We start from the raw sequence: 72,089 nt of genomic DNA on the forward strand, positions 1-72,089 counted from the left end.
AAAGAGGATTTTTATGCCCCCCTACTTTTAACTGTGTGGAAATTAGACATCTAATTTCATGCTTTATGGTCAAAGGAGACCAGCATCACTAGAGCATAGTTTATCCCATCTGTCTCTGACATATGTCTTTGGATGGGACAGATACCCTTTTGTAAGTGCTGTGTCTGCTCATTAATTATCCAGGGAGCCTCCAGGAGTAATTTAGACTAGAGGTATCACTTTTACAAGGTACAGCTAGGTGAGATGGATGGAACTCTAGCTTCAGTGATCAAGACACAGTTCCATGTGCAAGCTTTCTATTAGTATCAAGGTTTCTAGGAGTCCTTCTGTGCCAACCAAGAGGGTGCACATTATGGGTGTTCAGCCACTTTGGGTGCCAACAGGCAGGAATAGAAAAGACAGCTAATAAAACTATTCTGAAAGATAATCAATAAAAGGCACTCTAGAGGGTCAGATAAAGCTGAGCAAAGGGAAAAATTTTCATAGAGTAGAATGCTATTCAGATTTCTAAAACTGCCACATTACAGTGAGACTTCAAGAGTTTTGTCTTATATAATTTTGTAGTTTATGGAACTATAGATACATTATATTAGCATTGCTCTCAATAAACTCATGAACATTTTTGCCATTAGGACATTTCCATTTTTTTTTCTCCTGGAGACAAAAGTATGCATGGGCAAAAAGGTCATATTTTCTGATGAGGAGAGTGAAAATAAAAGCCCACCAATATTTCATAAAATTTCATAAGGAAGCTTCTTGATATTTCTTTCTTGACTCAGAATGACCTTGCTGTACTTCAGGAAATCTATTTGGACTATAAAGAAGAGTGTTTGGAATATTATTTCCGAATGTCTGACCATTTTTTTCCAAGTCCATTATTTGACAATTCTAAGCTGAAACTTAGGAATATATGTTTAATGAGAAATCTACACTGACCTCTCATCCCTGCCCAGGATTCAGAAAGCAATTGTGAAAGTGTCAGACAATTTCCTGCAAGGGGGAATATCCAATTTTAGGAAAGAGTGTCTTAGTATGTTAGAGCATGCTTTAGAATCACTCATCATGATGAAGGCCTCCTTACAATGCAGGGGAAGGCAGTCCCCACACAGAGGAATTATGTGAGACAATTGCTGCCTCCCTTGTGATTTAGACATAGGATCCAGGGGAAAACCTGTCTGCTCCAGGTCACACCAGAAATGTGTGGCATACCTGGAGCAACACACTGTTGCTTCAACTGAGAGATCAATCTTTGGGCTATTTTGAGTGTAACTAACAGTAGAAATTAAATACTTAAATACTACTATTATGTTTTAAGTTGCTTGTTGTGTTTGTTTGCACAACCAGAAGTGGCTGCTTATAACAAGGTCCAGTCCCTTGGAGGGATCCTTGGAGTTTCTCCTTGCTGGGAGAAACTTCTGAACTCAGGGTTAAATGCAGGATGTCAGATGAGGTAATTTCTAGATGCTTTCCTTCACCTGATAGCAAATCTATAGATACATGCTTTCAGAAAGCTCAGGTTCATTTCTGGTGGTTCCCTGATTACAAATAGTTTCCTGCTGATAACTTTGATGCTGACTCAGGGTACCAGAGGGATTTTTACCACTTCTGGTAGAGACATATACCTCTGTACATGTAAATGTTTGCATATGAATGATATAGTTAGGTTATGGTTATATAAAGATAACTACATACATATGTATAGGTATTTAACAAGCATACTTTTCAAGTTCTATAATAGCCTAAGAAAGATCCCTGGCTAGATTTTTTTCCATTAAAAAAAAGTGGTGCTTGGCAGTGCTGGGTGTGGGAAACCACATCTTAGCTCGAAATCCAAGATGCTGACCTGACACCATTAGGGCATAGCTTGTGCTTGGTTCCTGGCTGCTTTCACATGCAGATTTTAACTCTCTCCCTCCTGACATCATGCTGGAACATAATCTGTTTACTCAAGGCCAGGAGTCTCCTTCCTGACTCACATTGTTACAGCTGGGTAAAGCTCTTAACTTCAAACACATGCTGGAAACTCAAGCTCATGTCTAAAGTTCACCACATGCTTATGTGGATCTTCAAATAGGCCACTGAGAAATGTCTTAGTCTGTGTTTTTTAACAATTTCTGGCTCTTAACAGGCAGGATTGGGCAACTCACCAACAGTGAGGTAAGCTTTACCTGGGAGTAGAATATCCCAATCAGGTGAAATTTCAAATGAATGCAGTATTTACATGACAAAGGTGTAAATTCATGATGTGTAAATACACTGGAAGAAGATTTATTGCAGCTGCTAAAATTGCAGTAGCAGCAGGAGTTTTCTATGGGATTTTGAAGGTCCTTTGTGATCCTAAACATGCTTCAGAAACCCACATTTTGGCTTCACTGCAGTCTGCAGCCAGACAAGTCAGTGAAAGCTTTCCAAGGTGTATCACCCCATCTCAGCTGTACTCCTGGCTGCTCTGCCAGCATTGCTGCAGAGAGCTTGCTGGACCAACTGCTGAGGAGGAGTTCAACATTTGCCTTCATCCTTCTGTCAAATTCAAAGTGGTGTTATGGCTCCTTCACCTTTGGGAAGGTTAACATTCTTGCAAGAAGCTTAGATAATAACAAAAAAAAAAAATAGATTCAAAAACTATTCCCTAATGTATTTTGTATTTTCAAACCACTGTCCAAATTAATCCATATAATTTTCCTCTCAAGTGCAAATATGCTATTAGCAACCCCACATGATTTTAACATCTGAACTGTTGAATAAATGCATTAGCAAAAATATTTAAACTACATTTTCCTGCTCTCTTCCCCTTCCCTTCCCTCTAAGTTTTTATTGGGTAAAACGTGCAGACTTTCAAAGTCCCATTAGAGATGAGCCATGAAGATAATCTTGTAATTGCATTCAGAAGGAAAAAAAAGATAGGTGAGGGGCAAAACTGTATTTTAAAAACAAAACTCAAAATTGTTTTGTCATTTAAAATATCCATATTTTAACTGTTTTTTTTTTTTGCTCAATTTGAAAAAGAAGGCATCAAACAACCAAAGACAAGTAACACTTATAGGATGATGGCTCTCCCTAAAAAGCTGGTGTCCTAGAAAAGGTCAGGGAGATTCTTCCATTGGTAACAAAATAGTGAACAGGGAGACAGAGTGACACAGAGAAGGTCACACTAAATTTCTATGTCAGGGCTCAAAGTTCAGCACAGCTCCAAGAATAAGTCCAGTTTAACCACAAGTCCATAGACCTTTCCCTGTGAAAATCCCCCCTAATTCTATGTAATGCATCTCTTCCATTTAAAATATTTGAATCCGATGCTCTCTTCCGATCTGAGCTTGCAGCTGTTCATGAAATGTATTTGAATTCAAGATGAAAATTAACAATCCACTTCATGTTAATTAATAATGAACTCTTTCTGTTGGGCTGTTTAATTTAATACTGAAATAAAAAGTATTTTCTGTGATATTTCTGGTTCACACACACTCATTGCAGCTCTCAGCTGCCTCATGCAGGTTTGTGGGGATCAAAAAAAGAGCTCCTCAGGCAGTGAGGGACTTTGCAAACCCTGAGACAAAGAAATCCATTGGGCTTGTGGCATAAGCTCAGGGCCTAAAGAATGCCTGAAGGGACTGTAGAGGATCTACTTTCAGGAAGCTCTTCCTGGGCTGTCTGGAAGCCCAGACAGATCATTCCACCCTGGCAAGAGCAAATTTCATATTTTCAAATTTGTTAAATCTGAAATCTACAGTAAATGCTGTGACAATACATTACATCAGCTGTGGGTATGAGCAACACTAACAATATTCATATTTTGTGTTATCTAAAAATTCTTGTTTTCTGTACTGCAGAACAAATGGTCATTGGGCACTTGGTTGTGTTGTATACACAGAATCACAGAAATCTGATCTAAGTAGTGTTATATAGTTTGTGTAGAATATAAAGATATACCAGAATTATTGGCTGGGATGTCTAATGGAAAGTTTTAAAAATAGGCATTTCTTGTAAAACTTTAGCACCCAAAATTCACTGTATTTTGGCACTTTAAACATCATCCTGGCTGTTGGGTTGCCTGGGCTGTCACACAAACAAGGGGCTGCTCTCTGCAGCAGTGGAGCTGGCAGATGTGGCTGTGCCTTTCCAGCATCCCCTGACCTGGGTTAGGCTGTCTTGGGCTAACTCTGATTAATGCTGCTTTATGACAATGAAAGCAGCACAGTTGCACAGAGCTGTGATGTCTCTTTTTTCAAAGTTCCTTTTCATGTTTATAGGAACCAAGGCAACATTAGGAGTGACCCAGCCACTCTGCAACAATCACATCTCATTCTGGTTTTGATTTTACAACACACCAAACTAATTTCTTCTGACAAAACTCATGCAGGATCTTTTCTTGGAATAACCTCTAATTCACCACAGATGGAAGTTGCTATGCTAGCTGCAGAGGAAGGCTACTCATTACTTGCTAAATATATTTTCTCCTATGTGATGCTCACAGAAGGCAGATGTGTTGTGTGTCAGTCCTGCACATGCATGTGTTTGCTTAAAAACACTGCAGTGCATACAGGAGGCCTGCAATAAGCATGCATGCACTTGTCCTTTTTAATGAAGTTTTATCTTTGCTTGTGTCTACAAAATTGGTTACTCAGGAAAAGTCCGTGGGGTAAGGATGGCTGGTGGATCTGGCAGGTCCCAAAATCATTTATGTTTGTGGAGTTACAATAAAGCTGTTCAGACTCTAGATTTATTTTTGTGAACTGTGTATGGGATTTTTTTTTTAAGTATACCAAAGATAAAACACAGGCTTAATTAGAACCAAATGTTGGCTAGGTTGGCACTCTGGTGTTCTCTGATCAGTGTTGCAATTACATTCAGATATTTGGAAGAACAGTTACTCAGAAGACATTACATTACCTTCTGTGTCCAAAGGGGCTTAGTAACAACAAATTTTCCCTTCAAGATGCTATTTCTCCATACAGATAGGAAGACTTGACTGGACAACCCCTGCAGGAATGTATCTAATTCCTTGTTCACAGAAGCAAAAATTTTAGTTCTTACAGGGACATACACATTTGATTTAGCAAATTACTTTTTCCTCTCATAAAAACCAAATAGATTATGATGCACAGGAATTCAATCTTGTGAATATTCCCATTTTCTTAGGGATTAACCCACCATTAAATATCAAAACGGTGCAAAAATTGTCTTCCACCAAAAAACATCACCTAAAAATTAAGATATCATGACACTTGCTTTGACTTCTATGAAAATAAAAGAATTTATGTTTTTCTTCAGCTGATAGAACCTGCCTATTAGATACTGACATGTCCAAGGTGAGTTCAGGTGGACTCCTGATCCTGTGCCCAGTCAACACCCACCACAGGCTGTACAATGGTGACAAGACTCTGATGTCAAAATGCATCTCTTTTAATTGAAATTATTTCTTTGCAAAATTAGTTTGTTTTCAGCAAGACATAACAACCATAAAAATAGCTCCAGACTGGCCTCTTGGCCACCTGTAGCTTTACTAGTAAACTGAGAAGCAGGGGTTTAGTGAGTGGAAGGCCTGGGCAGAGGGGTGGGGCTTGCAGCTCTTTTAAAAGTATCCAAGTACATACTTAATTGCATTTCTGCAGGGAATACATTCCAGAAATGTGGGCTTGCTACCAAGAAAAGTCTGTCAGCAGCAAAACTGGCTTTTGGTTAATGCACTGGGCTGTAACTCAGGATATCTGGGTGCTGGTCACAGGCTTCCTCTTGACTTGGAGCCAATTAGTTAATCTTATTTTCCCACAGGTAAATCAAGCAATACCTCTCTATCTGGGAGCTTGTGAGGAGAAAAATTCATTAGTGTGGGCAAGGTATTCAGTGTCTAGTTCTTGGGTAAGCATTTGGGAGAGGGATCATACATCAAGCAAAAGGAAGAATTCTACTGGGGTCTCAAAGAGTTTCCACAGTATTAGATTATATGCAAATCATGGTAAGTGAACCAGAAAAGCCAATAAATAAATAATGCTTCATTTAATCTCATGCTAGTTGGAAGACCAGGCTTCTCTAAATCATGTTGATGCTGTTTTGCCAGCTGCTGGATTACTCTGCTTTGGATTTTTTCTTGTTTTTCAGAAGTGAATAATATCTTTTAAACATATTTTTCTTACATGAAAAGTGAAGCAAAGGTAGACACTAGAAAATACTTGGTAGAAATCATGGCACCCAACATTATCATGGCCACATCACTTTATAAAGTTGCAGCAAAGAACAAAAATAGCTTATTAGAGTGAATTTTTAGCAGCTTACTTTGTGTCCTGGATGCCAAAAACCAGCTAGTTGCCCATGCTAGCCTGCTGTGCTGGGCTCTATCAAACCAAGAGCCAGTTCTGGGCAAATGGAGACAGAGCCACAGCTTGTGGAAGATTGAGATCCCCACCAGCTCCCACCTAGATTGTAGTGCACATTTCTTACACAGACTGATGTGCAGCACTTCTGTGAGACAAACTCACTCTATTGGTAGCCAGTGCCAAACAGGAAGATAAATCACAACAGGACAGGCTCTGTTTTACCCTTCTGAAGGTCTGCACCAGAGATGTGCTCAGGTTGTAACTCCATCAAAAGAGATACTGATGGACTCTTGCTTAGTCAAGAAAGACTGAGACACCCTGGCTGACAGCAGAGGAGGGGAGTTTGTGACTATCAACACTAATCCTTCACATCATGCATCATTTTGATGGGTGTATTCTCAGAGGCTGTTTATTGCTGTGTCCTCCCCAGCCTGCTGGCAGAAGGGACAGGGAAAAAGGGGGGGTGAGCAATAAGCCTGCAGGGAGGGTGGGTTGAGGACACAGACCCAAAGTACCAGCTCCTGGGCAGGCAGCACGTGCCAATGGAGAAGTAAAGGATAATGAACTCCAAGCACCCAGCTGAAGATGGGGAGTCAAACCATAAACATTGGGTTGGTTTCCAACGCTAAGCTCAAAATCTTAAAAGTCAAACAAAATCAAAATGAATCTACTTTTGTTCTTTCTGCTTTTCTGATTTCTTAGTGTTAGAAAGTGAGTGTGGGTTTCCTCCTGTAAAGGCCATACTTAAATCTGCTTTGTTTTACACTGATAAATCTGGAGAGCCAAATGTTACAGAGCTGGATGGCTCAAGGAGAAAAATGATCTGGGATCTGTGTATTCAGAGGAGGGTGTGAAATTGTTGGTGTATATTTCATTCTTAGCAACAGGAAAAAAGCTTTCCTAAAGCTGCATTACACCCTAATGACTTTAGGAGGCCTGAGTCTGTTTCAGTTTTAGCACTCTTCATTCAAAGTCTATGTTTTTTTACTGCATGGCCCTTAAACCAAATCTGCCATTCTTTTGAACCAGCAGTGAACACATGTTCCACACCACAGACCTTCCTGTACTGGTTTCCTTGTTTTTCCAGGTTCTGACCACTCTCCAAATTGCATGTCCAAATTCCTCAAAAGAAGGCTAAAAATATTGTTTTGATTTTATTGCAAAATACTAGAATAGGAATTTGTTACTCTATCAAAGTTTGCCAGGGTCTTAGGATAGGAGAAATACAGACAGCAAAAGTCTGATGGAATTGCCCTAATATGACTTTTGCTTCTATGCAGAGAAACAGAAGATACCAGCTAATGTTTTTTTTATAACCCTTATTTTTTTTTTGGTTATCTGTCTGTAAGGCCACAGTGCATGGCACAGGCAGCAGGATTCCACTAGACATTGTTTTGTAGTAAAGGCTTGGAACACAAAAGAGTGACTCAAAGAACAGGTTCATGCCTACACAGATATCTATGGAGCAATTCTTCTGTGTCTAAGGAACAGTGTGAGAAGGACTTCTAGGTTTTTAATTGAAAGCTTCCCAAATAAGCCTGTAATATCAGGAGGTCCAGGAGAAAATAGCAGGGAAGCACAACAGTGACTGATGAAAGATAAAGAGGTGCTAGGAAGCAGAGAACCTTGAAAATTCAGATAGTTGCTGCAGTGTGACAGAAAATCAGGAGGTAGTGGAGAAAGGAAGGACAGGGAAGACAAAGGCAATGTATGACTGAACACTAATGGCCTGAAAAAATACAGTACAGCCAGAATATGTACAGAGCAGGACAGGAAGAGGAGAGAAACTCTCTCCCTTATGGGATCTTTATTTCGAATGAGAGCAATAAACTACCTACTGTGGCATGTTAATTATTTTTTGCATTGTTGTTTCATTCTACATTACTGTGCTATTATTCAGGCCTGCATATAAAATCTGTGAAGAAGTATGACTGATTGTCTGTTTGAACTTTCAAACACTGTGTTTGTTTGGTTTTGATTGTTCTTTGCCAGATGGTTAAGCATATGTTTAGCAGTTTTACAGGGGGAGGAAAAAAAAAACCAACAAAAAACCAACACATGTAGCATACAGTTAAGAGTTTAAAAGGTACTGGCAACATTTATTAGCTTCTAATGCAAAGCTAATGTTAAAAATAGTTATAGTGACAGGATACATTTTAAGGCTGAACAGACCTGTGCTTAGTTTCCTGTACCTCTAGAGATACAGGATCCAAAGACTTGGAAAAAATTGACTTGCTTAACTTCAGCAATCTAAAATTTAGCTGAGTAACCTGAAGTAGTTGCATGAGACAACTTTCTTTCTCCAGTGTGACAGAGTTATCTCTGGGGAATTTATTTGCCTGCCCTCTCTGAAACATATACCTTCAAATGGGAAATATCACCCTGGGGTGGTATCTGCTTCTCCTCTTTGATTACTGACAGAGACTAAGCCTCTAAATTGGATTGGACACCTACCTTTTAGAGACTAAATTTGTGTGTAACTTAAGCAATCCCATCTCATTTTATAACACTACCCAGGATGATCGCCAGACATTGCACAATTGTAGCAGAGAACAGAAGGGTTCCCCTGTCAGGAGTGAGACATGAGTGGTTCCTGTTTCTTGTGTCCCTCTTCTTGAGGTGTATTTCTTCTGATTTTTCAGTGTTTTACATCCATTTTCCAGCTAGAAACCATAACCTAGATTATTCCCACTTCCTTACAGCTGGTTCAGTGAGTGATGTAAATGAGGAGGCTGGACTGGCATCCTGTGCAAGGATCAAGAGGAAGAGGCCATGGGAAAAGGCAGAGGCTCCTGAGCAGAGGGCAGCTGCAAGGTGCCAGCCTGGCTTTACAGCCCGTGGGGGATCCCACTGAGTCCCCAGCCTGAGTGCTGCATGCAACTGGTGGATGCTAAATAGGAAAATACCGTGTTGTGACAGCTGCTCATAACAACTTGAATCTATCATCCTTTAAAGGTCTGCTCTAATGGAAGGAAGCAATGAAGGAAGGCTTTTAATCCTTGAAAGAACTAGTCTTTCCCTCTAAACTGTCATAAATAGTGGATTAATTACTTCCCAGAGGGAGAGACGGTATTTCATGCCTGACTATGATAACTCAAGGTAATCATCCTGATTTTGCCCTGCAGTGTCTAATAGGGACGTTTGAAAGTGTAAACTGATGAAAGAAGAAAAAATCAATAACAGCACAGGACACAACTTTTTGCATTTTGTATTCAAAATGTACAAGGCATGGCAGCTAGGTTGCTATTGGCTTTTTCATTCCTAAGGGAGTTCAAAAAGGGATGAGGATCCTCAGGGGTGATGAGATTTGTTTGATAGATATGTCTGATCTTGATCTTCCAGTGGAATCACTGGGAATTAAAGCAGACTTTAGAGCAGGCTGCTGCAAAGGAAGTAGGTGCCTGGTCTTTGCTAACCCAAATGAAACCTTTCCCTTTTGGTGCCGAGATAAAAGTCAGAGTTTCATTCTAACACTCAGTTATCGGGAATGTGCCTTTCAGGACTGATAAGTGATGGTTTCTACACACAACATACTGCAGGATAGTTCAGTTCACACTCTTACATCTCCTATGGCTTTGGATCAATAATGAAGCACTCGCAAATTGTTCCACAAAACTGCACCAGGGTGAGAATTATGGAGAAACCTGGACAGTGTTCAAAAAACTGGCTTTGCAAAGCAGCAGATACAACAAATATAGCGTACTTTGGGAGAGAAAGGAAAGTGTGGGGGAGAAAAGAGGAAGAAAAAGGCTTTCAAAACATATCAAATGAAGCTTGTTTGACAACAACCACTGCAGGTGGGGAAGCTGATGTTGAGTGTGAAATGTTTAACATTTTATTGCACATGAACTTCCATCAAGCAGCAGCTTGTGCGCCGGGGAGTGCGCACGCAGCAAACAGAAATCCATTGAGCTCCACCAGACCAGACGTCTGCATTCTGGAGGGCTCATTGCAGCCAATAAATTTGACTAAAACTTTTTTTTTTTTTTTTTTTTTTTTTTTTTTTATTCTATGAATTCTGCTATAAAAGCTAATCCTCCTTTCTAGACTTAGCAAAATTACAAGACACTATTCTGAGTGCCAAAAATGTCAACTGAAAGTTGCAAACATGGGCACATTTAAGCAGAACCACATGTTTGAAAGGCAGGACCTGAGGTAAGTGAATCAGTTTACCTTTTTCTGAAGAGCCAATTTATAATGCAACTTTATGTCTAAGAAAAAGTACAGACAGTGATAAATTGCATTGCTCCATAATTTATTAATAAGCTTCATTGGAAAGAAAGATTTTATCGGTGCTCAAAATTTGCTAAGTTACAAAATCACAGATGTTCAGGGTTCTGGAGCCAGAAACTACTATTAATGAACTCTCATTAATACCTAATCAACTTGTGATATTTTGATCCTGTGAGAGAATTGATGGCCAATAAAAATAAACTCAAGATGTCTTCCTATCTAGGAAAAAAAAAGTTATAAACCCAGGAATGCACACAGTAACCATGATGCAGTAACTAAGGTTAAGCAGCTGGAGGTTAAATGTTAAATTTTTTTTGGTACAGGATGGATTTATTCTGTCACCTAGGTAATTTCAGAGTCTTACTTTGGAGGATTTATATAAGTGTTCAGACTTAGCAGATGTATTCATGTGCAATACATTAACTATGCAAAACTGCTTTCCAGGCTCTTCTGGATTAGGGTCTTACAAACAGACCTCTCTGGAAATGGAATCCTTTAAAAAAAAGCTCTATTCCTCTCTGATTGTTATTCTACTGCACTTAAAGTTTGGATTCTACTTAAATACATATGGCATTTGAAATTATATCATATATATTTCTGTGTAAAAATGCACTAGATTTTTAACCTCTCAGTAATGACAAAAATGGAAATTCAAGTGGGTTTTAGACTTGAAGTAGGAACACAGCATTTCTTGCAGTAAATCAAGGCAATGATCCATCTGGTCTACTGCTCTTCCTCAAAGGTGGTCAGCATCAGGTTGTTCAAGGAAAATCATACCAATAGTTGGAATCAACAACTACAAAATAGCCCCAATGAACAAATGTAATTTTAAGTCAAGTAAATTTATGCCCTTAACTTATTATGAAATTCTACACCATGTATTATAAACATGCAGAATTTCACATTTATAATTATGTAATATAATTTAACTCTCCCCTTTTTTTGTCATAAATCCTAAGACATTTTTAAAAAGGCCTTGTAGAAACAGATCCACAGGATGTTTGCATGCAATACAAGAAAAACAAAATCCTGAATTCTCTTCCATGTGAGCTAGCCATCAGATTCTCTAAGCACCCTCATGTTCGAGGGAAATAAAAGGATTGGCATTACTGCACTATTATATTCTTAAAATATGCCATTAATTCAATGACTCCTTCCTTCCTTCTTTCCTTCCTTCCTTCCTTCCTTCCTTCCTGGACATCATTGTTCATTGCTGATCAGATGGGCTTTAACCACTTTTCCTTTCTCATGAAGAGTTTTCACCAATGTGACCACAGCTGACTGTCCCCCAAACACTTACAAGAAATTGGGGATAGTGAGCAGCAGGATTTCTTGCTCTGTGATATCTCAGGGAAATGAGTTCAACATTAGCTCTGCCTGAGCTTCCACACAGACTTGAACAGCCAAAATGATGGCATGTTCTGGGTCTAGGGTTATAAAAGTGGGAGATTAACATCTTTTTCCATTCTGATAAAGGGAGGTGGCAAAGGCTACCTTTGAAATTGAATTGCACAATGTTGTGATTACTAGTCTAAAAATTAAAATAATTTCATTAATTTAATGATAATCTATATCAATATTAGGTGTTCAGGGATAGGGTCAGGGCATCTTATCAAGATGTTGACCTTGACATACCTTATGAAATCGAAAACTCATTTTCCAAATGCCTCCAATAACTAAAGGGAAAACTTGTTTTGAATAATTGCATGTAGGGAAATTTTGACCTGTAATAGTTTGAGAAACAGAGAGAAAGAGATGAATCTTATGATTTTTACTAACCTGGACATAATTCAGATCTTTCTGAAGATGATCTAGAATCAAATAATTGAATTAAATTATTGGGAAAAAAAGAGGTGACAGGTTGCATAAAGCTCAGTATATGCACGCTACCATACCTTTCCTAAGGTGCTATTTCATCTCTGAAATAAAAGCCAAATGCAGTAAACTATATGAATGCCACCACAGCAGAGGAGAAGTCAACTCCTTTAACCTTATTCTAGCTTTGTGTCATCAGTCCATTGCCCAGCATGGGGACTGCACAGGTGCAGAGCCAGAAATCTTTCTGAGTTCTGTATATATGTATCTGTATAGAAATCTAGACCAGTCCCATTTAACAGTGGGGGAAAGGTGACAATTCTTTGCCATAGCTTAGAGAGGCTCTCAGCAGAGATTGCAGCTACAGTTCCTCACAGTGTTTTCCCCAGATGTATGAGGAGAATTTGCCCTGCTGCCCTTCTGTGTGACCTCAGGATGGAAATCTACTTACCATTAATGGACATAATGAAAGGGATAATAAGAAACTGCATCATGCCTTTACAAGCAAAGCATATTAAACTAGCATGTATTTACTATAGAAAATAGACAGGGGTGTTAACAGCAAAGGACCTGAAAACAACATACAAGACAACATCATGAGGCGCCTCAAGCTGCTCCTTTTTGCATCAAATGGAATAAGTGAACAGGATGATCATTCAGCTAAACTATTGCCTCTTGCAGTGGAACCTCTGTTATCAGGCAAGACCCTGGTGTGTCTGTCAGTATAACTGGTAGAGAGTCAAATCCATTTTTCAGCACCCTCTGGAGCACCTCCAAAGAATATGAACCATTCTGAAACATTTTACAACAGTGCAGCAGCTTGTCAGTGCTTTTGTTTCTGAAAGTGTGAGAGAAGTGCCAAGTGATGCTATTGTAAAATATAAGAGTGCTTCAGCATGTTGGGGAACACAAAGTGGCTGTCGATGTGCCATTGATTAATGACTGTGAAGTGTTAAAATGAGATATTGAACAGTCAGTCTTGGATTCTGCATCAATCCAAGCAAAAAATATGACTTTAAGGGTAGTCCCACATTCCCACCAGCTCCAAAAAAAATGGCATCATGTTTAATTGGTTGTCTGATACTTTTTTAGCTAATTCTGACTTGGTTATTACTAAAGAAAAAGAAATGAACAAACTAGGGAAAAGAAAGCCAAAAGGTTCTATTGGTATGGAGATGGAAACAGAAGGCATTACTCATGTGACACACTTGAGATTTGATGTTTAAGTGAGCTGGATATTTCTTTCTATCTGTGGTCTAATTTTCCAAATTAGAGCTCTAAAATTTTGTTCACCCACTATACAAAGAAAATGCAATGACTCATTATCTAGTGTTTGTATGGCTCTGGGAATATACCACATATGATTATGCTTGTCAAAACATAAACCAGAGATAAATGAACCCAGTGGCACTTTTAAAACTTGAGACTAGAGATGGAAACAGACAACAAGGAATGGGAAACCAGAATATTTTATCTGATGCATGTCAGATTTTTAAATATACACAAAATAACAACATGTACTTCCAAAGCAGTCTGAAATTTACACACTTTAAAGATATGGAAAAACAAGTTCCTTTTTATTCCAGATACAGATACATTAAAAAGAGCATCACAAAACCCAACTGTTGGAAATGCTGGTTCAGTGTAGAAACAGTTCGTTTCATTAAGATATTGTTTTGATACTGTTTGTTTTGTTTTGAATATTCAAATATGCATTTTACATTATATAAGTGGAAACCTCAAACATTCACAGCAAGTATCATACTTTAAAGCTCTCAATAAAATAATCAAAATTTTCAAATAGTTGCACATTATTAAATTTTTGCATTTTGGTATCATTGTAATGAAATGAGAGAATGTAAAATTATTTTTTTTTGCTTTGTTGCATTGAATGCTGTATTAATACAGAAGCCTCCTCCTTATGTGGTCATTATGTAATTTCCATCCACAGCAACAATCCCTGACAAAAGGCTCCTACCACACTTGCTACTCTTAGCTAGACCAATGTCCCATTGTGTTAGGTACTGCACATACAGGCACACCTCATTCCAAAAATGTGGTAAACTAGGAAAGTAGTAAAATATGAAAATAAACCAAGCAGCACTATTCCCTTTCCTTATGTATAAACTAAAATTAATGAATTGTTAAATTGTTTCACTGAGAACCCTTAGAAGTTACATTTCAGTTGCAAATCTGTTAAGACTTTTTCTTCTGTAGAGGAAATATACAAGTGTAAGTTCTACTGAAATATCATGAATTGGTGTGGGTTTAGGCTTGTGTGCAGAATGCACAAAGCTTACACAGAATCATCTGTCTCTGCACAGATGTGGAAATTGTTTAGTAGATTCCCAGCTGAAGCTACAGCCATTTATTTATCTTCTAAAAAAAGTGAATATAATTAATCTGTCTGTAGTCTGACAGATCTGTGAAACCTGGAATTCAATAATTATCATTGCCATCAAGAATTTGACATACTAGTGGTTACCAACTTAGTTTTCATTTCTGACTCAGATTATCCTCTGATCTTTCTAACTTAAAAGATAAAATGCACAGGTCTGAGAATTTTAGGGGAGATATTTTATAGGCAAATAAACACATCTCAGTTCAAGAAGAATGATTTAGTTAGCAAATGTGTTTGTGGCAGCAATAAATAAGTGTGTAAGGCAAACAACTTCTTCTAATGATTAGTGAAATATAAACTCCTACTTACTGTGCAAGTTAAGCATATTAATTTTCTTCTTAAGCTTACTTAGTTGTTGAACATGCTATTCAGAACAGTAAAAAGTTTTTGCAAAAATGTTTATAACATTAAAAGCTTCATAACCCCTAGAGCCTATCACTGGATTCAATAAAACTGTGAAGTTAATTTGGATGATGTGAATAATAAAAAGATGACTAATTTGAAAATCTCCGCTGAGATGAGAAACCACATGAATTATTTGGCATGAGTTAATTTAGGAAAAAAATACTTCCCACAAACATTTGGATAGTAAAATATGAATTAAACCATCACATTTCTAAAGGACATTTTTAGAATATAGAGAAAAAGTAGTAATGGTATCATAGATTAACTAACACAACTCTTTTGCAGAATAGTTTCTCAGCTATGGGCTGAGAAGAAACTGAATCACATATGTACCACAAAACTAGTTGTTATGTTGGACCTCAACACCACAGTTTATATTAAAGATGCAAAAGAATGTTAGAAAAAAAATGTTTTGCATTTCCTAAGAAAAGAAAACAATTTCTTTCCTGCCTTCTGCATGTAAAACTCTGGCAAGTATGATGGTGAGAAGGTCTTGCAATAGAAACACAGAATATTCTGGGAAGGAACCCACAAGGATCATTAAAGCCCAACCCCTGGTCCTGCACAGGACAGCCCCAACAATCACTCCAAGGGCCTGAGAGCATTGTCCAAAAGGACAAATAAACCCAAAGCATTCTGCTAATCACCCAGGTAATTCCTGTTCAGTTTTCAGTTTTGGCCTGAGCTACCCAAGCTACCCAAGGGTTGGTGATCATCCCCAGCATCTTGTCTGGACAGTGATCCCTGTCCCTTCTCATTTACTTTTGTGGGGAAAGACTGGGAGACACAGAAGAGAGATGGTGAAACCCACACAGTTTCAAACACTACAGACAGACAAACATAGCTAATGGAGGAGAAGCAACAGACAGGTGAAGGTGAAAAAATGCAACCCAGAAATAAACCTGGGGGTGATTTCAGAGAAGAAATATTGGAACATGAAGGAAAACAGATGAAAATTTGGAGGATTAAAGTGATACATTTCCCTCTCCTTGGTCTCTGTAAGTTCCACCATACACAAGGTGGGATGCTATGACTGGAAGGATTTATGCTGTACAGTCTACTGCTTTCAGTGAGTACTGCTTTGTTAAGAAAATATGTTGACCCTGGAACAACACAGAGAAATGGCAATAAGTCATTTTAAAAACCTCTCTGCTGAGAACCAGTTGAACCAAATGGATTACCTTGGATTTGAGTTTAAGTGTTCATAAAAAAAATCCCACAGCTATCAATAAAAAAATAGCTTGAATTTTGTTTTCTTTAGGCAAAATGCTAGAGAGCTGTGCTGCAAATGAAAGAAGATGATGTTCACACATGTGCTGTGTCTGCACACTGTGTTTTCATAGCAGCACCTGAGGCAGATGAGAGTTTAGCTCCAGTGCAGAGAGTCTCTGCTGTGGCCAGCTACAGAAACATTGGCAGCAGGGGCCACAGGGGATATTTAGCTCTGCTGTCAGAGCCTTCACTCTCATTAGTAATGAACTGACTGCCTAAAAATGCATTTGGTTTCACTGAGTTTGAAAGACCACAAAACATTACAAAGTCCTAAAAATAATCCCCATAAATTTGAAGCCATCTGAAATGTAATTTACTTTTTCTGCCAATTCACTATTAAAGTCACAAACTGAAATTTGATGGATTGACAGATTTATTCCCACAATTCACTTCTGCTCAATGGCTTCAGAAGTATTAGAATTCCTTAGCCAATCAAATAACCTGTAATAATTGTTTGAGTTTCAGATTTGGTTTAATTTTTGCCTCTCTTGAATAGCTGCATTTGCAGTCAAGTCATTTCCACTCAACAAGTACTTCTTGGCAAACAGGATCTTTGTTTCTTTGTTATAGTTATTTTCTTGATTTAAAATCTGATTTTGAATTCCAAATTTTGATTTTTTTTTTTAACCAGGAACTTCTGTTTTGAATTTAAAGTTAGTTTTAGTTTGCAGATGCTCCTATTCCCATTATGTGTTGTAAATACATGGAATAATCTTTTTAAAAATATTTCCATTAGCAAAGTTGCCTTTTAAAAGGCAAAATGACATGGAAGGATCATCTTGTTGCATCATGTGGTATTGGTTTGAATTATCTCCTCCATCCACTCTCATAATGCAGATCACTTGTGTAAAAGCACCTCCCTTTTGTCAGTGGTCACCACCTTGCCACTCAGCTGATGCAGCCCACCAAGGCCACACCATGTCCCCAAATGCCACATCTGCATCACTTTTAAACACTTCCAGGGGTGGTGACTCAACCAATTGCCTGGTGAACTGCCAGTGTGCCCAAGTCTTTCAGCAGAGGGAGATTTCTAACCTGTTTTATATTACCTGTCAAAGCAGCCTAAGAATAAAAAATCAAAAATAATTATCAAAACGGAAGAGAAGTGTTTGCTTGCTGTTGTACATCTGCTCCTCTGCTGGGTATTTTCTCTGCTATATTTTCTCTAAGAGAAGAAGCAAATATTTTCTGTCTCTATATGTCCTCCAAAACTTGAAAATTTTCATTTGATGTGTGCAAGTTTCACAACAATTCTCAAAGTGAAACTGTGATGAAGGAAACTGGAATTTAGAATAGCTTCAACTACTAAAAAGTTCCCCCTCTCAGATTCTCCAGTTGTCTCTATGATGGTGTTTTTGTCAGCATCTGATTGTGTCAGAAAAGGTTTTTGGATTTTCTTGATGCACAGAAAAGCTTCCTTTCCCTAGTTTATAAAGTCATAATCTTCTTTTTCTTCTATAAGTTCTTTTTTTCTGAAATGCACACACAAAAATCCCTACCAAATGCAGAGGAACAGTAAACATTTCTTATGTTTATCTATGTTTAAAAACATTTATGCATGTTTTATGATTAAAAAATGTTAGAGGCATTGGGGAAGCCTTCATAATTCCAGCAGGCCCTGGCTCAGAGCCATGGCTTGGTTGTGTAAGCACAAGTTCATGCTACTTGTCCCCATTTTGACCTCAGATAGGAAAGAGACAATTTGTGGGATGCCATAGACACCATGGGCACTGCAGCTGAAGAGTGGGGTGTCTGAACCTGGCTCACAAACAGATGATTCTCAGAGTGGAAATACCTGAGAAGAAAGACTATCACAGCTAGAGCTAGAATAAATGTGTTTTTAATGAGAAATGGGGGGAAGGGCTGTAGAAGCAGTCAGGGAGATGAAAAAGATGCAAATTCCTTGCTGGAGTGGAGGAGGTTTCTGTTTGGTGCAGTGGTTCAACACTCAGACTGAATGAGACCAACAGGAGCCTTGTTCAGCTGGCTGGCAGAGGAGAGGACTCTTACAAATCCCTCCTCAGCAGCACACTGTGGTGGAGACAGGACTGACCTTTCAACAAATAGAAAGCCCTGCTTGGTTTTGCCCAGAAAAATCTCTCCAAAACCAGAGCTTTTGATTCTATATTACCACTTTAGGAATATGAGAAAAATGAGAGATAAGGACCGTGTTATTTCAGGTGTGTTCTGGTGAGTTTCTAATAGATTCTCATTTATGATTTTTCAGCACCCAAATATATACTGGTAGTTTCCTGCTCAAATAAAGAAAATACAATTTTGGAAACAGCCTCTCTCGTGTTTCCTTGGCTACTCAGGGATTAAATATTTACTCCCTCAAATAATGCTCCCCCCAGCCATTCTATTACAATTCAGTTACACCCCAAGTATGACTTTACATTTCCCTTGTTATATGAAATTCTCACTCTGCAGATTCTTTATGCTATATTTGGCAATATAATTACTGTTGCCTTAAGCACTTTTTTCCCCACAGAATATTTCCTCCTCATTTATATTATTACATTCCAAGAGAGTTTTCAGGAGCCATAGTGAGTTTCCTTGTATTGCCTCCAAAAAAAGTCTAACTTAGGCTGTAGCTTCTGGATAATAATAATGACAAGCCACAGATGTTTCAGAATTGTGTTCAGACAGCATACAAGCATAATTGTTGTTGTTGTTGTTCCTATTGAGCCTCTTGGCTACAGCCACGGACAAGGTTCTATTGTGTCTGCTATCACATGTAATAAAAAAGACAAATATGCAATCCCAGACTAATTAATTTAGGGGCTAACCCTAGCAGGTGCTGAGCAGTCACACCAGCTAGATGGAGCATTAAGAGCTACTTTACACAGCAATAGCAAAGACATTCCACCTACAGCAGTTTGGAGCTACTCCGTGCTCTCCTGTGCTAATGGTATCTGGTGTGTATTCACATTACTAAAAGACTCTTGCAAAGGGGAAACTCTGCTACTTTTTGAAGCTCTTTGGTGTTTTATTTACTGCTAGGTGGCAATATCCTTGTGTGTCTGTACAGGGCAAGTACTCTGAGAGCATGCAGAGCCCTCCAAGAGGACATGACATCAGGCTTGGATGGGGGTTGCAAGCCCCAGGTGTTGTATTTACATTCCATGTTTTCATCTCTCTCTGGGAAGATATGTGTGTCTCGTTGGCCACGTTCCTAAATTTGCATTTAACTTATTATATGAACAGTTGATACACTTTTTCTTTGGCACTGGAGTATCAAAATGATAAATGGTTTACAGTCAACTCTTTTATCTGTAAAACAGAGCCACATGGTTAACCAGGGTTTCCTGCTTAAGGGAAAATTAAAGAATGCTTTTCCTTGGTGTCATGTCTTTGCTTTCCAACAAAGAAGGTTTCAGATTCACTTTTTGGCCCTAGATCAGCAATGTACTTGAAAATGTGCTTAACTTTAAGCACTTCCTCAAGTTCCATTGAAGTGTACTGTCAGCACTCAACAAATAATAAATCGTAACAACAATTGAAGCTAATCCACTTTTCTTTCAGAAAGTTACATGATAATGCCATAGAGCAAATATTATATGCAAAAAATATTTATTTGTGAAGTCACTCAATGGTACTTCAGCAAGGGCTTAAATGATTTGCTGAAACCGGCTTTCAAATGAGTTTATATAATACAACAAGATCAAATTGCAGTGTGTGTTTTTCAAAATGTTGTTCTGATCCTGAAAATTACTAGGTGAGTAATTTAATCAGTGTTTTCAGAGTGTTAGGCTGTAGTTGAAGCCAGAAGGCAAAGGTGTCAAATCCCATTTACAAATACAATAAGTAGTATAGGTGATTATGGTAGGTTGCTGAGCACATCCTGGGAGATGCTGACCTCAAGGGATTGAACAGTCTGTACTTCCCAGAAGATACTTGCAGGAGCAGATTAAGAATAATACAAAGAAGTATCCTAGCTACTAGTCAAATAGAAGTTTATTATTTTTGTTGCTTGTAAGGAAAAACTGCAGTTGCAGCTCTTTGCCTCAGTGGGAGTTGAAGTTCCCAATAAATTGCAGTGCTGGAAGTATGTCTGAATGGCCAAGTCTATTTTCTTTTTTTTCATTTAACATGGTCAGATGACATTTTTAAGGAATGCCTATACTAAATAACACCAGCATTGAGAAGTGGGCTAAATCAGCTCATCTTTTGCTCCTGCTGGTGCAGCTAAATGACTCCTGGGCTCACCAGCTGGAAACCAGACAATGAGAAAACACCAACAAACCTTGCACTGTGGTGTAGGGTTTTCTTCATTCTCCAGTCTGAAGGACGCTGGAGCTGTGGAGGTCACTCTGGGGTGGACCCAAGAAGCAGCACTGGCTGCTGCCTGGGAAGGGCAGTGCTGCTGGAGCTGCCTGGCTGAGGGGTGGAGGGATGGGGATCCCTTGGTGCTCCTGGCTCTTGTGAAATAGGAACCTGCAAAGCACCATGACAAGAACTTTGTGACCTGGTGGGGTGGTGTTTGCTGAGTTTCAAGCTGCACTCCTGCTGCACAAGACAAATTAGACCACATGTGGGGACTGGGGGAGCAGTGGGACTGGAGGCTGAGCAGGAGAAGAAAGGGAGGGAGGAGGGACAGGAGTATGGCAGGGGAGTGGGATAAAAATCAAACACCACTGTGGTTTTCTCACATGGTAATTATTTACTTTTAAACAACAATATGGAAAGCAAGCACAGCTGGAGGTTTGGCACTTCCAAAAGCATTCAGGGGCCACTTTGGGCTCCTCTGCTTCCTGAGAATATGCAGAAAAAAGAGATGCAAGAAGCCTGTGGGTAACTGCCTCCTCCTTGATCTCCAATGTCTCTCCCTTAGCTTAGCAGGCTGAACACAGGCCCTGTGCACACTCTGGGGCAGGGCTACCAAAAGCACAGCTCACATGCCCATCAGCTGCACCAGCTGGAGTGACACATTCACACTCACCTCATGACATTAAGGAAGGCTTACTGAATTCTTTTAAATTTCTAGGAAGGCAATAGACAGCCAAGCAATGTTAAACGACCTATTTTCCTCAAAAGCCCACTGTGCTGGGAGTGGCAGCCATTCCCAGCTCCAGAGGATAATCTGGGAATGCAGCTGCACCCTTCCTCCAAGTGTCAGGACATGCTCTGTCAGCTGTGCCCTCGCTCTGTCCCTTTATTTAGCCTTTGGGCATTGTCTGATTGCTCCCAGGCACAGCTATGGATGCCCAAGAAAGGCTTTGAGAAGGCAGGGTGCCCTGGCTGAGTGCAGGGACAAGGGCTTGTCAGAGGCACTGGGTACAGCACTGCTGGGGTAGGAAATAAAAGGAGCACAGGTGATGAAAGAGCAGGGCTCAGCTCCTCTGCAGGAGCTGAATATGGTGATCCAGGGTATATTAGGAAGTATGAGTTATTCATAATTCATTGTTACTGAGGATAAGCCCTCAGGATACTTGGCTGATAAAAAATATATTATTTCAAAGATATGATTTGCCACATTTTGTTGGATTTAATTTTCTGTCCCGAAAATTGCACATTATGGTTTATTCTGTTCTCTTGTCCAAAGCTAGGAAGCCTGAACATTGTTTGAAGATTTGTGTTCAGAGGTTTTACTATTAGCTAAAACCATTTTTTCTTTGCATTTCCCCTCAGAGAAGATCTTGGGGCTGAAAAACAATATGATGCCTAGTATTTAAAGACTCAATTTTTATTCTAGGTGAGTTTAGTTATCAACAACACTCAGAAATCTCAGATGATCAAACAATATATTCTTTGGCATAGTAATGTCATTATTTTAAAACATACTTAGGCTGAGTCAAGTGAGATGGTTTTCTGGTAAATGTAGAGTCGAAACCCTACTGAAGTACTCTATGCTGGGGTTTCCTTCTGCTCATCCCTTTCTCATTCCTTCTCCCAAATTATCAAAATTAACATGACCCTTTGGAAGGGCTCATTGCTGCTGAATGTTTTTCTCTCATGTGAAATCCAGTAAAAAATACCTGCCCATCATTAGATAAAGAGAGTATCTTTTTTAGTGCCTGTTAGAGGAGACAATTTGAGCTTGGAAGAATTTCACTCCAGCCTGGGTGCAACCCAGGGATAGAGGGGCAACAGCCTCTCAGTGTTTGCCCTGCATAACTCTGTGCCCACTAGTTACTCATGCATGTCCAGTTTTAACAAGTACTAATTTGGGAGATTCCAAAATGTGACCCTCAGAGCACTTCAAAAGCCAGAGGAGCAGGGCAGGGCCAAAGGCTCTTATTGTTGCAGCAAAGCTTTCAGTCTCTTATCCTTACTTGTTATGGAAAAATCAGCACAGATTTAGATCTCCCATCCCAGGGTGGGAGGGATATTGTATGAACACAGATTCCCTCTCCACACAATGAAATAGGATGATGCTTTAAGACAGAACTATCTTTTTATTCTGCATCTGAATAGTCCCTTGCACAGTGGGAGTCCCTGGCTGGCTCCAAGCCCTACTGTTTTGTGAATAATATCAACAACAATAACCATTCCAGCTATTTCTAGTAGGAATGGGGAGTGTAATTGCCAGTTGCCCATTTGATAGCACAAAACTGTTTTGAAAAAGCATAAGAAAAAACCCAATACTCACAAGGCAAGAAGAATAAAGTTGATTAAAATTAGCTTTACACCCTCCTGTATAGGTTCTTATCCATTGCTGGCTGTCTGTTCCTCTGCATGATTCCTCCATCTGTCTGGCAATTCTGCCTTTACTTTCAGTCTTTATTAAGATTCTTTCTAGTAAAATGCTTTAGCACTTTTGTCAAGAAGATGAAGTCTTAGAAGTAGTCATCTTTAACAGATTTTTATGCTAGTAGATTGCATCATGCTGAGATATGATGAAGAGGCCAGCACTTAATTTACACAGGTGTATAGCTTAGCCAAGTGTGAACAAACACATTTCTATTTTATTCTGATGAGCATGCATTAGCTTTGAATACATCTTTTATAAGATCCCAGATCTCTGGTGATTTCTATATTGTCTCATAAAATGAAGTGAAATATTTTATTTTGTTAACTTGTGCTGTAAATCTTATTTGCTACCCTTCACTCAACATCTTTAACTGCAAATGGCCAGCAAATGTGGAATTATCTTCTGGGGACATTTTGTGGAGTTTTGGTCAATTGTGTGAAATATTTGGTGCTCCCTACACAGACTCACGCTAGAGTGATTAGAAATGCCTTTCAGACTAAAACTAAATATTCACCTAATTCCTTAGATTCAAGGGAATTACATTACTTACCTGAGTAATTAATATGAATGTTTAATTAATAATTTTGCTTTCACTGGAGTTATTTTTATTATACTTTTTTTTTCCCCTACAGGAAATTAAAAACTTAAGTAAAATTTTCAGACAGACCAAAATGAGATTACTTTAAACCTATGCTTTCTCAAAGGGTCTGCTGTTTTAAGGGTCTCTCACTGACCTCTCATTGACTTTCTCCAATGTTATATTGTTATGTCTAATAGAAGATAAAGGCAGATTACTAATAGCCAATGACTGGAGTACTGAGTCAGGACTGAAAATAGCAAGTGCCCTACACAGGTCATGTCATATACAGTGTATGCAAACTGCAAGGAGACAAAGAAGATTAGAGAGCTTAGATAATAAATAAAGAGGAAATGGATCCAGTCCTCTACTTTTAAAGCTGGATTCATTTGAGAACCCAAATGTACCAAAAACCTGAAGGAAATCAGATATGGATAGTTGAAATAATCCCCAGTTAGTTCAGGATGGGGTTCAGGGTTAGTTCAGAGAGAGTTCAGAGGAGTCTCCAAGCACAAATTCCCTTTCCCCTTTATTCAGAGGCTCCCAGTGAGGAGCTCCTGAGCAGGAAGGTCATCAGTCCAAGCCAGAGACCAGATGAATCTGGTGAAAACACAGTTCACCTCGTCCATGAAGGTAATTGCACTTTCTTTTAAAGAAGGTGAACACAGTGTCCACATCACTGCCCTGAAATGTGGAAAAAACACAACATTATCCTTACAAATATTTCTTACTATGAGATTCACATTAAAACAAGTGGCCTGAGATGTTTTCTAGCAATTATCAGCAGCCAAGGGGCTCTTGTGCAAGCCTGCAGAGCTGCTATGAATTTGTGTGAAGGGGGTCATTGACTCCCTGTCAGCAGGCAGGGTCAGGGCTGGTTAGCAAAGCCCTGGGGTGAGCTGCCACTAACACCCCAAAACTGCTTCTGTGCAGAGCTCAACACTCTCATTTCCCCACTCATGTACACACACATGCAGAGTGTCAGCTGTATTTCAGAGCCTGTCAGCTGGATTTCTCTGCCAGGAGGGTTCTAGCAGGGTGCAGTGGTGTCTGCAGTTATGCCCACAGTGACAGAGCCATAGGCTGCTGGAGATGGAATACTAAAATATGATTTATTTCCCTTGGTAACTCTGGCATGTCTCAATGTCTGGAATGCCTACATCATTATTATTAGTGCTCAACTCTGTTTTAATGATCTCTAGGAAACAAAGAAAAGAGGGTGTGTGAAATAGCCATAATTGTATAAAGACAAATGTGCAAACTAGAAAATATTTTGTTAATGCAGTGCAAGAAGGTCTAATCATAATGTTCAATGCTGGGGTGTCAGACTTCTAGGAAACAGCAGGGGTTTGACATCCCAAGAAAGACTTTTGGTCAGTAGTTTCTGATTCTTAGGCTTGCTTGGGTTGGTGCAGGAACTGCAGGGACAAATCCCATTCATAAATAAAGGGATTTGTGTCCCTGCCTGCTTCCCTCCCCCCTCCCCTGCAGATACCCCTTTTTAAAGGGTATTCTTTTAAGTTTAGCAAACATGAACAGAAATTGCTAAACTCTGGTAATAACTGAAGTGTAAAAGTGATGAATTGTTTCAAATAGGGTTTCAGCATTAAAAATGACAACCTGTGTCATTATTAATGGATATGAGAATGGACTGGGGGGGGGGGAAAACTCGATTTGGGTTTTCTTCCCTTAGTTATTGTAAGTTTTTCTCACTTTCTGAAATGAAAAAATAAATAAGAATAGAGGGAAATGCATCAACCTCTGTGTAAGAGTTCTCACCAATTCACACTTTTGGGGGTTGCAGCAAGGTGGGTGTTGGTCTCATCTCTGGGGCAGCCACTGCTGGGACAAGAGAAAATGGCTTCAGGCTGTGCCATGGGAGCTTCAGGGTGGACATCAGGAAGAATTTCTGCACTGAAAGGCTGGTCAAACTCTGGAAGCACTGCCCAGGAAACTGGAGTCACTATCCCTGGAACTGCTCAAGAAATGGTGTGGCACCCACTGCTATGGTATAGTTACAAGGTGGTGATCAGTCAAAGGTTGCACTACATGATCTTGGAGGTCTTTTCAAACCTTAATAATTCTATGATTCCAAAATAAGGGAAGTCAATCTATTTTTAAAAAAATTGTCAAACTAACTTAAATTAATTTTAGGGATCTTAAACCAGTCCACCAATGGCTGAAATACCTGCATACTGACCACAAAATCCAAAGGCAAATTAAGCCAAATATTGTGTTTTACTCTGTCAGTCAGTAACAATGTTATTCAAAATGATGCTGGAGCACTGCAAAATCCTCATATGTAACAAGAGCTACTCTCTCCTGAGAGCTAAGAGTTCCAATAATACCTAGAAATTCTGGGCTCTTATTCTTACTTTTTTTTCAGTGATGAAGTAACATCTTAACAACTGCAATTGCTTTAAAAATACCAAATACAAGTAGTTGTGTTCAACTTTGTAGGTGAGGGCAGCAGGATCTGGTGCATAACTTACAGGGCTCTGATCCAGGAAAAAACATAAGCAAGTGCTTAAATCCATTCCTTTTCAGGAAGGAATTTCAGCACATGCTAGATTTTAAGCATATGCCTGAAGTTAAAGTCAAGCATATGGTTAAATGTTTTCCTGAATGGAGGCTTTCCCGATTGAAGGCTTTATAGGGCAACGTATGGCATTTTTGAGGAAACCTAAAACATTCTCACTCTTCACAGAAAGGCAGAGAAACAGTACAAATCTTTTTGGAAATACCTGCTTTATCGAGTTCTATCAAGGAAGGATGTATTTGGATTTATTGAATTCTGTCAAGGTTTAACATAAAACCTATGAAGTGCAAGAACAACAAAACCAAAATATTAGTGTCATAGGCTCATTCAATAAGCAGACACAGATCCCTAGAATTTTCAAAGAAGATAAATTAGTCCCTAATGCATTCATCAAAGGGAAAAGAAATGTTACCTAGTGTGTTTTATATTAGCCTTTCACTTTATCTCCTTTACTGGAGTTTTTCTTCTTACCTTTTTTTATGTTTGGTGAGAAATTAGGTCGTGGCTACAGTCAGGGTACACACAAGACATGTAAGTCATAAATCTCCCTACTGCAAGCTGTTTTCCATTCTGTTCTCAATTTATTTCTATTTTGTTAATAATAACCCCACAGCCTAATTCAGCAAAATAATGTGGTGCTCGGCTGTGAGCAGCCTTGAACAGATGTGAGCAGCTTCTGAGGAAGTGGAAGGAGCTTTTCCTCCCAGCTCCTTCCAGCTGCTCTGCTGGTGGCCAGCACAGGAGCAGGCTGAGGAGGCTCCTGCCCTCCCCACAAACACTGCAAACAAACCTGCCATCCTCCAGAAATCCCCCTGATCAAGGGGAATAGGGAGGAAGGGACAGGAGATCCTTCCTTTTTTCTCACTCACAAATATTTTCGTCATGGCTTTCATAAGTTCCAATGCAGAAGGTTTGGTTATTGTAAGCATATTTACATGTTGTTATGCTCTCTTTCAAGTTGAGTTCTATTCAGATGATGATAACAACTTGTTTCTAAGCCTTTGTTGAAGAAAACAGACATCTTTGCAAGTGTCAGTCCCACTGGATTATTCAAGAGAGCAGAGGTTTATTATGTGTATTTTGTTCATGACCACTCCAACTAGCAAAGGATGCCATCACACACCTCACTTCCAGTTTGGCTCTTTAATTCATCCCAACTCAAGACAAAAAGTACCACTGAGGATAGCAGGGAGCTTCTTTAATTATTATCATTATAGCACAAATATAACAAGATGTTTAATGTTATTACTAAAAAGACTTCTTTTTTACTTGGTCCTTGCATATTTCAGCTGTGTTTCTTTAAAGCTGGCTGTTCAGGCTGCCTCTCACATGATGTATTTGATATCTCTTTTCTTTGTCCCCCTTAGGAGATCTAAAGAGGTCCTGGGGAGCCTGAGGGACTCAGAGCCAAAGTTGTCTTGGGGTGCTGTGGGTGGAGGAGGAAGAGAGGACAGATTTACAGCAGGTTTCTGAATCATGCCTTTCAGGACATATCTGTGTAATAATGAAGTTTTCCTTATCCACTGAAACTTATCAAGATAAAAAGTAAATCTTAAATCCTGACTGATGTAAAATCAAGGCTCAGTATGAGTTCTGTTACCTGAATAAAGACAAGTCAAGTTTGTTGTGACAGAGGCATCTGAGTTATTTAATATACAGATTTAAATCAGTGTCTCAATAGAAAATAAAGGGAGTTGAAACAATTTCCTCTGAAGTTTCTTACCAAAATAATGATTATAATGGAACAGGATGCCCATTCTGAGGGTTTTGGACAGACCTCCCTATCTAGACTGGAAAAGCATTCCCAATCAAAATGTGTCAGAAATGGATATATTCCTGTGAAAACCTCTGGGTGTTCTCTCCCATTAGCATTTTCTGATGAAAACAGGAAAACATTTAATCAAAAAAACATCCTGTCAGTTCCAGCTGATAATTAACATCAACAAATTAATGTTCATCCCTCTACCACCCCAGTGTCTGCAGAACAAAGCACTGCTTGCACATTAAGTGTAAGAACACAGAATACACCCAGCAGTTTGTCCTCTCCCACTTCCATTAGCGTGTCCAGAGAGAAATTTGCTGTAATTTCTGATCATCATGTCACTGACCTTCTCTAAGTCTGCTGTGCTGGCTCCCTCAGGCAGTGATAAGGATGCAGAAACACCTGAGGTATCTTTTCTTTGTGGAACTACAGCAGGAAGTGCAGACTGGAGGCCAGAGAATAGAGAGGAGATCATTGTCACTGTTTCCTTCCTCTGCGAGCACTGACTCACAGGAAAAGCACTGCACTTCATTTCTTTTCTCTCTCTGAACTGTGGGACAGTCATGTTGATGTAAATGACAGGTTTTGTCTTTGCTGTTTGGCTTTTTTTTCCTACTGTTCGACTTCTGTGCCACTCTACCTGCTTTGCTCCAGCTTGGGGTGGCTGATTATGCTAAAATGAGGCAGGTCAAGCTGCTTAAAGATGAGGAATAGGGGAAAAGGAGAATAAGGACAGGAAAGGAAAAGGAAAAACACCACTAAGATAAATACCATAAAACAAACCAGAACAGAGCCAGGGTGACTTCTCGGTCATCCTGGGGTCAGGAGGACAGAGATGTTATCAGAGAAAAGAACAATCTGAGGAAAATGGAGGCAGAGAGAGACAGAGAAAAGTGAACTGAGAGGGCTGTGACAGGAGGAGGACTAGGCAGAAAAGAGAATTAGGCAAGGAAGGAGATTGGTAACTGAGGAAGGCTCCTGGGCGGGCAGGCACACCTTGGTGGTCCTGGGATGATCTATCCAAAACTTGGGGAGGCAAAGTGAGGGATGCACATGAAGAGAAACTGGTAGAGTAAGGAAATGCCTAGTGCTTTTCTGCTCCTCTCCAGGCTATAAACAACCCTCTCTACTCCTACCCAGCCCTTCAGTACTCCTTATTACTGGTATGAATAATTTTGAAACCAAAATGGGGAGGAGATGACTTTGAAACTAAATATGGGCATATTTCTCAAAAGAAGGATGCTTTCTGGGAGGTGAAGAAAAGGGAGGTGGGGCTAGGAAGACTCTGTAAAAGTAAAACAGTTTCAACCAACAAAGAGTAAATATTAAGAGGGAACAGATAACGGGAAGAAGATGAAAAAGATAAAAGTGATGGATGAGAGGAAGAGAGGAAATAGAAGGAGCCAAAATAATGAGAACAAAGAAAAAGAATAAAGAAAAGGAAGTAGAGAGGAGAAAAACAGGTCCAAATGAATACCTGGAATTCTTAATGATGAATATATTTTCTTTTACTGAGAATAAATTTATGCTGTACTTAAATAGTAGGTTGAGTCACCATTTACACCTTTTCAAAGCAAGATGTCAAATTTGAACTTTTTAGGGTTAAAGTGCTCAGACTGATTTAGATCCATTCTCAATGGGGTATGTCATGTCCCAGCTGCAAAATTAATATTTTCCTCCACTTCAGTGTACATAAGAAGACATTTAAGTGAGTAAAAGGAAGCAAATCTGCTGTCAGTTATACATCTATAAAATAATTATTACAATTATAACATTTCACAGGTATAACTAGATTTGGGTATTTGAGGGAATCTAACCAGATTTGCATTTGACTGACAATAAGCAGAAGGTTTAAAAAAAAAAAAAAAAAAAAAAGTAGAGGAATTTATTTTGTGGAATCTTCAGCTGTTGTATTGCCCATGGCATAGCTATCTGTCATGAACAATGCATTCAGACTTTATAACCTGAATATTCTTCAAACAAATAACACCTTAAACCAGCAAACCAAGTGATAGAACAAGGATTATTGTATCCCTTCCTTTTCACCAGTATGCACAGCAAAGGAGACATAGGAGGAAATCAAGTGAAATGGCATCTTCAGTAATGAAGGGAAAAGCTGGATATCCACAAGTCTGTTTCCTAGGCAACTGAATGGAGGGACAATCAGAATCTCTCAATTGCACCCCATTATAGATATTTTCTACACAGACCAGTAAAAGGAAGAAAAAGGTGATTGGAAAATCTTCAGCAAAAATCATCCTGGAGCACTTTGAAAGCATGGGGGAAGTGAACAGATAATACAGAAAATGTCTGCCTATGTGTAGCTCCTGATTGCAATCATCTTCAGAGCTGTGAGAAGAGGGATGACAGGAAAATAGTGCATTTAAAAAACAGTCCCAGATTTCATCACTTACTCTCAAGATGGGGCTGCACTGACAATTATATTTGATAGGGATATCTCACAAATGGACCTTGACACTGTGTATGGAGGGATTATTCTGAAATATGCATTGTAAATTCACTCTCTGCATTCTGCTTTGGCACCCCACCAATGAAATGGTCCAAGATTGTTAATATGACCTGATGAACCAGAGCTGTTGTTGATCCACTAATATCTTTTCTCTGAATAATTTATAGAATGCACAAACTTAGATGAATCAAATAAGCATATGCCAAGGGAGTTCACTTTTTTTCTGCACTGCCTAATCTCTTAGTACCAAAAGGAACAGTACATGCTTTATTCAGGAACATACTGGGGGAAAAAAATAGACATGTGAGTACTTAGAGGATAAAAATATTCCAAGGTATCAAAGCTAGACAGATGAATTAATCTAGATGAGCCATATGGACTTATTGCATCCCTAAATACTAAGTATTACAGCTATCCTGGCCATCCAAGGAAATGTTTTGGGTAAAGCCCAGCTAAAGAAAGTTTAAATTACTTATTATCATGTATGGCCTCACTCTTCTTTTCTGCCCCATCCCAACAGATTTTCTTTTTTTATGTCTTCATTTTTTGTTCAGTTTATGTTGTTGTTTTTTTAAAACTGTGAGCCAAAGGTCTAATAAACATCATACCAGTTTTCTAAGCCTGACCACACCAGCACAAAGAATCATAAAATCACAGACAGAATCATGGAATCATAGAATGATTTGGATTGGGAAGGACCTTAAAGATCATCTCATCCCAAACACCTTTAACTAGACCAGGTTGCTCAGAGTCCATCCAACATGACCTTGAACAACTTCAGGGATGGCACACCCACAGTTTCTCTGGGCAACTTTTCCAGTACCTCACCACTCTCACAGTGAAGAATTTTTTCCTAATATGCCTTTCCTTGTATCAGAGGTGCTCCATCCCTCTGCTCATCTTAGTGGCCTCCTCTGGACTCGCTCCAGCTGCTCCATGTCCTTCCTGTGCTGGGACCCCAGGGCTGGATGCAGCTCTGCAGTGGGGTCTGAGCAGAGCAGAGCAGAGGGGCAGAATCCCCTCCCCACGCTGCCTTTGACCAGCCCAGGACACCTTTGGCTCTCTGGGCTGCCAGGGCACCTGGCTGGGTCATGTCCAGCCCCTCACCCCCTGCACCCCAAATCCTTCTCAGCAGGGCTGCTCTGGGTCTGTTCATCCCCAGCCTGTCTTGGTACCTGGGGTTGTGACCCAGGTGCAGCACCTTGCACTTGGTTTTGTTAAACCTCATGAGATTCCCAGGGGCTATTTCTCCAGCTTGTCCAGGTGCCTCTGGATGGCATCCTGTCCTTCAGGAGGGTCACTGCACCACTCAGCTTGGTGCCATCTGCAAATCTGCTGAGGGTGCACTTGGTCCCTCTGTCTGTGATGTCTTCATTTTAACAAAGACAGAAGTGCACCAAGCCAAGATGCTCCCTATCACCTAACCTGTCAAACCTTTCCCTGCTCAAAGTTTTCTAAGAAAAAAAACAAATGCAAATTATAAACAGAAACTTTGTATTTCCTGATTTGGACCATAAGACAAAATACATCTTTCACTTCACAGCAAGTAGTAGCAATCCTGAGTTCCTTTACTGGGGATTGCAAGTAGTCCAGCACAACAAAACGGCAGAGAAACACTATCAGAGGGGGCTGATGGATAGAGGTAGGAATCAAATTTTTTTCTGGAATTTCAGGACTTTATATATTTGTGCTCATTTCAGGTCTGATCTTATTTCTCACAGAGGATTGGTCTATTTCATGAGGGACCAAATTAAACCTCTTTACACTCTTCTTGCCTCAGGCTCTTCAGTTTCAGAGCCATATTTGGATTCGTTTTCAGGGTTGTTTTTTTTTTGTTTGTCTGTTTTTTGGTTTTTGGTTTGGTTTTTTGTTTTGTTTTGGTTTTTTTTTTGTGTTACTCTGTAATTGGTTGGTCTGCTTTACTGAGTGAAATTCAAATACTGATATGTATCAGAAACTTTATGATAAGATGAGGATAACAAATGTACCACAAAAAATTGTGTAGGCAAAACTTATAAAAATATACGTGGGAAGAACATGGAAGGAAACAAATGAAACATGTTTGGGAAATATTATATATGGTTAGAAGCTGCATGCATCCTTTTGATGTGGGAAATGGAAAAACTTTTTCTCAAGTATCAATTTTTTGTCCACAGCTATGAAAAGCACCAGTTTTAATGGATAATTAAACACTACTATTTTCTCTGGATGGAAAGTCCATTAGATAGATGGATAAATGATGGATGGATGGATAGATAGATAGATAGATAGATAGATAGATAGATAGATGGATAGATGAATTCTGGCAAAAAACTGTCTTCTGAAATGAGTAAGATAAACTGACAAAATCTTTTTGCAAGAAAATTTTAGTCTGAAAAAATATTCCAACACAGAAGCTCTCAGCAGTAGCATTGCAGCTCAGCTTATATGCAAAACTTCCACTAACTTCTACCTTCACTATTAAAAAAGCCCAAACACCCATCTTACTTAATCTGAAATAGGTGGTAGAAAAACTAGCATTTGGGCAGCAGTTCTATCAGCAGCATCTCACAATTCACTGAAAACAGACAAAGCCAATGGATTGAACCAAACCTGAAGCTCTCCACCCACAGGCAGGCAGTCCTCCTCAGTTCTCTGGAACTGCAAAATCCTCTGTATTTGATTATCTTTTCTCAGTCACTGCTACCCTAATTTTCTTTTTCATCTTGTCTAACAATCCCAAATGTGTTTCTATTTAGCAGTTTGATATAGTTTTATGGTATCACTATGCCAGTGTTGGTACAGCTTACATGTGTTAGTGGTATCCCCATGAAAACTGTCCCCTTCATCCTCCCAGGGGGAAAATTCATGCTTAGGGGAGTATTTCAGCTTTTATTTTTTTCCTTTTCTTTCTTGTTAAGGCACAAACTGGATGAAATCTTGAAATTGAAGACAACAAAATTTCATTCAGTGAAGAAAAAGGTGTAATTAAGCATACTCTTGTAAGTAAAATGGATTAAACAGAAGAGTCCATGCCTTAAATATGGCCACAGAACATGGAGGAGACTGGCCAAACCACCCACTGCTCTGTGAATAGATTAACTTTCCATAGGTTGTCTCCAGAAACACAGGGCAGAACAATAGTGGTGGAGGTAGGACAGCATCCACAGACCATCTAGGTGCAATAATCCAAAAAGCCAGCTAGAAAGCACTTGGGACATGCTCCTGAGAGAAAATCAAGGGAGGAAGATTTTGGGAAGTGAAGTAGCTGGAAAGAAGTCTTAGAAGAAAAGTGAGCTTTCAAATATTGTTCCTATTATAGGGGTGAAAAGGACATTATGTACATTATTCATAAATAAATAGCTTTGCAGTGTGCACATCACTTATTCACTGAAATCATCAATAGACTTCCCTTAAAAACCCCTTCCAAGCTCTTCAAAGCTGGCTGGGGCTTTGTGCAGGAAGGATAGTGCTATTAGTACAGCAGGGAATGGATTTGTTTCCAGAGTACCTGGCAAGCATCTGTACAGACACACCATGACATCAGTCACAGCCAAGACCACACAAGTATATTCACATGTAGCTGTAAGTCTATTGGACAGCCAACACATATGGTTTATACCCTTCTCCCTCTCAGTCAGGAAAGACTTCAGCTATTTTTAAGCCTGGATATGCACATGGCCAGTATAAGGATATCTCTTGTGCAGAGGAAGAAAAGCAAATACTTAAATTTTTCAACATGCTCTCCTTATTTCTAGCAGTTTTGTTTTTCCATTGTACTTACTCACTCTTTCCCTGGAACAATGAAGGGCCATCCAGGAACTTTTGTAATCTCTAAAGTTTGAATTAACACCCACAAAACCACAGTTTATTTGTTCATGTATGTTGTGAAGTGGCCAGCTGGGACATGTGCAGTGGTGCACACTCAGGTTGGCAGCAGCTGCCTAGGCAGAGCAGCCAGGGAACAAAGCCTACAGCAAAGAATATTTGCACCAAGGTTTATTATTGCACCAAGGTCTAATATTTCTACAACAAGGAATATGAAACCACCTTCAGACTACTGTTCACTCACTTCAAGGGTTAAGCAGCAGTGGAGAGAGAGCAAATTCGTAACTCTCACTACTGTCTAGAAGTTAACTTCTAAAATAGAAAAAGTGGCTAAATTCTTTGCATAAATTATTGCCAATTGTCCATCTAAATGTTTTTACAATGGGAACCATGACAAAGACCTTGGAAACCATGATTCACAAATTTTCCAGGAGCAGCCAAGTGCATCATCCTCTGAAAAGAATATAAAGGAGGAAAGTTTACATTTGTGAAAAATGCCAGCCATTGGCAGCTCTTTTCTCACTTCTTTAAAGAAAAGTATCAGTAAAGCAGGAAGTATCTGCATTGAGGAGACAGTGAGTGTCAGTCATTAAATGAGTGCCTCGGGTTGTGTCAGTCTCAATGCTGTACATGTCTGTACCAAAAGATACCAGAGTGACAGTTTCAACATAACCTGTCCTTTAATAAGGCATAATTGTACAATATGAAAATACATGCTTTGACTGCTCTTTTTTCTCAGCCTTTTTTTTTTTTTTAATGAAGCTGAAAATTTAAAAGACAGTAGAGATCATTTACCTCCACACAGGCTGCCTGTGCTGATACCATCTCAATGTCTGAGAAATACTTAGAAAGAAGAGTACTAGGTGACTATATTTCCATTTCTCATTTTCAAGCAAAACCGTGGTGATTCTGGGCTATGTGTTTTAATTTAGTTTCAGTTTTTGCATCACCTTAGGTTTTGTTTGGTTTGTTTTTAATAAAGTGCTTTGGTACTGTTACAGGGAGTTGTGGCTTAGTATTTGTCACAAGGCAGCTTGATCTGTATTTCTACAGTTCTTGTGAGATTTTGAAAAGATGACCTTATGACACAAATAGTGAAATTACTTGTTGATAAAAGCTACTCATATTCAGTTACCAGTCAAATGGCACAGGCTAGATGAAAAAAAAAAAAAGATCACATGGTGACCAGCTTACTGAATCCATGACTCTTTGACCCATGTACTCAAAGATTTGATAGAGGCAAGGTCCCTCAGACTGGGCCCTGTACAGATGCTTTTGAAGTTTTAAAGAAAGCTTAGAAAGGTCACAGTGGCATTGATGAGAGTACCTCTCAGAGATTGATCATTGTTCAAACTGTATTTTGTTTGTGCTTCCTCCAGCAATTAAACTCTGGGTAACTTCCCCTGTTTTAGTTTCTAACTTCTGATGTTCCAGAAAATGAAAAGCTTTATAACAGCTGCTATTGTTTCTTTTATTACAGCATAGTAACAGGTTTTAAATGCCATTATTATTTATAGGGACATGTGTTTAGATATTATATCTATCTATAAAAGTGTGTTGATTTCATAATTCTGCTCGTTCCACCAGCCCCTGCTGTCTCACAGCTAACTTTAACTTCCCACTAATATTCTATTCCACAGACCCCATAAATTGATGAATATTAGAAACTTTTCAGGGCTGACAATGATTTTTCTTTCCCAAGAATCTACAGCTAGCCTTGCATTTTACTTGTCTGTATTTTGATGCACATTACAGAAGAGCACCACAGATGAACACTCGGAACAAAACGAGTTGGTAGCTGCTGTCTCTTCACCCAGGGCTTGGTGCTGCCATGTGCATCTCAGACTGTGCCTCAGCAGCTCTCAGGATGGGCAGCCTGCAGAGGGGGGCAGGCAGTGCTGGGTGGCTCTGGTGCCTGGGTGTGCAGGGATCAGCCAGGCACAGCTGGGGTTGGCATCAGAGCACTCTGCTCTCTCTGTGCAGGAGGCTGCAGAGCTCCTGCAGCCCTCAGCCTTTTGCCAGATGGATGTGCAACAGCTCTGGCAGATCCCAGGGCAGAGCTATTACCCAAATACTGGCAGAACTGACGGCTTCTCCAGCAAGTGGCAAGAGTAATAAAACCATCTGGCTTTTCAGAGCCCAGCAGGACAGTGGCTCATGTGTTTATACACACCAGTTGCCTGCTTTGCCATACAGCTCTTCCTGTTATAGAAAGCTACCCTTTCTATGAAATTGAGATGCAGGCTATTCACATGTGTCATTGTGATCCTTTACAGAGCAGGTTTTTCTGAAAGTTGATCCAAATCTGGGACAATAACTACGTGATTGCAAATCATTTCACTGCATTGTTAGTGGTTATACTTCTGAGACACAGACAAATATAACCAGGACAGAAACAAAGCCATTGAGTAGCCAGAGCCCAGAGTGTCAGAATTGTATTAAAGTTCATGAGATACTACCAGAGCAGACTTTTGAAAGATAAACAAAAATTGCACAGAGTAGTGAATAAAAAGAGTGGAAAAAATTAACCTTTAAAAACAGAACTGAAAATCAGGTAATACATAAGGTATTACCATCTGAGAAGCCCTCCAAAAAGACTGGAATTTAATCATGTCAGTCTTTGGATTACAAGGGTGTGAACAAAAGCTACAAAAACAAATCCTGCCTTACAAGTTTGCAATGTTTCTCCAGAGGATCTTGGAGTATCAGTATCTCATTTGATATGGATTCTGCAGCTATATCTAGGTCTAATTTGAATCTGCCATAATAATCTTAAAAGGAATCTATAACAGAATTATTATTATGTCAAATGAGAGTAGAACTCTGTTTAGGCTAAAGTCATATATGCAACTATGGACAATTCTATGAATTTTGAAACAAAAAAAAAATCACTGACTGTCTGCAAAGCCATGATAGGGGAATTATATCTGTTTCCCACAGTGATTTGAAGGACAGTGTCTCTCACACAGACAACTATATTTGATGATGATGAAGGCAGACAACATTACTGAGAACAGAAAATCAGGGAATCACCATTTGGAGTCTAAAACTGCCAGACTAAAAAAGAAAATAAAAAATCACCTTTTCTAAAAGGTAAAGGTTTAACAAGATTTTTAACCCTGAAGTTAGGCTGGCTTAGAAAACAAAGCTGGTTGAGGTGACCTCCAGAAGTCCCTTCCAAAATAAAATGTTTCTGGGGTTTGATCCTGTCAGTGATCCTGTGAATGCAAGAGCTCTACCACATTGTCTGTCAAACACTGTGGAGCAGTGGGAACATGATTAAAGGCCAGATGTGATAGATGCCAAAATAACTGCTGGGCAGCTTTGGAAAATGAAACCTAAAACAGGAATCTTGCAGCTGTTTCTAAGGTATGTCTATCATTAAAAAAATAAAACCATAAAACTTTCCTACTCATGTGTATGGACCCACAGCATTCCTGCTCTTTACTGATCACTGCCAAGGCACCCTGCTCTGACCCACAGAGAAAAAGCATCTGCACACTAGGAAGATAAAAAAGTTATTTGGGAAACCTGTCATGACCTGTGATTTACTAATGAGTTAATTGTATACTTTTTTTGTTGCTGTTGTTAATAGAGGAGTTTGAAAAAGACTAATTTAAATATATTTCTCAAAATTTATTAACTGGAATGTTTTTGCTTTTCTTCATGGTCATTCTCAAATTTACAGAGCTGCATTGGAGTTATCTTTGTTTGCAGGTCATATTTTCAAGGCATTTGTATTTGGATGCTGCAATTAATCATTAGGTAAATTATGTGGCTTTAATGGACTGGTCAGTGTCTAGTGAGAATCCTCGAAAATTGTATTTTTAACACAAGTGAATTTACCAGAAGGGTAAGTCTGGGTCCCTGCCACTACCTCCATGGCATGGCTGGAGCCTATATTGTGTAATTCCTCTTAAAGGAGGACAGTGTCTGCTCCTGAATCTCATGTGACCTGAGCATCCCAACCTGGCTCTCACTGCCCCTTGTTCTGTCATTAAAGCTAAAGTGGGCAAAGAGCTTTCAGCTGAGTCTCACTAGATTCTTATTTACTCTTCTTGTAGTTCTAATTTATCACATTTCTAAAATTAAAAATAAAAGAAGCTACATCTGAAGTGATTGCAATCTCAAATAATCTGAACTGGCAATCATCTCAAAGGTAATTATTCAAATCTGCTATTCATACCCCACTGTTCTGGTGCAAGGCTATTCTTGTAAGACAGGTACTTCTAAATTCACTCAAATCAGTAACAGGAAACACCAAAGTTTTGAGGCTTTTTTCTCCTGCTTTCAGCTGATCTCTATGGTTTCTCTATTCTATGGTAGTTTAGCTCCTTTTTTCCTTTTCTTACAATTTTATTGTTTTCCCTGGCCATTGTTACTATTTTACATTGCTCTCTAAGGCTAAAGTGCACATCTAGGTTTTATTGATATTGATACTGTAGCTGGGCTTCAATGGCACTGTATTCATTTGCTGAATTATGCCTGTCTTTTGAAAAAAGACCTGCTTTAAACTGACCAGGAAAAGAGACCTCCCACAGTAATTCCTAGATGTCATTCAGTAGCTGGCAAACCTAATGCTGAAATTAAATCTCTGGCTGCCCTCTCAGGCTGCTAGTCATCACCCAAAGAGCAGGACTCAAAAGTCAAGCAATGCCAGAGGGTTCAAGAAGATGGATGCCCAAGCTCTACAGATACTACTGGCTCTTCCAAACATTTCATTTCCAAGAGTATTGACAATACCCATTGTTTTTGCTCATGTTTCTATAGAGTCACAACAGTCATTTTTACAGGGTGGATTATTTTCCACAGAAATAAAACTGGCAGAAGGGAATAAAAATATGCTGATTTACAAAGGAAGAAAATTATTCAATAAAGTGTGCAACTCTTGGCCCCTCACTTGGTCCTCTGTCACTCAGAAAGCTGAAGCTGTCAGGCAGCAGCACAGGGTTCATACTCAGTGGATCCTTTTAACTTTGCAGGATCTCCACTTGCACTGACATCACACTCCTCCCATCAGTATCAAAGGTGTGAGCCAGATAAGAATTTGTTTTCTGACAGAAGCATCTCTTAGTTGAAAGAGCCCCATGTTAACTTTTAATATGCCAGCCTTGCTACTCCCTCTGCGTTGGTGGCTGATAGGGTTGTGAGTAGCATTAAAGCTATCAATAAAACCCTTCCTCTCCACTGAGAGCAAGACTGACTTGGTTTTCTTCCCACTGACAGCATCCTTCTTTGTTTAGAGGGTGGCTGGGAGCTGGGCTGTCTGTGGGCAGAGTATGCAAATGCACTCCTACTGAAGAAAGCAAGGAGCAAGGAAAGGATTTAGCCTGAAACAGTTCATTTCCTGGCCATCTCCTGGGGCAGTACTCACACATGCTACTCTTTATTTCAGAGAGACTTCAGCCTTACATGTTAGTCTTTTATTCAGAATGGCAAGATCGCAGCCAAAAGTAGTATGAGATAATAACAGGTATCACATACTGCTTGTGGTTTCATAGTACCCAAAGTCTGCCAGACTAGTTGGATTATGGGCATTTTAAAGTTAATAAAACCAATTTGTTTAAAGAGAAATTACCCATTTGGCTCTTGTTGATCATCCAGTTGGTCTTATTTTTCCAAGAGGCAGAGCACATCTGCATCCAATTAGTATATTAGTTGGAGTGCCTCTGCACTGCTGCATTACAGTTCCTGTGCATGGCTTGAAAAACTATGTAGGATGTAAACTCTTCTCTCATCTTGTTGCAAATCAGCAAAGTCTTTAGTGGAGCCACAGGACCCAGGGGGTGGGGGAGAAAGAGGGGCTTGAGTGTGGGGGTGAATACCAGCAGGATTTGGCTCAGCTCCTTGAGCTCATTTAGGTTATTTTTGTATTAAAGGTAAATCTTACACTTGGTTTCTGACATAACAAAGTAAAAAAGAAAATCTCTATTTATTTTAATGGAATGTAATTTAGGCTTCACATGATCATAAATACAGCATCATTAGCACAACACAACAGCGCATTATTGGTTCTGTGCTCGTGTCTGCCTTCTCTTCATCCTTCCTAATCCTGCTGGGCTAGTCAGAGACACATAAATATCAATTAAAGACACAACTAATACAATTAAGCCAAAGCAACAAGCTCCTTCAATGGTAGTTTGTATTTAACCATCTCATTTATGGTATAACCTCACTCTCCCTTTCCAGACATCATGGTCAGCCTGAGAGCTGTCACTGCAGCTGCTCCAGGCTGAAGGTGGAGAGTGACAGGAGTCAGAGATCTCGTGGCTGTGCTGAGCAGCATAATAACAACAACAAGGGAATCTGAGGAAGCTGTAGCATGAGGAAAGCTCCAGACTTCAGAGAGCATTTTTAAACAGAGGAGGTTGAAATGACACAAATGGTAGCCTCCAGGGCTTCACAGGGGACGAGATGGAGCTGGAGAGGTGAGAAATTTCCTTGCTCCAGGTGGGCCTGCAGACCCCAGGAGATGCTGCCTCCTTTGCCCATCAGAGCAGCAGCATTCCATGAAAACAGAGCCTGGAGCTGACTGCAGTGAGCTGACATGCTCTCATGCTGACATGCCCTGGGATGAAATGCCAGTCCCCTACTGAGGGCTGACACTGGTCAGATGCCAGGCACCAATGAAAGCCACTCACTCACTCCTCTCTACAGCTGGAGAGAGGAGAGAAAATTTAATGAAGGGTTCATGGGTTGAGTGAGATAAGGACTGGGAGAGATTGCTCACCAAATATGATCACAGGAAAACAGGCTCAGCTTCAAGAAATGAACTGAGTTTATTGCTAACAAAGTCAGAGCAGGAAATGAGAACTAAAATAAGACTTTAAAACCACCTTTCCTTCCTGCTCCCTCTTTCCAGCTCAACCTCCTACTCAGTGGTGCTAGAAGACAGGGAATGGTGGTTATGGTGCCTGGAAGCAGGGTCCCCTCTCCATGGGTCACAGCCTCCCTTGGGGTCACAGCCTCCTCCAGGCATCCATCCATGCACTCTGGCATGGGCACTTCCCCATGGGCTGTGGGTGGATCTCTGCATCCCCATGGATCCCCCTGGGCTGTGGGTGGATCTCTGCATCCCTGTGGATCCCCATGGGCTGTGGGTGGATCTCTGCATCCTCATGGATCCCATGGGCTGTGGGTGGATCTCTACATCCCCATGGATCCCATGGGCTGTGGGTGGATCTCTGCATCCCTGTGGATCCCCAAGGGCTGCAGGGCACAGCTCTCTCACCATGGTCTCACCACAGCCTGCAGAGTAATCTCAGCTCTGGTGCCTGGAGCACCTCCTGCCCTCCTTCTGCACTGACCTTGGTGTCTGCAGAGCTGTTCTTCTCCCATGTTCTCATTCTGCTCTTCTCTGGCTGGAATTAAAACTACACAACAACCTTTGTTTTGATTTCTTCTTAACTATATCATCACCAAGGAGTTACCAACCTCTCTCATTGTCCCAGCTTTGGCCAGCAGCATGTCCATCCTCAGAGCCATCAGGAATTGGCTCTGCTGGACATGGTGGAAGCTTCCAGCAGCTTCTCACAGGAGCCAGCCCTGTGGCTCCTCTGCTGCCAAAACCAGGCCACACAAAACCAGCACACCCCCACCCAACCTCCCTTCTCCAGCCTCTCAGGCTGGTGATTCTCTTCCAGTGTTTCTCTCTGGTGCACTGCCCCCCGTGCCACAAGTAAAAATAAATCATTACATAAATTAAAGAGCAGAGCTCAGTTGTTGCCTGACTGGAATTGCTTTTCCATATGTGCTTAGGGCAGGGTGAGGACTACTGTGGTGGACATCCCACAGGCTCACAGCTCTGGGAGGCAGATGGATGCCCATGCTCACAGAGCATAGAGGCTTTTCTGAGCAAAGGTCTGGTGAAGGCAGCCTCCTTCAACATGTGGCAAAGAGAAGTCATGTCTTTAGGAAGCTCTAAGTTTTTGTGCAGGGGGAAGGCTGGTGCTGCTCGAGGCACAGCATCTAAAATTCAGATTCTGATAGAGCATCTATCAGACTTCATGACTCTGAGTGACTGGAACACATGCTCTGTCAGGAATGGAAAAACATTGGGAGGATGCCCTGAATGAGACTTCTAGCAGTGTGGAGATCTAAACAGCTTTACTCTTTACTCTGATTGTGCAATCTGGATGCACATGCAAAATAAAAGTACCAGAAGGTAACATTATTTCTGACAACACCTGGTGCTACAAAACTTTGGGAGCAATTCAGATCCTTACATGTAGGTTCTTTGTGCCATTTTAGACACTGTAGGATACCCAAGGGTGATCATTCCACATTGAATCATTCCCCTGGGATTTTTAATATGTTTCAGTTAGTTTTGGTGAAGGAGGCCAAGAATGAAACTGATGGTATGGTTACAAGCCCAGTGTAGCTAAGGCATATATCATGGACTAAAAATTGCTACCTTTCACAATCTAGCTCCTTCAGAAGTTATCACAGAAACTAGAAAGGTCTTCCTTCCTTTCAAGCTGAGTGGAGGGTGTGAGAGTGTCTGTCCACAGTAGATGAGCCTCAGAAAGAACTAATTTACCTGCTGCTCCTTGGAAGACTAAGAGAAACACTGTGCAGTGAGGGGCAGCAGAGATTTGAAGAGCATGGGTTTTTTTGGATGGAGATAAGTGTGAAGATATTTACCTTCCTCTGCTGACTGGCTTACAATTACAGGTTCAGGATAGAAGGTCTGAGTTTCAGATGGCTGATGGTGTGTAAAAACTCTCCCACCAAAGGAGCACCACTTCACTTTAGAGATATCAGAGAGGACACACAATTTTAATGTTCCTTCTCCTTTCCCAGTCTGAGAGGGGATGGTGTGAGAAGCTGTCCCTTTGAAGGCTCTGGTGTGAGGCAGCTGCACCAGCTGTGCTCCACTCCTGCTCTCCATGGAAAGCTGCCACTGCAGGAAGCTGATCCCCACCAGTCTGCTCACCTCTGGGCAGTCAGTGAACATGAAAAATGAAACTGAAATCTTGGTCCTTTTGCTTAGATTAATTTCCTGATGGGTGTCAGGAAATGTCTGAAATGTAAAGTAAACTGTTGTCCTTTCTTTCCTCGTAGTTTTCATAACGAACTGCAGCAGACAAGAATATTTAAATATTTTTATAATTTCTTTTCTTTCTTTCCAGTTCCCACAGGTATTCACATAGAAACAAGGCCAAAAATTAATTTGAACAAGACTTCCTGTTCTTTCCATGCTGGGTGGTGTGCATTAAATTGTGCAAAGTAGCTCATGTTTGATTCCATATCTACCTGAATTTAGTTAAATGCTGGGTCATACATGCCAGAGTCTATTAAATACAGTGGTTTGTTTAATCCTAAATTAAGGCAGGCTGGCAAGATTGAATGCAAGAAAAGCAAACTGATTCTTGTCACCTGCTGTAGGCATTTCCACAGAAATCCATCTAACCAATGTCTTTGCATTTGTCTAATGAATTCTAAAATTCCAAACACCCATTCAGAGAGATGGGGGAAAAGGAGCATTCAAATGAAAAATTGATTAAAAAATCTTTTGGTCTCTAGTTAAAAATAACACCTGTCTCAACCAGCACTTATTTTTTTGGTGGGAGGAATGGGTAGAGCAAAAGCCAAAAGGAGAATTTTTCAAGACTAAAATATAGTCCAACTGCTTTTATGCCATAAAAATGATGATTTGCAACATGCACACCAGTTGTGCCTTTACATGTCTTTTCTGGAGTGGACAAGATGTGTTCAAATGAAGAGAGAAGGACAGAAATGGCATGAACTTTTTAAATTTATTAATTGGTATTAATTGAATTTATGAAAACTGTATTAATGCTTCCATCAAATTCCAAGGTTTTCTGCTTGAAAATATCTATCTTTGTCTTAAAAAAACCAACCAAACAAAAAAACCCAACAAAAAACAAAATATGATCCAAAGTCATCCTTCAGAATTTTGTTTTCTTTATATGAGACTGTATTACATTTTAAAAATTTGGCAGGACATTAATAGTAAGCTGTAGTTTTCAATTCTACATTTAAAATTTAATGTCTTAAAATTATATAATCTTTCTGAGATCCTTTGTCGAATCTTTCCTAACTTCAGAGGAATGCACCTAATGAGAAAGAATGGTTTTAATTAGTTTGAATAGCACTGCAATTTATACATGGCTTTGGTGTATGGAGACTGCATTGAAATTCCCTGGGCATAAAAGCAAAATTAGGAGGTACAAACTAGAGGTTAAAAATAAAAGTGCCTGGGTGCATGACTGATTTTTTTCTGTTAGCATCAATGATGCTTCAAATTTGAGTATTTTCCTATTAGTTGAATCCCCTTAAAAATGCATGAAATTAAAGAGCAAGATAAGATTGATTTTCTTGTCCAATGATCCTCTGAAGAAAAAATTATGATGATAACCCATCATTAAGAAAACCACATACACTTAGTGGAAAAAAAAAAAAAAGGGATCAAACCCAGGCATTCACAATGTATAGGAAAAGAAGGTCTATCTGACCTGGTCAAATATCTTTTTGATATCTAAGAAGCTGATCAGTGACTTTAACTGCATCAAGGTGGACAAGTGGATTTCATTACATTTTGCTTTCATCATTATCAGAAAAGTTTCACCATTTAATAAAAACACTGTGATCTCATTTTATTATTTCCAGGAGCTACTCCTTATCAAATGGCCAAATTTAGAGGCTGAATTTGAAATCTGCTTTCAAGTGAAAAATTTGGCTAGAGTATCTAGCTGCACAGAATGTTTGCAAGTGTTCATATATATCCTGGGCTTCCTGGCTGCTGTCTAGGAAATGCTGTCATTATTTGGCTGTTTTATCTTTGCCTACAGATGCTCTGAGTGGTGGAGTGTTACTACATTCTGAAGAAGGGATCTTTAGGAAGTGCAACCAATGTAAAATGACTTTGAAGTCTATTTAGTTTTGGAAAATGGAGGATATTGTACCTGTAGGAAAAATAAACCACAAAAAAAAAAAAAAAAAAAATCCAACTGAACTGAAAAAATAAAACAAAAATCACCAAAGAAATTTTAAGGACTAAATGATCACTCTTTATTTTATTTCCCATTGCCAGCTATATCTGATTTTAGATCATTCAGGCAGTCCATCCATTAAGATCTGCTCTGCAGATCTGTGCCTGCAATTATTGTTGTGCCTGTTACTGTGTGGTTGTTGTTGTTATCAACTAGAATTATAATGCAAAGCTCCATAACAAATGCAAGTTCTAGAGAAGCCTGCAGTTATTTGTACATTTTCTGAATTCATTATTGTTTATCACAAAATAGAACTGCCAAACTTTCTCTCATAGTCCAGTTGTTGCAGCAGTCTGCTAGAAAACAAAAAATATGGCTTAAAATAATTTTTCTACCAAATATTTAAATGTGAACCTCCAGGTGGGTATTTTAAACACTGTAGCTGGAAGTGGCAGTCCATCTCTTTGCTTCAGTCTGAGCATAAGTGATGGGTTTATTTTTTTAATGCCAAAATTTCTGAAAGCAAACAGACACCAGAATGTTTCCCTGTTGTTCAGAGTTATCCAAGTATTTCTTACATTTGTTTTAGTGGCAGAAGGTTATATTAATAAAAATCCATAGGGATGACCCAGGCTGTCTGTCCTGCTTGGGGAATATTGCAGACTGTCCCAACTGGGCAAGTGAGTTTAGTTCTGATGGCTTGCAGCAACACCAGGAATGTCATGTAAAAGTAGCTCATAGATACAGATGTAGATATGCTTGTGTATATATACATATATATATATGTATACACACACTTTTGTTTCCACACACACATACACATGTGTCTATATGTCTTAAAGGAGGGAACACTAATCTGGCTGGAGAGCATCCCCACAATGCTCAGCTGTGTTCTGTGCCTGATCTAGATGCACTCTGTTCAAGCTCCCCTTCCAGGACTACAGCAATTTTGCACATTGGGTTCAGAATGGGGCAGAAATAACTTCCACCCTGTGGATGTTATGAGATGTTGGATGTTGCTGTCTATGGTAGGGGGTTAGATGAGAGGATCTTCAAAGGTCCCTTCCAATCCAAGCCATTCTATGATTGATCCTATTATCCACCCATTATGCAACCTGAAATGTGAAAGTCATGGCTAAAACAGAAAAATGGAGAAAGTTTTTTTTCCTGCCAAAATGTTAAATCATTTACCTGAATTTGGCTCATATTGAATTCAAGGATTTCTCCCTACATAGACTGTGATAGTACTGTGATGCTGCCTAATACACAATACCACATCTTAATGTCAAGGCATTCATTCCAGTATTCCTTGTTTCACATGAAAGCTCTTTTACCTTTCTGACACACACAGTTCTTCCAAGTGAATTCAATCCGGGTTGTGGATCCTCCACTGTGGACACACTTCTCATACCAGAAACTGCAGCTGCAAAACTTGGGCTGGGGATCACTTTTATCCATGTCAATGTTAAAGTAAAATTCTCTTTGTGGGTCTAAAGGAAGATTTTCAAAGGTGAAAATGTCTTTAATTTATCTAACTCCAAGTGAATATTTGCCCTTGAAATGTTCTGTTTTGTAACACTTTCCATTAACAAAAATAAAAAAGACCACTTAAAACATCTTATTCTTTGTAGTTGCTTTGATATACTGAATGTGTCAGGGCACTTTTATCAGTGAGAGCTATTTCCAGTGGTCTTATAAAAAATAATTAAGTGACCATCAAGACCAAGGCAGAGACATCCTAAATAATTTAAATCCTCTACATAGTTTTATGGGATGCCAGCACTTTAACAGTGAGGACCATTGCCAGTCTGAGAGAAGATTTTGACAGCAAATTGATAGATCATCACAGTTGCACAGTCTGTTCTCCCTGTTGACGGAAGTATTTTAGTCTTCTGAGGTGCTGCTATATAATGCAACTGCCTTACTGCTGAATATACCAGCAATTCTAAACTCATTTTCCAATTTTCAATATTTCAGAAATACTTCAGCATTTTCCAAAGAGTTAGTGTTATATGCACTGTAAGGCACAAGTGTTCTATAATTTCATGAGCTACATGAGGATTGTTAGTCCCTACATGTCCATACACAACTTACAAATCTTTGCCCTTTCATATCTTTGAGTTTTGATATAGAAAGCATTTTGTCTCTTTGTAAACAAGCCATGGAATTAGGATGATGCTTGCCATTTCAGATGCTATTATGGTCAGTTTTCCAAAGAAGAATAAAGTCCCAAAAGATGCTACTGGTTTCAGGACTAGATTTCTTTGCTATTTGGATATTGCTTTGTGGAATAAATGTTGCTGCTAATAGCAAACCAATGTTTTCTTCTCAGCCTTTAGTGGTTCTTCAAAAGCAGCTAGGAAAAAGCCTGGGGAACGCATTTGCCATTTTTGAGGCTTGTGCATAAAATAAAAAAAATGCTGTGGCGATAGCTCTTTTCTGTCTTTGTTTAATGGGCACCTTGTGACTCATTGAATACATTCACTAATCCCAGCAAGTGCCTAAGCAACTTGATCAACTCCATAGCCTCTTGCTTTGCAATTATCCTTCCAAGATTTGTTTCAGCTCAAAAGGGGAGACACATAGGGAAAGATCCCCATCTGTCATTCATCTGTCAATATGAGGAATGTACCATAGCAAGAAAGTATTAAATATATTAGTGCAATCTTCAGAAGTGACAACAGTCACCTTGACAGCACAATTCTGAAACTAGTCTTTTGCATTAAGGAACCATCTAAAGCAAAAGTTTCTCCTTGAATATCCTGCATTCTTTTTCCTGTTGTCCACAACAAATGCTGCTACTTAGTGCCTATACATGTGTGCCTTTTACTTCTACCTTCATCCTATTTGACTGGGAAACATTCCTTGGCCAACAGTTGGCAGCCAGTTCCTGATTCAGGCTCTGTGATGCTTTCTGATGTTATCTACTGGTGCTGAATTGCTTTTGCTTTCATGGTAAGACTTGTGTCTTTACCTATTATATATAGGCATTAAGATCCAATTCCATAAGAACTATGAAATTTAGTATTAGATTTAGGAGAGTGTTTAAGACCTTGCCTAACTTTAAGCTCATTAGTTCTAAGCATTGAAGTGCTCATCAGGAGCTGTAGTGACAAGACAAGGAGTAATAGGTACAAACTGAAAGAAAGGAAATCTATATTAGAAATATGGAATAAATTCTTTACTCTGAGGTTGTGAGATGCTGAAACAGGTTGCCCAGAGAGGTTGTGGGTGGCCCAGCTCTGGCAGTGTTCTAAGTCATGTTGGATAAGACCTTGAGCAACCTGGTCTAGTGGGAGGTGCCCATGCCCATGGCAGAGCAGGCTGGGTTTAGATGGTCTTTAAGGTCACTTCCAACCCCAAACATTCTGTAAGCCTATGAGCCTTTAAGGAAAGCTAAGATTCTTTATATATAATATATTATATGTTTGCAATGTGTATCTTACTCAGTATGTGTAATTAAATCAATAACACGTAGGATTAATCCCCTGTTGTATTGAGCAGAGGCAAATCCAAAGAGAAGCATATATCTCTGAGGCTGAGTTGTTTTTTAATTTATTAATAAAACACAGTTTTCCATACTAATATAAGGATGTTCTGTAGATGGTGAAGAATATTAAAATTATGGATAATAATTAGAACTGGCATTTTACTGCTCAAAGGAGAAATTTGAAGTGCAGTTATCACTAAGGAATTTAGAAGCAAGGACTAAATACTTGAGATCATGAAATGCTTCACATCTTGTGCAGAAAATCATGCTAGGAAAAGCCAGTGTCCATAAAGGTGACAGAGGAGTCCCGGAATTTTATTTGAATAAAGGGAGAGAACCGTGGAGTTTATCCCTCGAGGTTCTGGAGGATGGAGCCTCCTTTCATCCTAAACTCCTGGCTGCATGGTGCCCTCTTCCTTTCCCCATTGGCTGAAGGTACAGATTTCTGAACAGCTTGCACACATTCCTCCCTTGAACCTGTCATTTTCCTCCAAAGTTCAGAAGTTCAGGCTATCTGGGTTCTGCCATAGACCTTGTGCAGACCCGTTTGTCTATTACCCTAAAGTTCAGGAGTCAAGCTCTGGGTTCTGTAACAAACTTATGCAGCTTGAGGCTGGTAGAGACATTAAGACTCATTTCAAAAACAAAAACATCCATTTCTCCTAAAGACTTCCCATCAAGTTGTTTGTAAAGACATTAGCACCCATCTTTCTTATCAGCCTTGAATCACATACCAAATCTTGGAACATTATCTTTACACATCACAGCCAAAATCACAGTTGCCGTTGATGTCATTCTGTTAGATAAATGAGCTGAAATTTCATTCATATTATTTTATTTAGTGACATTTGTTTTTTAGGAATCTAATTCAAAGAGAAATGGACATTTAAAATATGCCCTTCTTTCCTACCCTTATGACTATAATTGATGTAGATTGTATTAGAGCTTCAGTCTTATCAAAACCCTCTCAGCAGTTCCTGTTGCGATATGAACATTTAACAAAGTTACTACAGAATCATTACATCTTGGAAAGAACATTAAAAATAAATCTGTTCTTTTTGTCAAGTGAGACCCTGATATCAAACACTGACAACATGGTAAGTGACTGACCAAAACAGCAGTGTACTACCTCTTAGCAATGAATTAGGGACAGAAAAATATTTGTCTCTGTACAAAGGGATTTTTAGCTATTTCCAAGTCAAACGAGGTAACAGTTGAGGTGCCCGAATTTGTGATATGTCAGCACAGATACAGCAAACACAGAAAATGCACTGCTAATAATTGTGTTATGGTGGACAAAATATTATTTAGAAGAGACAGAAGCAAAAGTTCTACAAGAAAACTCAGAAGACCTTTACAGCTTCACTTGAAGCCAGAACAATACTCAACTTCAGAAATAAGTGTAAAATAAATTTCTCATTGTGATCACAAGTATTGACAGAGGCTGTAGCACAGGATTCAAGGTTTGTCTTGATTTAATGTAAAATAACCCACATTAGACTCATTTGAATAGCAAGAGGAAAATTAATTTCCTTTATTGTTTTGAATGTTGCTGTTGGGTCACTCTCCAACACTGTATACTGTTATTTTCCTTGTTTTTGATTTAGATTCAGTTTCTATTAAAGATAACACAAATCAATGAACACTGGATCAGGCCAAGGTGTTATTAGCACCAAATTTCCTCCTTCATTTGCAGCTTCCATCATGTGCATACTGGATGTTTCCTCATCACTTTGCAATTTGAGGGCACTCATATGTTAATTTGCTCCCCAGATGCTGTTTCAGGATGTTTTTGCTGTTTCGTGCAGCCTGTCATTTCAGAGATGCTCAGACTTCACTTTGGCCTCTGAGGAGCTGAAGGAGCCTCTGGAAGCTGTGGAGGCTCAGAAACAGAAGAGAGCCTGAGGGCAGGGAGTGTGGTTTCTGGGCAAGCTGGAGGCAGTCAAAGGATGTGGTTTTGTGGATGGAAAACGAGCTGGATGGAGCTCAGGAGATGATCTGTCATAAAGAGGTCTGACAAGATCCAGGGCCATGGCTAGTGGTAGTGCTCTAGTTTGGATGCTGTTGCTGATGTGGTACCAGAGGAGTTGATTAGCAAAACACAAAAGAAAAAAAAAATAGTAGAAAAGGGATTCCTTAATGAAATAATGATAATAAGTCCAAAATATTTCCAAAACCGAAATCAGACTTTTTGCAACCTAAGAGAGTATAATAAAATCACTGTTTGAATTTGTATTGTCATAGAAGAATCAAGTGAAAGGAATCCTATGCAGAAACTGCAATAGAACTTAAGAAATTCACAGCTGTCTAAAAAACGTTGTATCAAAAGCAAGCTCACTCTTTCAACAACAGGATAACTTCCCTACATCTTGTCTTAAGCAATAAACACACACTTTCTCTCTCCTTTTTATATACTGAAGCTGCCTGGCTGTCTTAAAATTCTGATTTCAGCAATAGTTTAATCAACAGAGCAGCATATTTTCTTTAGAAAATACATGGATCTTAAAAAAGAAATGAAACCAGTAAAAAATGAACAGGATTTGCAGTGTCCACTTTTGGCCATCTGCAATAATTGCATGTGTGCGTATTAAAATCAATTAAATGAAGGCATGCCTTCCTTCCAACACAGAAAATAATTAGGTAATATATTAAAAGTAGATAACCTTGTTTGCCTCCCACTCAACCTTTCTTCATCATTCTTAATAGCAAACATCTAGCTATTGATCAGCTCATTTTGAATGCTACCGAGGTAAATGCTGCTCTGCTTTGAACTGATGAAAGAATTGAACAAAGACAATCATACTAATTGTGGCATGCTGAGGAATGCAGATAGCAAGAACTGAATACAAAAAATGCCTAATGCAACATTTTCTTTCATGTAAAATATTACAAAAGAAAGAAAACACTGTATAGGGTAGTCAGAGGAATTTAGTTTAACTCAAGGCAGATCACTCTCATCTCCTTCACTCTGCCTTTGTAGTAAAGACTGCAATTTCATTCTAAATCAATACATTTTCTCAGGCAACATGATTCTATTATAAATCATCATTTGTACAATGTGTTTCTGCTAATAAATCTGCAGCTAGAAGGGATAAAAAGGGAACTGGTTAACAATAAACAGTGCTGTTAAACTAGGACAGAAACAATTTTAAACACAAGGTTATCATTGAAGCCTGTATCAACAATAAGCTCTCAATGTCAACTGTTGTGGAATTAAATGTACTTTCTCTTGCAAATAGCTGTCTATAAAGTTAAAGCTGATGCTCAAGATAATGAAAATGCTGAACCCAAACTATTCATGAAAAGATGAGGTTTAATGTATATAATTTAGCTACAAGCCTGACCAACTGCATCTTGAGCTGATTTTTCAACAACTTCATGTAGCAAGGCAAAATTTGACACAAATACATATTTTGTGGCTTGGATGTAAACCTAAGGAACTGATTACCCAATAGACTAAAAATTTCCTTTGAAACCTCAAGTGCATGCTCAATATAATTTGCTCAAAAGCTAAAAACACCAAACTGGGTAAAAAAAAAAAAAAAAAAAAAAAAAAAAAGACTGATGCTAGTATAAACTATTGAAAATCCATGGATTCTGGAAGTTTGGGGATTATACATTTCTATTTGGAGCAGAAGTGCTTTTAAGTATGTTTCCATCCTGACAATTTTCTGTGTGTGTCATCATCATACCCCCTCCCCACGTTAGGAACCTAAAATAAAATTGTTGAATCCTAATTTAAGAAAATGTTTACAAAATACAACAACTGAAAACTGTCTTTTAGTGACATCTGAACTCCAGTTTGCAGGCAAGAACAGAAATATCTGCCATTGACAGGAAGACTCAGAAACCCCCCAAACTGGAAGAGATTGATATAAGTCCCCAGCCTACACTAACTTCTCTTCTTGCCTTTGAAAACCATTCTTGTGGGATAATGTGTCCCAAACAACTTTGTTCTATGCCCTCTTTCCAAAATAAATTCCCTTTTTGACACCTCCCTTCCTGGTTATTTTTACCCTCACATTTTTTTGCTTCCAGAACTGTGAGTAAAATTATGTGATAATCACATCCAACACATCAGAAAACTTAACTTTGAATAAATTGGCCCATTTTCTATCAATTTCAGCATCTTTCAGCCTTAAACCAGTAGAGACATTTCTTGATTAAGAATCTGAATAAATTTGGGAGGTTGTGGTTTTATAAAACCTTAAAAAATCTTCTGTCTTGGTCTTTCAATCCATCAGTAATGCAACACTGCACATTATAAAGTGGGTGTTGTTTAAGAAAAGACCAGATTCTGCTAAATTTATCCACATAAGGGAATGGTATTGTGCAAATAAACAGAATGTATTCAGTTTTCTTCGTTAAGACTCCTTCTATGGTAGCCAATGAACAGAGCTCCTAAATTAATTTATTAGTATTAACATATCTATTCACATTTCTAGTTTGTTCAGACATTAGGAAAGCTCTGATACTTTTGTGTCTAATGTCACCATGTCTGCCTGAAAAATCTCTGTGTCAAGGAAGTTCTGTGCAGCCCCTACAAACAGTTTCTATTTCCTTATTCAGGAACTGAACAACAGAAGTCCAGTCCTGGGCCAAATATTGCCCTTGCTTGATAAATTTGTTAATCACCTCTCACATCTCGTTGATTCAGTGCCAATCAAAGGCAATGCTCACATACTTGCAGCTGAATTGTAGCTCCAAGCCTATGCATTAAGTGGTTTTTTGGATAGATGCCAGAGCTGCTGGGCCCTTGCCATGTCAGGCCCCTTGTGAATACATTTTTCTCACGTGAGCAGTGTTTTCAGGACCAGACTTGCATCTTTGAGCACATTGACAGCCATGCAACTCACACAGGTGAGTAGGAGCTCTCCTGTGATGAGAACATTTGACTTCCTGCTGTGTGCAGCCTTTGAGACTGGACCTACAGATATTTCAGGATTCAGAGGTCAGTGGGACTGGAGAATCCATCCTCAAGTGAATACAAACCTTGTGTTACCACTAAATATCTCATAGACAAAAAAGACAATGTATTTAAGCACTTAGAGGAAGAAGCAAGTCATAGAGATATAAAAGCGAAGAAAAAATGTGCAAAAAGTACTTAAATTAATAATTTAAAAATTGCCTGGGTAAGATAATTTTTTTGGCTAATATCTGATTAAATCTTTTCCTTCAACTATCCTACTGTGCCTGTTTTGGCAGTACATTAAAAATTTGTCAGTTATCCACAACCTTACAGATATTGCCTTGTATTTTCTAAATAATTTTTGAGAGTCTGGCAGCCTTGTGTGAGCTTCTGAGCAAGCCAGCCCAGACCACTTGTGCACTGTGTGTGCAGTGGGACTGCACTGGACTGCTTGTGCATAGGGTGCACAGTCACCAGCAGGTCTGGTGCACCACAGAACTGACCTACATGTGCTCCTCAGAGACACCCAGGACACAGCAGACTGATTTAGTGCCTTGCTCAAACATTTAGCCATGCCAGGTGTGCCCAGCCACTAGCTCTGTATATTTTGGGAATTGCATCCGTGGGCAATGCTGTGTAAATAATGCATAAATAATGGGAATATTAAATGTAAGGTTTCAGATCTGGACCCTGAGGAACAGGGTCTTTGAGCTTCTAGCAAAATATTCTTTCATGTCTATATTCCCCTAATTCAATCTGCAGACTTAAGGCTGTTTTATATGGACAAAGGTAGGGAGATTGCCTTTGGTGCTGTAGTGGGTAGTACAAGCCATTCATTCTGCTGCTGGAAGAAGAGCTCAACTCAGGCTGCACCTGAGGCATGAATATCATGCTCTCTTGGAGGGAAGGCCCATGTGACATGAAAAATGCAGAAGAAATGCCTTTGGGGTTTGAATGATTACTGAAGAAAAGGAATATTACCATTTTACCAAATATCCTCCTCTTAGTATGCTCAGCTTCTAGTCAAAATGGAACATTCTGTAAAATATTTAAACTGCTTTCTTTCAGCTGAGAGAGGGATGCTTGACTAATAATGCATTAATTAAGAGAAGGAATGGGATGGCAATAACTTAAGGAAATAGCATTTATTTTTTAGAAAAGGTCAATATAACTGAGGCACTGGCACATCTTACAGTTTAGGAAGACAAATTCATGCAAATATTAACTGTAATCTTTTTATAAACCATGAAGTATATATTAAGTTATTTTGTCTACAAATTTGTAAGCATTTTTTTCCAAGCCAAGTCTCCTCAGTGAGGACTGATTTGGACTGATAGGATTCCCTGTTTGTTCCACTTGCTTGTGAAAAGTTAACAGTGCTAGTGCATAATGCTTATTCTTTACAATAGAACAGTATCAAGGAAGCAAAAGCATTGGAAGGCTCTTAAGCTAGAAAAAAAACATTTCATAGAAGTCTAATTTTTTATTTATTAATAAAAGTTTAGTTTCAATTACAGTGATGTAAGAAATGCATATATATATTTATATACATATATACACAAGGTCAAAAAGAGGTCTGAATACAGTACATTTCTTTTTCAGAAGAGCAAATTATTCTCTAGCTTCAATGTGCTGCTGCAAAGGTGTAAAAGATACATATGCATTGTAAGTGCATTTGTGTGTTCATAGAGAGCAGTGTATAAAAGTTATTGCCTCAGACACCATCCAGATGTGCAGTGGTGACATTTCCTTCTCCCAGAGGTAAATGCAACTCTCCTGTGAGGGAGAGGAAGTCAGGACTGCCTGGCAAATGCTGTGTCACAGCATCCAGTAAATGTGCCACTTTGAAGCTCACCTAAGCCTCTTTCTTCACTATATCTGTGTCTCTGCTGTCTGCTCAAATGGATGGTTAGCAGACTGTGAATCCTGGGAGCCAAGGCTTACTGTAAAAAAAAAGAGGTTAAGGTACAGTACCAGCATGTGCTAGATATCAGCAATTTATTTAGGAGTCTGAGCTCTGAGTCCACGTCCTCTGTGCTAGGAAATTGCTGTTCCTTCACAGCTGGAGCTATTGCCTTTGGCAGAGCAGCAGCAAATTGAGTGGACATGAAATACTCAGGCCCTCTTTCTGGTCATCTCTCACCAGGACAGAAACCTGTCAGATAATGTGGCAGAGTCTTCCCTGCTTCTCTTCCTGGTCTGTAGAGAGCATTGGCATATCATTCGTGTCAATGGGGCAACCCTTCTGAAGGTCTGATCTGAAATTTGTATTTGATCTTTGATGATTATTTCATCTGATTTCTGAAAATAGTGGTTGCACACAATATTAATCAAAATGGGGGAAGGGAGGAGCTTTAACTGTCAAAAGAAAACTTTTATCTGAAACCCCTCAAAATTGTTTCAGCATTTTAAGCAACTCCATTTTAACCTCATCACCCCTAGAATCAAAGCTGCTTTCCAGGAATTCTCTGCTTTACTAGCAATGACATCCCACATACTTTTAATCAACTTCCAAGGTCAAAACTGAAGTAGAACAAAGCTTCAATAAGCGTTAATTAAATATTATTAATTTATTTAAATTTGATATAGATCTGCTAAATGAAATAGAAAAAAATTCTCATTTCTGTTTTAACAGTAGGAGAAAAACTAAGATGGTATGGGATTAACCGTGTTCATTGAGAGAATGAAATATATGCTAATTTCTCTGAGCTTTTATGCATTTTTCATTGCTCTGCTGGACTTTAATAGGGATTTTCTTTGCTTGCCTCTTGTACTGGACAGTGCTATGCAGCATATAACCTCATTAAGTAAGCCAATGATTCATTATGATTAAGATTTATCTTACATTTGCATTAGATCAGATCATGGTTTTTAGCTTCTTGTATATTTGCTTCATTTTGAATGGCTCTACACTCCTTAGCTCTGGTGTGCAGGAGAATTGCACAAAAACTGGTCTCCAGTTTCATGCAGATTAACCACAACAAAGGAGCCTCCCTGACAGGTGCTGGCCCTCTACCCTATTCAGAAAGATATTTTCTCTTTCTGTTATAACACACCCACAGAGAGGGGTCTGAGGCACAATCACGAATCCAAGCACTCCCTAGTTTGGGGTGATTTTGGATCCCAACCAAGATTTGCAGCTGGGACCCATCTGTAGTTAAAACACAATATCAAGTAAGTCTGCAGTGGTGTAAATTGGCACAGATTCCTGGGCTTCAAAGGGAGCGTGCCAGCTTGCAGGAGCAGAGAGCGTGGGTAATCCCACCTCTGTGAGGAAAGCAGTAAAAGGGTTTGGGGAAGCCAAATTAGATAGAATAATTATGAAAAATCCAGATGAAACTGAAAAACAAAATGCCTTGAAAGTTAGAAATGCAGTGCTATGCAGAGGTACACACATGTTTGAGATACTTTGCAAAGATGCTTGGCCTTCTCTGCCATTATCTGTGTTGCATTTCATGTCCTCAGGAAGAAAAGAACCCATAATTTCTCATACTGAATTTCACACAAAATTATTGCTTTAGCCATTATTTTTCTTTGAGTAAGGTCCAAAGTTTTGAGAATCCATCAATGGTATTCTCTCTCCAGACAATAATTTGGTCACTGTTTCATTCTCAGAGCTCAAAATGACCCACTCCTACCATAGGGCACCATAACACTCAGCAGTTCTCATCTTTTAAACAGTTTTGAAAACATTAACTGAATTCCTAAAAAATTCTTATAAAGAACATGGATTGTCATATCCACATTTTCATAGTCACCAATCCTGAAGAGAGTGAAATTACTTGAATGAATATAGAGAAACAAAAAAACTCCCAGGTATGGAATTCAGCTGTTTTGTCTTATCTCTTCTGACATAATTGAATTTTATTTTCTTATTCAAAATGGAGATGTTTAACTATTTGATCTTATCATCCTGCATTTAGATTTGGAGCATTAAAAAATATTTACCAGGATTTTGTGATTCTTTATAGCAGAACTCAGTTTCAAGGAGTCTGTCTATAATTTTCACTCATGATATTTTGCCATGCTGTTTATCATGTGTTGTTTGAAAGGAATAGGCATGCCATGACTGTCTCACTCATTTCTTGGGACATGCTTGGATAAATGTACTTTATTTCTGCAGGAGTCCCTAAGTAAATTTCACTAATATAAATTACTTTATTATAAACAAGTCACTGTATTTTTAACAATCTCCTTAAAGTCTGGTAAAACATTTTAATTGTATGTTAAATATATTTTTTTCCTATTTTGTAAATTTTAACTTCAATAAAAAATAAGGGAAAAAAACCAAAAAAACCCCAAAACCCTATAAAAACCAAAGAGTCCTTTGGAGCCCCATTAAATCAGCAAGCAAGTGGCACAGAGTATAAATATAAGAAGTAGATAAATTAAGTCTGACAGATTTTTTTTTTCTCAAGTGTTTTTTTTTTTTAGGGCTTTGTTGAATATGAGCTCTCTTATTTCCTCAGTTAAATGCTGCCAGCTTGGTTCTTTCCATGAGTTTTGTCTTGCAAATTCCACCCAGCTGCCATCCTCATCCTCCTGCCTGGACCACTGCATGTGCTCTGCTGCACAGCAAAGTTCACATGCAGCAGGGATGCCCCAAAAACTCATGGTTGCCGCTCCACAGCATCTGCACTAGTGACTCAACTTCCACACACTTGTTTCCACCAGCCACCACAGGAATGCAGCAGCATTTTGGAAATAAAACTGTGTGAACAGCAAAGTGATCTGTGCTCAGGTGCCTGTGCACTCATGGCTGAGAGGAGGAGCTGTCAAGAGAGTCTAACTTTAAATAAATTTACACTTGGATCAAAGGTTTCACCCAATCACTGCACAGTGATATTTAGAAGACAGTTGCTGCTAGGACATCACAGAGCTTTGTGCTGGTAAGCATCACTGTAAGCAGATAAAATAAGCATTTTGTCAATTATTACCTTTCCCTTGTCATAGAACTGCCAGTTGATCTAATTAGGCAGAGACAATGAAGATGCAAAGCTGGCACCACAGATCTAGGACAATATACACCATAGCCTATGTGTCATCTCCTCTGCCTTTATAAGGACTTGATATGAGCCATTAAAGCCTTAGCAAGAACTGGTTTGGGCAAAGATTAAGATAACATACTTATATTTCTTGAAATGTCAGTTAGCTGTGAATAAAATAAATTTTAAAAAATCATAAATGTTGCATTCATATTCTATATATGATTTGTAAAAAATAGATAAAGCTTCTGTTGAACTATTGAACTGTGTCCCAAACACTCCTTGAAGTATGATTACTTCATCTGTTCATTCCTCTTAAGTATATCCATCTGGCTGGATAGATAACCTCTGTGCACCTGCTCAAAACTTAGCTTTTTAGGTTACTCTTTGCATTCTACTTTCCTGGGTAGGTGTCTGAGCAGTGTGCAATGCATGCATGGGCATGAAAAAGGGCTCCAGGCAGCAGCCCTGTGACACAAGTCTACCCTCAACAAGTAAGAAATATAAGCATTTCTTCATTTGTGGCTTAAAGCAAATTGTACAGGGCACAGCCCATGGAGGAAAGGCTGAGTAGAGAAAGGTGAACTAGATTTCTTCCCTTGTTGTATACCATCTAGCAAGGGCTGGATACATACACACACACATACACAGAAAAAAGAAGACTAGAGAGATTAACAACCCATAGCTGGAGCAATTTCAGGTGCTAAATTTTAGGTTCTAAAAATTCAGTTTAGAATTACAGGATTTCTAGGTTTCCAAAGAGACTTAGATATCTGCTTATTCCTTCATCTGCCATTAGAAGTGCAGACCCTTAGAAGTCCTCATAGAATCCTGCCTTCAAATATGTGAGCAAAGGACAGGCACCAGACTAGAGACTATTCTGGAAGCAAAACTCTCACTATGCTCTATTGAGGCTGTTCCAGAGGGAGCATCCCCTGGTCTGATGGATGTCTAGGTGAATTTATTTTAAGGATTCTTTGTAGCTGGGACTTGGTGCAGTGATAAGCATGTAAGAAGCTGTTAAGTGAAATAGGTGGTTTGTAAGAACATGCCCCTGCAGGAAATAGGGCTGCCCAATTGAAGGAAATGGGTAATTCTGGAAGACTACTGGATTCACTGAGAGCACAATCACAAAACAATTCCAATCTTTTTGGTAAATTATCTAGTTAGAGCAGAAGTGGTGCCACATGAATGTTGTATTAAAGAAGACAAAAAAGTGATGTGACTACAGGACTTGCTAGCCACCCAACTGATAGGCAGGGTGTAAGAAAACAAGCATTGAGAAAGAAAGAAAATTTAATTCTCTATGGATATGTAGAGATAAGTGATGATAATTGCTAGGTAAATAGATGTATGCATTTAGATTGAAATATCTGTTAATTTTGTAATGTATTCTGCCTTTGAAAAGACAGCTTCCTTAGAAAACTGTATGTGCCACAGCTGCTTCTTGATCTCAGTGAAGCATGTGGCACTATAATTGACTGTGTGATACTATGAGACATTTTTAGTTAAACTGGAGAAAACAGGGATCACAACAGAACAAGGGCATAAAGGAGGACTGGCCAGCTTTTGGTGCTGATCTAAGAACTAAGCTTTGAGTGTAAAGTATTTCACATCAGTTCCTACTCCTCTTTCCAGGTGTGGATTCTTGATGCTGATTTAGTGTGTATTTTTTAAAGCACTTGGTAAAAAAAATAGTTGGTGTGGTGCTGATATGTCCTAGTGATACAGGGTTGGGAGGGAATATGACTCTAGAGGATGGCTGGGATGGAGCACACAGGAAGAGCTGCGTGACGTTGTAGGCTGGAGTAATTGAAATTCAATACTGCAAAATGCAAGGTCATGCACTTACAGACTAATAACAAAAGCCTCTGCTACAGGCTAAGAGCTCATTTGTTAGAAATGACTGAGGAAGAGAAAAACCTGGGCATATTAACAAGTCACAGGATAACTATTAACTATGGAAGTAATGTACTTGCAGAAATCCAATGTTGACAGGAGCAGTATTTCTAGTGTGGATAAGGAAGCAGGTTCATGCAGTAAGAAACTGGCTCCAGCTCAAAGACAGTGCCAATATTAAAAACAGTAACACTCATAACTTTAGGTAAAAATTCATATATACTTGATGTCAGTACAGCAGTGAAGAGGCCAAACATTTTCTGTCAGTAGCAAAATCTCCGGAGATGGAAATTGACCAAAGAATGAAAAAACTTATGCAATACGTGTATATATAAGGTCATTTGTAATATGAGGAACTAGACCTGATAGCCCAGCAAGCCTATTCCCGCCTTCAGCTCAAAAGGACTTTTTTTTCTGCCCTCATGAGAGTTGCAGTAGCTGTTTCCTCTCCTGTGTTCCCCAGAAGGGCTCTCTGAGAAGCAGAGTTGGTGTAACATGATGCAGACTTCCATGGCTCTGCGCCCAGTGCTCTCCCAGGACAAACCCACGAGCTCTCCCTGACAGCTGCATCCAGGAGCCTCAGTGCCTCAGAGACAGAATCCCAGTGAGACAGGGAGGGAAGGCTCCTAATGCAGGAAGGATCCTCTGCACGTGGGATGCAGTTGGATAGACTTCCTCAACACCTGGAAAAAAGTATTCTCTTTTGCAAACTGCTTGCAAAGGTGTAAATCAGACATCTCTACTGTCTACCTTACATATAAAAATAGTTTTCAAGTAATTTATACCACCAAAACAATTATAATTGTATATTAATAGGATTTTAGTCCCTGATCATTTTCAGAGCAACATTTTAGTCCTGCCTTCAGTTTACATTCCTTCTTCATATTTACCACTATATCTTTTTTTCCTTTTTCCTTTTACCACAAGCAGCTCATTTGAAAAGCTGTTACTATATAAGATTAGATACGTTGCTGAAGATACTTATATTTTTTTGCAACATAATAAGCATTCATTGGGTATGAGTATGCAGACCTAATACACTTGAATAAGTAATGAGTTTTCACAGGATTAAATGTATAAGGAAGTACTGTTCGGAGTAGGAGACTTAAAGTCATGATGTGAAGACTGACAAGCACCAGCAAAATAGAAGTGATTCCTCTGGTACAGGGGAATGTTGATGCTAGACATTGTGAAACATGAATGTACTGCCAAGGAGTTCAGTGTGAGGTTTGGTTTATGTGTCTCCAAAGGCAGTTTGTTAGAAAGTGACTGGGGAGGATTAGTGGAAGGATATGAAACATTTTAGCTGTAAGTCAGGAGTTCAAATCCTCTCCAAGGCAGAAGTGAATAAGGACCTAAAACAATGGAATTGAGGGAGCTGGTGCTAGGGATGATGTTAAAGTTCTGCATGTGCTTAACAGCTTTGTTGGACAGAGGCTGCAAAGTCAACGCTGTTTGTTGGCCCATGTGAAATAACTTCATGTCCCTTATTCAATCCCACTAAGTCAGCACCAAAGGATTAAACAGCAATGAAGTGCTTTTGCACATCTGGTGCTTTTCCCACTGGAGCATGGCTGAGTGACAGGCAGGGGAAAGCCATACCTGCCTTGGGTAGAGAGGATTTTAATCTCTAGTGCTGTAAATCTGGCACCTGTCACAAGCACTAAAGCTCACATTACATAGGACAAACCCGGGGCTTTGTTTTTTCTTAAATGTTTTCACAGCTACATCTAATCAATATAGTCTTCTCTTTGTTGTAGGAAGAAGTAGTAATTAACTTTCTGTCTAACACAAGCACCCTCCCAAGCTGGCGTAGAATTCTGAAGAAGAAAAACCATTTTGCCTAAGATAATCAGTGCCTTTTGCCAAACTCATACAATTATTGAGAGTACAAAAAAAAAAAAAAAAAAAAAAAAAAGATGCTGAATATCTTCATTTTATTACAGGGAAATGTGAAGGCAGTAGCAGAAAGTCCAGAGAGACCCTGGTCCAGCATTCATCAAGGTAACACTTTCAGGATTACATGGGTGGAAATAGGTACTCATTGTAGGATTAAACAGCAATGTCACAGTTTTGTGATTTGCCTCTGGAGAAGGAAAGGAGATCAAGAGCTTTTATCGTGTTCAGGTGCAAGCCACAGGAAATTAGGCTTGCTTTATAGACCATGATTTCCTGACTACACAAGCATAACAATAATTAGAAATCTTGCAGAGGAGATTATATACTGCAAATGCAGTTGTTTACCTCTAGGTTCCTATTGTGAGATGAGTTTTCCAATACCATTAGTTATGCTGTATATTTTCCTTTGCTGAAACAAGAAGAAAAAGGTCTACATATCATGAGACTTTTAAACCTGTATGGCTCATGAAGTCAAGTCAAGATGTCATACGGCAATAAAGAAAATTAATTACCACAGAGGAGGTGGCAAAATCAGACTACAATTTAATGAAAATTCAGAAAATAATGTCATTTTATGGATATGACATTAGTATCTATCTATCCATCTGCATGTGTGTATCTATCTATAGATCACTTGTACCTATATTCCATTTTCTGCAGCTTTTTGATTGAAAAGCTCATGCAGATCAGAGCCACCATAATATCTCAAACTCCTGCCATCCTTGGAAGACAAATCCAGAGAAATTTGGGGAAAAAAAAGAACCCTACCCAATATAAAGAAATTATACTTGACTTATAAAATTACTGGGCATATAATAGATTCTAGGGTGATGTTATCTGACTTTAAAGCATCTGAAAAGCTTTTTAGTGACAACTAGAAATATTATCTAGAGGTGAAGAGTATCTGACTTGAGATCTTGTGCTAATCATTCACAGATAAGTGAAAGGTAGAAATGCCAAAGGCACACTTCCTTTTTAAATGGAAGCTACCAAAAGTTTATTGATGACCATAATGTTTATTTGCTGTACCTACCACACAAGGATGCTATCAGATTTTCAACCATCATGTGATATTGTGTTTAGAAAATACATAAACTTAAAATCTCATTACTGGAACATATAATGTCCAACACCCTAAAGACATCATATCAGCTTTCCAAGTGTTGCATTGCAAGCTTGCTTTAGTTCAGCTGAGCCATTTGATTGTTTTAGAAATACATTGCATTATTTAGACACATGCCAACAGCAATAAGACTGTTGCATAATTGCACAAACTTAAGCATAATTGACAGCTGCCTTATGCAATGAATGGCAAGGTGTATGTCAGAGACAGCCTTCAGCAAACAGAAACCACTGTACAGAGCAATTATAAGATTTCCACAGAATGAGTGGTACAGTTTTATTAAAATTATATCTGATTAGATCAATCAGTGAATTTGAATAGAGAAATTGAGAAAGTAAGTTTTGATAGCTTACCTCTCTTTCATTAATGTAGTGTTACTTATTTTTCAGCCTTTGTTTGATATTTCACAACACATCTCATTGCTCACTATCTTTTTCTTGGTTTTAATATTAATCATGAACTAATCATTATATATATGAGATGGGATTCATTTCACCTTCTTTAATGATGTAATATCTGGATATCCACTCGTGTCACCTCAGAGTTCATTATTTCTCTCTGGAGGACAATTCAGACTCTCTGCTTTAGGTACCATTTTTTCAGGTGAGGCAACCTGAATGATGCATTTTGATAGACCCCTAAGTTTTAAATGGCTGAATTGAGATGAATGCTACCCTAGGGACAACCCTTTCATCCTTTGAAGGTGAAGATGAGATGACCTCTAGAAAAAGAACTCAGGTTTAAACTCAGGTTTATAGAATAAGGATAAAATAAATACTGGTGCCTTCCAAACCACTGAAGAGTTTCAGTGCCATCCTTGCTGGAGCCAGGAGCCTTGTTATGAAAGGCCACCACACACTGCCACCTTTCCTGTCAGCAACATCAGATGTGAGGAGAACTGTGACTATTGTATCCATCACATTATCATGGAATCAAACTTTTGATCCCTTTTTGGCAACAACAAATGACAATGGAAGTTGGACTGCATGGTGGAATTAGCTGTAGTAAGGACTGAGACCTCCCTGAGCCTGGCTGCTTTCATATGCAGTGCATCTACAGACAAAGATACATTATTGATATTTAGAATTACCCAGAAAGTATGTTGAATACTGCATTATTGGAAGACAATGAGAGAAAAACATAACCTCTTACAGCAGGAGTTAGTAGATGACAGAAAGTTTCATGCTAGACTTGATTTAGACTTCAATTGTGAGGAAAGGTGGTGTGGTAAAAAGTGAAAATGATGCCTCATGAACACATTATTGAGATATGTAAATAAATATGTCCTGTATATTGGAATTACATTTTTTGTTTTCTTTTGAAATCTCCAGAAGCAGTTTTGTATGCTTCTCAAGTAATAAAATTATATTCATATTGGTCAATACTGCAAGGTGACAGGCTCAAAATGACTCTGGTGTACATGCCTATTCCCTCTGCTGGAAAGAGATCTCTTTCAGTAACAAATTAAGAGAATGTATCTGATTTTTTTTCTAGGAATACTAAAATGATCTATGGCAATATTGTGGTAGAGGAGATGTTAATCTTCAGGTGACTAGCAGGAAGCAGCAGCCAGGTCACCTTTTCAACAGCTGCAAAGTGATCCACAGCAGTGCTTTCTTCATGACTTGGATTCCCAGAGGAGATTTTCAGCTGCCATGTGAACAAGTCCTGGATATATTGCACATTCAGGACTTGTTTTCCTGGGAAGCCTAGAGAGGAAGATTTAAAAGTCATACAAACAGGACCCTCTCATTTTGGCTCTGTGCTGTGGAATGCTTAGCACTTAGAAAAAACTATTTAGCTTTTATGTCTAGGGAAATAATTCCTTTATGAAGAAAATTGTATATTGATTCATTTTATGAAAATTAATGTGAAAAACTGAAAATTGGTATTTAAAATTTATCTCTCTCATCCACTTCTGTTGGGAGTTTTGGCCTAGGAAAAAATGTAACCACAACTATTGTCACCAAGTTAGTTAACCTGAGGTCTGAAGCATAATTATTGTCTTACATGTGGTTTATTGATATTTGTTTAAATTATTTTAATGAATTTTTATTCGGGTACAGTATATCAAATTCTGAATAGATTAATTCTCAGCTAAGGCAGAAGGACAGAATGATCAAAAGGAACAAAGGATTATCACATTTTCATAACTGTTAGTGGGTTTATTCACTAGACAAAATTTAGTATCTCACAGTTTGTTTTATGCAGAAAGAGAAATAAATTATGAAGAAAATAACAGTTAAAAAAGCTGTACATTATCTGTTTCCTCAGGCATGACAAATCTGACCACAAATTTCACCATTCACAGTCATCATGGTTTTTAGACAGCTTTCTACTTAAATAAAACCTTTTCCTACATCTTATCACTGCAAGCATGGCCCTAGAGCCACAGAGCAGCTGCTGCTCCAGCTGTGCCAACTCTCTTCCCTTCCTCTGTCTGGGCACTTCTCTTTGCTTTCCAAAATCCAATCACATCCTTTCAGGTAAGGATGATCCCTGAGCCACCTTACACTTGTCTCCAGATTGAACAGTGCTTTATGTTTACATTTTGTTGTCTGGGATTTCTGTTACTTCAGCTTCCTTCTCCTTTAACAGAGGCTAATGACTTTTCAAAGTTATCTTAAATGAAAGGTAGTGGTTAAGCCTAATAGTTCCACTGAATTTTAATCAAAGCTGTAAGAATGTTTTAAGACTTTCTGAAAGTAAGTTTAAAGTTTTACAGGGCTATTAAATGTTAACCTGGCCTTTGACAGCAATAGTGTGGTTTCATCAGCTCACACTGTGAAGAATTAAGGAAGCTGGAGTGCAGAATGAGCTTTCCTTTCCCACTCACATCCACCAGTCCTCCATTTAGGTTTTAAATACTACTTACATATTACTGTGAAATCACTAGAAACCACAGGGAATTCTACTAGCAATCCTGTTGACCTCCATCACCTCTTCCCCTGCTCTAAAAAAATCAGCAGCCAATGTTTCTCTGTCTTTCTGATAAGCTTGACGGGTTCATTACTGCTCTTTAGTTTGCTAAAGCTCAGAATAAAAGTAGTCATATGAAATTCTTAAGCAGACATTCAATTTCATTCATACTACTTGATAGTACTGTGTTAACACACATACCATTGCACAAATATGCTAGCTTGAAATTAAAGGAAAGAGAAGTGTATTTGGACATGTTTTATGCCAGTAGAGAATGCTCTCCTAGAATAGTTCTTCATCAAATCCAGCTTTTAAATAGAAGTGGTTGTAGAGCTCCCTTCATCTAGTAGGCTGACAGATCTGGTGTTAAGTTTCATCCTGTCATGCTTACTTATAATCCTTGTGCCAAAATAAACTACTCCTTTCAGTCATGGTATTTCCGGTTTGCAAATAATTATGATGTTGCCATACCCATCTTAAGTCTCACTTGGTCAATCTAAAAACATGTAGAATTCTTTCCCACTTTCTTTGTTAAGCAACTTTTCCCAGTGTCTTTTCCCTCTACATAATATTTTTTCTGAATTATTTACAATTAATCAGCATTATTGCAATATTCATTTTACCACAGGATTTACACAGTTGTTATTAATGCAGTGAGAATTGTTTATATGAGGAAGATGTGTACAGTATAAATCATCACAGAAAAGAACTAAATTTTATCCTAGCTAAATAATTTATCCCAGAATACATAGATAAGCCCTGTTTCTTGAGTATGATACAAGAAAAATGTTTATGTCTGCCCAAGTCAGCAATTCCAAACTCTAGGGCACAGCTGTGAGCAATTAAGGTCGGTGGGTTCAGGAGCCCCACAGATACGTGACAGGCAGTAGGGAGGGTAGTGGGTCAAGGAAAAAAAAAAAAAAAAAGAGTTTTAGGAATCATTGATGTAAGCTATGTCTACCATGCCTTCCAGAACTCAAAGGAGCCATGAACAGGGAGTGCTTCTGATGGTTCTGTGTTCCCATCAAACCCCAGCCTGAGCTCAGACAGCTGAGTCTGGTCCAGCTCATTCTGGTATCTGTATTACTTGGTGAATAAAGAGCATGAGGATCACATCAATCTTCTTCCACTTCTCTCATACCTTCATCCATTCCTTTCCAGCCCTTTTCCTCAGACATTTCCTTTCCACTGAAGGACAGGCTACTGATTATTTAGGAGTGACCTACTTGGTGTCTATTCTATCCAATTCAGAGAGGGGACAACAGGATAAATATGTGTATGACACACTGAAAGGACATCAAGCCACAGTGTGCCTCATCCTGGTTGTTTCTAGGTACACAGAAAAACATCTGCAGGGCATTTATATCACTTTCCATGATATGTCTTGGGGAGCAGGCTCTGTTAACTATATTAATTTTTTGCCTGTGTAATGGTTTTTCAAGTCCTGCCCTAGCAAGTGGTAACATGCATTCTCTTATTTTTCCATCCTTATGATTCACATGAGCCCTGAAATCTACCAAAACCTGAGTTGCTTTAATTTTCTTTGAAGATTAACAGAGATCCTTTGCCTTTGGAAAAATTATCCCTGCAGAGCACTATCACAGCCTTACACAATATCATATAACCATGATTTCTCTAGAGAGACCACACATAGGGTAAGCACACAAACTTCTTATCTTCATCCTTCTCCTGCTACCAGACTCTTTCTCCAAATGCCCTGATTCCTGACTGTACAGGAATGTTGTTTCAGAACCACTAAACCTCCCATTTAGTTGTTCTAACCATGCTTTAAAAAAGATTAGTACATTTTAAGTGGAATCAGGATCACTTGGGAAAAGCTGGAGAAGAATCAAAGGCTCTAAAAATCTTTTTTCTCTTTCTTCAATCCTTGCTCATGGCATTGCTACAATCCTAGCCCATGTCTTTTTTCTTCTCATGCTGACTCTTGCATCCTTGCTTTGTTATTATACATGCATTTCATCTTGTCTTTAAATAAAATATAACATCCTCCTGATTTTTTTTTTCTTTTATAATATAGTAGTTTATTTCCCAGTTATCTTATATGTCAGGTCCATGCTTCTTTTCACTACTTTTAAATTTACATGTGAGTCTGCCTCACATGCACCCTTCTGTTTAGTTCTAACTATGCTTAAGAAGGAAAGAAAAACTGGCACAATTTAAGTGAAATTAAGAGCACCTGGAAAGAGTTTGAGAGTAATCAAATAATATAATCAAATAATAGAACCGTAGAATTGTGTAAGTAAGAAAAGATCTCTGAAAATCATTGATTCCAACTATTACCCAGCACTGCCAAGTCCACCACCAAATCATGACCCTAAGTGCCACATCCATAATTGTTTTAATACTCCCAGCGATGGTGACTCCATCATTTCCTTGGGCAGCCTGTTCCAGTGCTTGACAACTCTTTTGATGAAGATATTTTCCCTAATACCCAACCTAAACCTCCCATGGCACAACTCGAGGCCATTCCCTCCTGTCTATCACTTTTTACCTGCAGAGGCTGATCCCTAACTGGCTACAACCTCCTTTTTGGTCTCTCCTGAGCCTCTTTTTCTCCACACTAAACAAGGCCAGGTGCCACTGGCCTTCCTGGCCACCTGGGCACACCCTGGCTCATGTTCAGCACACCCAGGTCCTCTTGCACCAGGCAGAATTCCAGCCACTCTGCCCCAGCCTGTCATTGCAAAGGTTGTTGTGATCCAGGGGCAGGAGCCAGCGCTTGGCCACGCTGAACTTCACACCATGGCCCCAGCCCACGGATCCAGCCTGCCCACATCCCTCTGCAGAGCCTCCCTGGCCCCTCCAGATGGACGCTTCTGCCCACTGTGGTGTCATTGGAACTCACTGAGGATGAGCTGGTCCCCTTGTCCAGAGGATTGATAAGATACTGACTGGCACATTTAAAATCCAGAGGATACCATTTCTTTGCCAGAGAGATCTGTGTTTCCTATGAGCATTGCCTAGCCCAACAGAGATCAGTTAAATCTAGACAAAATTTTAATTTAAGCATTTCACAGTGAAAAGAACTATTTGTTTTTAAAATAAAGCTTTTGTACTGTTTCTATGCCCTTATTTGTCAAGATACTTTAACAACCTTTTCTTGTCCCTTTCCCCAGTGCCACCCCCCTCCACCCACCAAAAAATGAGCAAATGAAAGCGGTCTGTGATGTTTTCTCACTTTTTGAATTCTGTTTCTGACACTCTGTAACTTTTCAAAATTTCCTCAACTTTGAAAATTAAATCAAACAAGTAAAATGAAACTTTGTAACTTTGCCATTTTATAACTTTTCAAAAAGTGGAAAAGGTATTTAAAATGTAACAGAAAGACAGAATTACAGAGTTTCAGTTTTGTGTTGCTTTACACTTTTCCAGAGCTAAAAAGGTTTTTAAATTTACGGAGGTGTAAAAAGGAAAATGCAAAAAATAATGAATAGGGGAAATAGAGGTCACAGGTTTTATAGAATGGGAAACATTGGGACAAAAACATAGGACAAATCAAAAATAAAAGTAAGATCTGAAGCTATGCAAAGAAAATTATATTATTTGATACAATATAAAATAAAATACTATTTCCATTTATTATTAATGCATTTTCATAATAAATGCATTCTCCCTTATGACTAGGATCCGTGGATCATCTCAGAAGCATTCTACAATGTCCCAGTTCAGAACAATGCAAATCCATATTTATCTGTACATTACCAGGCTGCAGTGTCTGGCACTGGGTTGCAGGCTGTAAATAGCAGTGAAGCTCACTTGTGAAGGAGACAGAGCATTCTCAGAGGTCTCTGCTGCAAAGCACTTCCCCAGGCACTAAATTTAAACAGGAATCCCAGCACCCTCTCCCCCAAGAGGAAGACACATTTCTTTGATGCTGCCATGATTTATACAAATAACTGTAGGACAGTAAATATCGCTGTGAGTATTTTTGCTTTGCTGCCTCCATGAATCTTGTGCTGAATGCTCGTGGTACAGCTCCAGCAGCAGAGAGATGGATCTGCCCAAGCCCAGGCAGGTCTCCAAAGAGCTGCAGCCTCAGAAAGGTGCCAGAGACAGATCTCTCATAGAAAAGAAAATTTTCTAGGAAGAAATTATACAAATGATGTAACTTTATGCTAAACATAGTGATCCCATTGACGCAGGGCCCCTCTCCTGTAATGTTTCTGAATTACCAGAAAGCAAGACCTCAGCTCTCCATGGTGCTCACTCACTCACACTGGGCAGGCTGAGTAGCCATCCCCCCCAGCGCTGGGGGAAGCTCCTGTCCCAGCACAGGATTTCAATCACCTGCAGTTAGGCAGTGATGAGCTTCCTGACATCAAAAGCACTTTACCTCCTCAACAGGGATCTAGGTGAGTGTAGATACTCTGAATGACACCTGAAATCTGGAAAGTCCAAGAGGTACAGGCATCAAAATCCTGAAAGAATTTTTGAGACTTGCATCAGGGGAGTTTTCACGGGGCAGGAAGGTTCCCTGGGGCTCACTCTGTGGGATTTGGGATTGGTGGCCTTGTCTCCCTCTTGGACTCTGGAGCCCAGCCACACTCAGCCTCTGTGCACTAAGTCCCCACAGCCCAGGGATCCCATGCCTGCTGCCACTGAAGGAGTGTTTCCATCCTGCTCTTGAAAACAAATCCAAAACCGTGGTCATGTATGGTTCTATAAAAACGACAAAAAAGTGGCTGTGTATAGTTGGATTTATTCAAATTCACTCTGTACACATTAGCTGTAAACATAAAGAAACAAATGCAAATGGGTTTGTTTTTCAGATGAAAATGCTTATTGCATTTACCTATGAAACTGGAAAGATCACAGGAGATGATTCAGATTATTGGGTAAATAATGCATGTTTAAGAATATGACCCTGGCTGTCCCTTTTGCTGGTTCTTCATTTTGTTGAATGATTTATTTATAGCATGTCTGTGAATCCAGTCCCTTCTGTGGGTGATGTCATCTTTCTCATGTATTACACATGCTGCACCCCAGGGGAAAAGGCAGCAACATGATTCAACATTTTACTATTTCTCTTCTCTTAGTACATATACTTTATATACACAATTTTTTCAAATGTTACTGTAGTGACTATTTTAAAATATACATTTATAGAAAGAGAGGAAAAAAATACAGACACCTGTTCAAGTTCATTTTCTCTGTTACTGACGTTACAGATAGCAGGCAAACTAGTAGTTTGTGTCATTCACTTAAGCCTTGTTTGTAAAGAATTCCCATAGTACTTTAAATGTCTGATGGCTGACACTTAGCTGTGGAGAGATTAATGAAGCCAAGGTGAAATGATGATAGAGGGAAATAGTAGCAAAAGGGCTGGGAAAGAGAAACAAGTACAAAACTCATCCCCAACAAACAAACAAATTAAAAAAAAACCCCAAAAAAACAACCTAACAAAAAAACAGCCCAAACCTGCTGCTGTTTTCCTAAATTTAAAAAAAAAAAAAAGTTCTTAAATATTGATATTTTCTCAGTAAGGGGTCATATTTAAGGTTATTTTATTTGCATTTGTTTGTATTTATCACATATATGAATTACCTAAATCTTTGAATCACATCAAAAAGTTACTGGAAAGGAGGATGACAAAAACTGATTAG

This window comes from Oenanthe melanoleuca, chromosome 3, assembly GCF_029582105.1.
Source record: "Oenanthe melanoleuca isolate GR-GAL-2019-014 chromosome 3, OMel1.0, whole genome shotgun sequence".
Classification (NCBI taxonomy): Eukaryota; Metazoa; Chordata; class Aves; order Passeriformes; family Muscicapidae; genus Oenanthe; species Oenanthe melanoleuca.